At 33.4% G+C, this 72,089-nt stretch overlaps 2 protein-coding genes and 1 pseudogene across 9 annotated transcripts; 2 read left to right on the top strand and 1 right to left on the bottom strand.

Moving 5' to 3' along the window:
- Positions 1 to 5,127: 5,127 nt before the first annotated feature.
- LOC117906659 lies at positions 5,128 to 5,667 on the top strand. The gene has a single exon (XM_034819784.1). The coding sequence runs from the start codon at positions 5,128 to 5,130 to the stop codon at positions 5,665 to 5,667; it is 540 nt and encodes a 179-aa protein (XP_034675675.1).
- Positions 5,668 to 19,544: 13,877 nt separating this feature from the next.
- LOC117906102 (probable ubiquitin-like-specific protease 2A) lies at positions 19,545 to 48,766 on the bottom strand. 8 transcript variants are annotated; one of them, XR_004649770.1, is made up of 17 exons: positions 48,663 to 48,766; positions 47,291 to 47,338; positions 42,730 to 43,025; positions 37,283 to 37,541; positions 36,981 to 37,193; positions 36,825 to 36,915; positions 36,614 to 36,727; positions 36,155 to 36,516; positions 35,591 to 35,815; positions 35,203 to 35,450; positions 34,912 to 35,091; positions 34,708 to 34,812; positions 34,565 to 34,634; positions 34,313 to 34,405; positions 33,395 to 33,488; positions 23,321 to 23,462; positions 19,545 to 20,134 (listed from the first exon to the last, which is right to left on the bottom strand). XR_004649770.1 is itself a non-coding variant. In XM_034819069.1 (15 exons), exons 7-15 carry the CDS (start codon positions 36,251 to 36,253, stop codon positions 20,130 to 20,132), a joined length of 1,119 nt encoding a protein of 372 aa, XP_034674960.1. In that variant the 5' UTR covers positions 36,254 to 36,516; positions 36,614 to 36,727; positions 36,825 to 36,915; positions 36,981 to 37,193; positions 37,283 to 37,541; positions 47,291 to 47,338; positions 48,663 to 48,765; the 3' UTR covers positions 19,545 to 20,129. The 8 variants fall into 8 exon arrangements, 2 of the variants coding, with proteins under 2 accessions (XP_034674960.1, XP_034674968.1); XR_004649768.1 differs by lacking the exon at positions 42,730 to 43,025; XR_004649773.1 differs by lacking the exon at positions 42,730 to 43,025 and having other exon boundaries at positions 34,984 to 35,091.
- A 16,611-nt stretch (positions 48,767 to 65,377) lies between these two features.
- LOC117906896 lies at positions 65,378 to 65,963 on the top strand (annotated as a pseudogene).
- The last annotated feature ends 6,126 nt before the right edge of the window (positions 65,964 to 72,089 follow it).

Below are 72,089 nucleotides of genomic sequence, written 5' to 3'. Positions count from 1 at the left end.
TTAGTACCAGATTTCATAATAATATTAGTAGGTTCATAACAGGGCCTTTTGCTAAAATATTCAAAAATTGATTTTTTCAATTAAATTGGAGATGTCCTAAAATCATGTAAAAATTGGTACAGCTAGCCTAACTTGTATATTTTGAATGAAAAATAATTATAAGGCAATATTACATTCATGAAATATTATAACGCAATATTGGTGCAGTTGGTTCAAAAAGAAAAAATGATGTATCTCATTTCAGAAATCGTTTCTTAATATTCTATGTGTCAAAAATTAAATTTAGGAAGTCTAGATTAAGGGAAAAATATTCAATGAGTTTAAAGAAATCGTTTAGTAATTTAATTCTACAAAAGAAATCTGAGTGTCAAAAACAAAGTGGAAGTTGAATCCTCTGAAATATTGATTTATATCTTCTAATTGAAAAATTATTTTTGACTAAAATAAAATCTGAAAATTAAATTCAAGGAGTCTAGAATATCATGGAATAATTAGAAAAATTTTAAAGAGCTTCTAAATGGTCGGATTATAATTTACAAGTTCATATATGCAGTGAGTTATCAATAGTGGCAATGGAAAACTTTATTTTTGAAATTTTTTTGTATGTAGGGATTTATTGAATCCCATTTAATCTATGTGAATTCATTCATAAAGAATCCATTAATTGGAAGTATGAATTTTAATTCACATGTATTTAAAACCAATATTCATTTTTAAAACCTTTCAAAGTTGCATACAGAGTAAAAATGGGCAGCATTATTCTTTTTAGAAATTGAAATTTTATACTTAAAAGAGACTAAGATATGTTTTAAATATAAAAGCAATCAATTATAAAAGAGACTAAAATTGATTTTATTATGAATGAGGTGTAAAATCAATTTTCAAAAAAAAAAAAAATGATTCATATATATTTTTAAATTTGGATCACCAAAAAAATTGTAAGTATACATGTGTGAATTTTTTTTTAAAAGGAAATTAAGATAAATAAAATTTCCATGAATCAAAATTAGGAGAGTTTATTCAAAGCCAATTGTCATGTGATTATCCAATGGCTTACTTATATGAAAAGAAATTTTGGAGAAAAAAATTAACTCAATCTCAATCATAATTCATCAAGCACTCCGCATTTAATCACTTAATTTCCTAAATATCAAATTCTAACAACACTCATGTGTAGCCCAATTCATCCACACCCAACCTAAACTGACAAGTATTCAAAAATTATAAAATGAGAAGAGACCAAAATAAAGAAGACATTGTAAAGTATAAGTTAATGATAAAAAAAATAATTTACTTATATCAAACTAAAGTACAATTCAAACATAAAATATTCATTCTACAGTTACATGAACAAAACACTAATTCTCTCAATAATCTTCATATTATTAATTCAAATTTCATGTAAACGCTAATAGTAAGATCATTGGAATTTCTGTTTTTCATCCAATGGATTACGCTTCATTAGCTTTAGCATGCATTTTTCATGAAAGAAATTCAATCTCTCTATTCTATTTTATGTTGAATTTCAATATTTATACATAAAAAAAGTCACAGTATCTCATTTCTTAATTAGACATCCAACATCTATTTTCATAAAAATCAATCTTTATATCTCATTTCTATTACATTCTAACATGCATTTCCATATAAAAAATCAATCGATATATTTCATTTTTATTGAATTCTAACATGCCTTTTTTTTTTCCATAAAATAGAATAATGATAAAAAAAAAAATGAAATGAAATGGACAGCTACTCAATCATAGTTTTCATTGTATTTAAATGTCCATATACGACCACATTAAATCTCTAAACAAAAGAACACAACAATTATCATATCACAACTGGCTATATCAATTTAATCCATATATATCTCATTGAAGAAAAATTCCAAATCAAAGGCCATTAATAACGATTCTCCAAAACTAGTTGAACATATGCATGATCAACTGCACTGATTTTTAATTCTTTCATTTGGAACTTGAATCTTTAAAGAACTTTACGGCAAATCTGATTGCATGCTATAAGACATTCACATATTGATTTCAAACTAAAAGAAATTAAGGATAACTAACCTATATGTTGATTATGGAGACGGAGAAAAACTGACGCGCATGAAATTGATATGAGGATGATGGTGATGAAAACTCTGGAGAAGTCCCAAAATTACCAATGGTACTTGGCTAGTCCAATCCAAGTTTGCTAATTGAGGTGTATGATTGACAATCAACAAGCTCTCAACAGTGGCGAGCTATTCCGGCAATGACAAAGACGCGCAGGCAAGCTTTTAACAATGATGGGCTATCATGGCAATGAAGGATTCCAAAGATGCACCAGCAAGTTCTCAACAGGGAGAAGAAATATAGAAATCTCTCTATATCCATGGAGAACTCTCATTTCTCACCTTCTGAAGCTTCTCGAATGGGCATCGTTATTCTTTTTGGTATGATCTCTCTCTTCCCTCAACCTTCCTTATAATGACCAAGTTTTTTTTTTGCCACGTTGGAAATTCTAGTTTGAAAAGTCTTATTTTGAGTGGTGGTTGAAAAATAAAAAATAAAAGTGTTTGGAGAACACATGTTAATTTTGGATTGGTGAAATTCAAATTATTTTGTTGGTCAATTAGGCGAATTGAAAATTTTGTGCCATGTTAGCCTTATAGTAGAAAATTTCTTAGGATTTTAGAGATTGAAAATTTTCTGGAAAAGAAAAACGAAAACGAAAATGAAAACTGAATTAATTAAAATTAATTAGAATTAATTAAGTAAAAAAATAAATTAAATTGCTTAATAATAAAATTGAGAAAATTAAATTTTTGGGTTGGTGTTTAATAAATTAATTTGTGTGTTGTTAAAAAAAATGAAGTGAATTGAAATGAGAAATGAAAATAAACAAAACAAAATAAATAAAAGAAAAGAAAAAAAAGGTTGGATTTTGGGTCGTGGGCTGTGGATTGTTAAAAACAAAGAGAATTGGTTTTTAAAAGAAAAAAAAGAAAGGAATTAAAAAAAAAAAAAAAAAAAGTGGCAGAAGGGGAGGAGTTGCTCGCGACGACTGTGAGAGAAGTCATCCTGTCGGAACTTTGGCCGGCTATTTGGATGGCCGAACGACGTCTGTTTTGCCTCAAATTTTGAGGAAGTGTTCTCCTCGATGAGATGAATGATTCTACCATGGCCGATAGTGATTTTAACGGTTGGATTCTTAGATCTCTGGTAGGGGAACATAACCCTAAAACTTTAATTAAATGCGTTTTTCCTTTAAAAAAAAAATTGTAAATCTTGTCATCATGAGTTAAGTAGGTAATATTGGTTCTGTAGGAATTTTTTTGGATGATTTGGAATTTTTGTAATTTCAAGAATTTCTTTTTGGTTGATAAATAATTATTTTGGGTTGTTAAAATTTATTGAAATTGTTGAAAAATTCCGAAATTATAATTCCAAATTTATTAATATGTGAATTTTTTAGAATTTATTGGAATATTTTCAGTAATTTTATTGTGAAAAATTAATTATATTCGAATATTGGAAATTGTTAGAATTGTTGGAAATTTCCGAAATTATGGTAAAATTTCAAATTTATTGATATGTGAATTTTTGAGAATTTGTTGGAATATTTTCGAAAATTTTATTGTAGAAAATTAATTATATTGGATTATTGGGATTGTTGGAACTATTGAAATTGTTGGAAATGTTGTGAAATTTTGGAATTGTGACATGATTGTAATTCCAATGATATTGGTGATACATATGAATGAGAGTAACTAACTTCATGACATTCATTTGCATCATAGTTGTGTGAAGAAATGACAAAAATTGTGAAAAGTGTATGAAATGGAAAAAAAAAAGTAGTGATGAAAAAGTAAAGGCCCATGTGAGGCGAATTAAGAAGGGAGAGAGAGATCCTTAGGATGAAATACCCAAAAGTTTACCCCGGGAAGACTCCGAATGAGGAATGTATTTGGATGCGAACGCATATCCTTCGATGAAAGCTTGAGAACGACAGTGCATTGTATGACTGTGTGTCACACGTTCATATGCATTTCATTTAATTATTGTATATTGTGGAATTGTGTATAATATTAGAGATTAAATTATGTGGCTTGATCAATACTGTTGAGATGCTTCTTTTATGTTATTTGAAACTTAGTAATCCCCATTAACCCCTCGGGTGTTAGGCACCCTACTAAGCAATGTTGAATGCTCACCCCTTCCTTTTTACATCTTTTTAGTTGCAAATATCACTCTTGAGGATCCACAGGTGGGGTAGAGGAGACTTCAGGATGCCCCTGGAGCAGCTTAGAGGAGCGTGTTGTATTTATTGTGTTTGTGGTTTTTGGGACTTGTTTTAGAAAACAATGGACTATTGACTTGTAATGAGACCTTATTTTGATTAAGTTGTTTAACTGTGAACTTTTATTTTTGGACTATAATGATAATTATTATACCTTATTACTTTTGAGTAGTGTTTGGGATATTGTTGGTTGGGGATAACTCTAGTGTGATGTATGTGTAGAAAAAAAAAATTTAGTGCGTTTTGGTTTACTACCAGCGTGGATTAGGAGAAACCCTAAGGGTCAAACCTTTGACCTGGGGTCATGGGCCAAATTTTGGGTCGCTCGGAATTTAGGTCGTGATAGCGTGATAGCGTGATATCAAAGCCAAGGTTGCAATAATTCCTTGAGGTTGGTGTTTGTAGCTGTTTGTGTGTATTGTTATGTTTTGTTATGTTATGATTTTTTGTATGTGTTAGCTAATGAGCTGATTATTAATTGAATTACTTAATTGTTGATTCTTGATGCTTAAAAAACCTTGTTTGAGATTGTGTGAAAGTGAAAGTTTTGATAGTTGTTGAAGTTGCTAGTTAGTTACATGTGAATTTGTTTTGCTCATCTTGGAAGTGTGGTTGAATTAGAGCTTGTTCAATTTGAAATGGCGGGAAGGATCAGAAGAGGAAGATCTGAGAGAGATGAGAAGTTGGAGTCAGTAAGAAAAGAACTCCAAGAAGTAAGAAGGGAGTTGAGATACACTGCCTAGTTGATGAGAAGTCAGGGTTCCAAGATATCAGGAGGTACTTAGGGCTAAGAGGATTCTGATCTCTCCAACAGGAGAAGCCACTCTGAGGGGTCAGATGGAGGCGATGAAGAGATTCATGGTGATGCAACCTCTATCTTTTAATGGAGAGCCCAATACGGAAGCAACTGAGCATTGGTTAAGGAGGATGAAAAGAATTCTGGTGGGACTGGACATACCTGAGGAAAATAGGGTAAGTCTAGCGGCATACATGCTTGTTGACAAAGCTAATTTCTGGTGGGAATCAATGAAAATAGTGTGTGATACCGAGGTTATGACTTGGGAGGAATTTGAGAGAATCTTCCTAGGCAAGTATTTTGGAGAGGTGGCTAAGCATGCCAAGAGAATGGAGTTTGAGCACCTCATCCAAGGAATCATGTTGGTATTGGAGTATGAGTCACACTTTTCAGAGTTGTCCAGATTCACCTTGGGGATGATCAGTGAGGAAGGAGAAAAGGCTAGGAGGTTCCAACAGGGGTTGAGGTCTGCTATTAAGAATAGATTAGTCCCACTAGCAATAAAGGACTATTCTCAATTGGTCAAGAGGGCTTTGTTGGTGGAGCGGGACATTAAGGAAACCAACCAAATTTGGGAGTAAAAGAGGGATAAAAAAGCGAAACAAAGAATGGGGGAAAGTTCCCAAATGAGATCCTAGGGCCCGTAGTAGAGGCAGAGGAGTCAGCAGTTTGAGGGGCATTCTTCATTCTATGCAAGAGGTGAGAAGAGTGCTCAGAGGGCGGCTACTACTAGAGTATGTTATGGTATGGAACGGGAGACCACTTATGGAGGGTTTGCCCATTACGAGGCGCACAGCATACTTGACCTCAGTCTCAAGGAGGTTCCTAGCAGCAGCCGGTGATGCCTTTCCAGCCCCTTTAGTTTCAGTTGTCTTACTATCAAATGTCACATTTACCCCCAACAGCGCAGGGAGCCAAGACAACTACCATGAGTAGTCAAACCCATTCTTCTCAAGGGTCGAATGCTAGAGGCAGAGGGAAGCAAGCAATAGGAAGAGTTTTTGCCTTGACCCCAACAGAGCCGGAGGAGGACGCCCTTTTGGTGGAAGGTATGATTTTGGTATATAATACTTAGATGCGTGTTTTGTTTGATACTGGTGCAACTCATTCTTTCATTTCTGCATCTTGTGCTAATGCACTAGGGTTAAAAACGAAAAGAGTAGAAAATCTGTTACTTATCGAATTCTAGAATTGATAGAATATGCAAGGGATGCGTTATTACCTTGGTAGATAGAGCACTTAATGTGGATTTGAGGATTTTGGATATGACTGAGTATGATGTTATCTTGGGAGTGGATTGGTTGACAGTGTATAGAGCGCTTATTGATTGTCATCGCCGTAGGATAATATTTTGTCTGCCAGATGGATTTGAGGTTTGCTTTGTTGGAGGGAAGTGTGTTAGTTTTCCTTTTTCACAGTCCAATTCGTGCTATCAATACATGTTGACGAAGGGATCAATAAATTTCCTAGCTTGCCTTCATAGTAAGGAGAAAGCTCAGAAGGACATTACAAAAATTCTCATGGTTAGAAAGTTTCAGGAGGTATTCCCAGATGAGTTACCAGGTTTACCACCATATAGAGAGTTTGATTTCTCTAATGAAGTATACCCAGGAACTAATTCTATTTCAGTATCCCCCTATAGGATGACCCCTCTTGAGTTGAAGGAATTGAAAACTCGATTGGAGGAATTGCTGAGTAAGGGTTTTATTCGTCCAAGTACATCGTCATGGGGAGCCCCAGTGTTGTTTGTGAAGAAGAAGGATGGCACCTTCAGGTTGTGTATTGACTATAGGAAGTTGAATAGAGTTACTGTGAAGAATAAGTATCATCTTTCAAGGATAGATGACTTGTTTGATCAATTAAAGGGTGCGACGTATTTTAGTAAGATTGACTTGAGAATTGCGTATCATTAATTGAGGGTTAGGGAAGAAAATGTTCTTAAAATTGCTTCTAGAACGAGATATGAGCATTATGAATTCTTAGTCATGCCTTTTGGGTTAACTAATGCTCCCACTGCTTTCATAGATTTGATGAACAAAATATTTCATGCTTACTTGGATCAGTTTGTGATTGTCTTTATGGATGACATCTTGATTTACTCAAGGAGTTTGGAAGAGCATAAACAGCATTTGGTGACCACCCTTAGAACTTTAAGAAGGCATCATTGTATGGGAAGTTGGACAAAAGTGAGTTTTGGCTTACTGAAGTGAATTTCTTAAGCTATGTGGTTTATGAGATAGGAGTAGCAGTGGACCATTCCAAGGTGGAAGCTGTGCAGGAGTAGCAAAGGCATAATGTATTTGAGGTTAGAAGTTTCTTGGGGTTGGCTGGATATTATAGGAGGTTTGTGGAAGACTTCTCTAGGATTGCAGCACCAATGACTCAGTTGACTAGAAAATGAGTGAAGTTTGAGTGGAAGGAAGAGTGTGGAATGCTTTCTAGGAGTTGAAGAGGAAATTGACCACTGCCCTTGTAACGCCCAAGTTTTCTTTTAAAGGGTAATTTAGGAATTTTTAATAATGATATTAAATTAATTAATTAATTAATTTAATAAAATGGAAGAGGGGTGAAAAGGTAATTTTACGAATAATATCCTAGGTATAAATAGAAAATTTTCTTCTTCCTGTTCTTTTTTGAATCGTATTCCTGTTCGCAGAGAGTTTCCAGAGAACGTGAAGTTGAGGTCAGATTTTAAGTTTGAAGAACAAACCTCTATAGGTAAGTTTCTAACCCCTAGATTATTATTTTAGATTCATTGATTAATTTCAAACACATTAGATATATTTTTTGGAAAACCCCAAATCTAGATTAGGGTTAGATTATTTTATTTTTAATTCGTTTTAATATCAAAATAATAAAAATTTAAGATTTTGATTTTATTGTTGGAATTTAGGAGATCTTAAATTTTATAGATGAAAAAAAATAATAATAATTCCTTGGAAAGTTTCGATTTTAGGTTAGGGTTAATTCAAAAAAAAAAAAATGGGCGTGTGCCCGGATGGAGGGAGGCTTATATATAATATATATATATATATATATATATATATATATATATATATATATATATATATATATATATATATAATGATTCATTATCATGATGATGGCAATGGGAGAAAAAAAAAAAAAAAAACCTTGTTTTGTTTTCTTTTGGTGTACCCGAGAGTTTGCTTTTGAATTGTTTAATTAAAAATAATAATAATAATAATAATATTTAGTTTTAGATTAATAAATAAGATAATAGTAATAATGGTTTTCTTTTTTTTTTGTAATAAACAGAATGAGAGATTTAGCAATATATATATATATATATATATATATATAGAATTTTATAATGAAATAAAATTGTAATTTAATTAAATTAGAAATGTGTTATTAGAAACAAATTGGGAATTTATTAATTATAATTAAATAAGGAATAGAGTAATTAAATTATTACTTTGTTAATAAAAAAATATTAATCTTAACATTTAGAAATTTTGGATTATCAGATTTATATTTTGAGGTAAATAGTAATAGTGGCTTTTTATTGTGTTAGGTGAGGAGTAGACTTTTCAGGGTTATTTTTCCTTCAAGGTCTTTGCATATTTTGAGGTAAGGGAAGTTAATGCAATATTTATAAAATTAAATTATTTTATATGTTATTTTGAATTGTGGAAAAGAAAATGATATTTTGTTACCATGCATGGATCAAATTGTTTTGCACTAAATATTATGTTGGAATATTTTGTTTTATTTATGACACAAAATATGGAGATATTATGTTGTGTAAATTTAATACTTGAACAAAACATCACTCTGGTTTATTTGGCCCTTGTCAACGGGATATAATAGTTGACTATTCGGCCCTGTCAACGGGATATAATAGTTGACCTTTACATTTCTTGGTGGGAATGTAATTGATTTGGACCCCAGCCTCTAGGGGTTTGGTTAGAGGTTACTAGTACTAGTAGTGTTTGGTTCCTTCCACCAGAACAATTTGAGGCTAGCCACCCATTTGAAAAGTCCCACCTAACTGGGCATTTGATATTTGATAACCAGAGTAATGAAAATTGAATGGATTTGATTGAATCTTATGTGAAAGTGTTTGAATTTGATATGAAAATGGTTGGTTGAATTTTGAATATATTAGTATTGTTGAAACTCTGATATTTGATGAAAAAAAAAAATGATATCTCCTATTTGAAATGAAAATATTTGATCCATGAATTGCATTAATATTCCTTATTGGGCTGTGAGCTTATTCCCAATTGTTGAAATTTTTTTCAGGTACTCTTAGTTCGGGTGAGGAGTGATGGCTAGGCTGAGGAATAGTCATCATTAGAATTTGACTTAGGATTTTATGTTGGATTTTGTTTTAACTGTTAGTTATGTTCATTTGGATCATTTGATATTTGGAAGTTATTTGGAAATTGAATTTAAGGATTTTAGATTTTGTTCTGCTACTCTGAACAGGTATTTGGTAATTGGTAACATCCAGTTACAATATGATTGTTTGGGTCAGATTATACTTTAAGCCTTCGGGTTTGAGGTGTGAAATGACCGTCACGCCCTTGGAGTGGGTCTTGGGGCGTGACAGAGTGGTATCAGAGCACTAGGTTTTGATCTTGATGGGAATTTGAACTGGTTTAGATTGGGGATAGATGAGTGACGCATTTGTTTAAGTTTTAGTTTCATTTAGTATAAATTCCAATTCTTTCTTTATTGGAAATTTTCTAATTGGTTCTTTAGTGACTAATTTAGTTATGTCTTATTATTTTAGGACATCATGCCACCAAGAAGAGCAACTTCTTCACAAAACAGTCAGGCTAATGATGATGTACCTCCAGTTGAGGGTTTGCCTCCTGTGAGTGCAGAAGGGATCTATAGGTATCTTGGGACACTAGCTGGTTTAGTTGAACGCCAAGCTCGAGCTGCTGGGACTAATGTTCAGGGACAGTCTTCATCTTCTAAGGGTAGCTCTTTTGATGACTTCAAGAAATTGGGTCCTCCTTACTTTTCTGGTGCTACAAATCCCATAGAGGCAGAGGCTTGGATCCTTAAGATGGAGAAATTCTTTGGTGTAATAGATTGCTCTGAGGAGCAAAAAGCCTCTTATGCAGCTTTTATGTTAGATAAGGAGGCAGATCATTGGTGGCGTATGACTAGGAGACTTTTGGAGGATCAGGGACCCATAACATGGAGACAATTTCAGGAGGCTTTCTACAAGAAGTATTTCCCTGACAGTGTTAGGCGGCAGAAGGTGGGGGAGTTTATTCGTTTGGAACAGGGGGATATGACTGTGGCTCAGTATGAGGCCAAATTTACAGAGTTATCACGTTTTTCCCCACAGTTGATTGCTATAGAGGAGGAAAAGGCATTAAAGTTTCAGGATGGATTGAAGCCTTATTTGAAGAACAAGATATCTATTCTGAAGCTTGGTGTCTATTCAGAGGTTGTTGATAGAGCCCTTATAGCAGAGAAAGATAATGAGGAGCTTCATCAGTATAGGGAACAGCAATGGAAGCGAAATAGAAGTGATGGTGCTCATGGTAATCAAGCACAGCGAAGGGCTACATCAGGAAGAAATCAGAATAAAGGGAAGACAACGCAGAATTTGGATGGGATTTGTCCTACTTGTGGCAAGAAGCATGGGGGTAGGCCATGCTATAGAGAGACTGGAGCTTGCTTTGGTTGTGGGAAGCAAGGACATTTGATCAGAGATTGTCCAGAGAATAGGAAGTTCATCATTGGGAAGCCTAAAGAGGAAAATAAGGAGGATAAACAGAAACCCAAAGCCCAAGGGCGGGTGTTTGCAATGACTCATCGAGATGCTCAGGCCACTTCTGATGTGGTGACAGGTACTCTCCGAATCCACACCTTATTTGCTAGAGTCTTGATTGATCCTGGATCAACACACTCTTTTGTTTCAGTATCTTTTGCTGGTTTGTTGGGTTTGCCTGTTGCTAGCATGGACTTTGATTTGATTGTTGCTACTCCTGTGGGAGATTCTGTTGTGGCCAGTAGAATGCTTAGAAATTGTATTGTGATGATTGGTTATAGGGAAATGCAGTTGACTTAGTACTCCTTGACCTTCAGGATTTTGATGTGATTTTGGGGATGGATTGGTTAGCTTCCTACCATGCCTCTGTTGACTGTTTTGAGAAAAGGGTGACGTTTAGTATTCCTGGTCAGCCTAAGTTTAGCTTTGAAGGGAAGCATGTGGACAGACCACTGCGTATGATCTCAGCTTGCGAGCTAGTAGCTTGCTCAAGAAGGGTTGCCAAGGATTTTTGGCTAGTGTGATGAGTAATGAAAGTGATTTGAAGTTGGAAGACATACCCATAGTAAGGGAGTATCCTGATGTCTTTCCAGAGGATTTGTCTGGCTTGCCACCAGAGAGAGAGGTGGAGTTCACCATCGATCTGGTACCAGGAACAAGTCCTATGTCTAAGGCCCCATACAGGATGGCACCTGTGGAGCTTAAGGAGTTGAAAGTTCAGCTTCAGGAGTTATTAGACAAGGGTTTTATCAGGCCCAGTGTTTCACCTTGGGAGCTCCTGTTCTATTTGTGAAAAAGAAAGATGGCTCAATGAGACTTTGCATTGACTATAGGGAGTTGAATAAGGTGACAGTGAGGAACAAGTATCCCCTTCCTCGGATTGATGATTTGTTTGATCAGCTACAAGGTGCTTGTGTGTTCTCTAAGATTGATCTTCGGTCTGGTTATCATCAGTTAAGGGTTAGAAGTGAAGATGTACCCAAGACTGCTTTTCGAACTAGATACGGGCATTATGAGTTTTTAGTTATGCCTTTTGGTTTGACTAATGCACCTGCTGCTTTTATGGACTTAATGAATAGGGTATTCAAGCCCTATCTAGATCAGTTTGTGGTGGTTTTTATAGATGACATCTTGGTATACTCAAGAAGTAGAGAGGAGCATGAGGGCCATTTGAGTATTGTATTACAGACCCTCAGAGATAAGCAGTTGTATGCTAAACTGAAGAAGTGTGAGTTTTGGTTAGATCGAATTTCTTTCCTTGGGCATGTGGTAAGCAATGATGCATCTCAGTTGACCCTGGAAAGGTTGATGCTGTAGCTAATTGGAGAAGACCTAGTACTGTGACTGAGATTCGAAGTTTCTTGGGACTTGCTGGTTACTATAGGCGGTTTATAGAAGGGTTCTCTAAGATTGCCCTACCTTTAACTAAGTTGACACAGAAGGGAGTTAAGTTTGAGTGGTCTGATGATTGTGAATGTAGCTTCCAAGAGTTGAAGAATAGATTAGTGTCAGCTCCTATTTTGACTATCCCTTCAGGTTCAGGAGGATTTGTGGTGTATAGTGATGCCTCTCATCAGGGTTTGGGTTGTGTTCTTATGCAACATGGGAGAGTTGTAGCTTATGCTTCTAGACAGTTGAAGCCTTATGAAAGGAACTACCCTACTCATGATTTGGAGTTAGCTGCTGTGGTTTTTGCACTTAAGATTTGGAGACATTTTCTTTTTGGTGAAACTTGTGAGATATTCACAGATCATAAGAGTTTGAAGTATCTATTTTCCCAAAAGGAATTGAACATGAGACAGAGGAGGTGGATTGAACTACTTAAAGATTATGATTGCTTATTCAGTATCATCCTGGGAAGGCGAATGTTGTAGCTGATGCCTTGAGTAGGAAGTCAGTTGGTTCCTTAGCAGCTATTAGAGGTTGTCAGAGGCAATTATTGGAAGAGTTGAGGAGTTTACAAGCCACTTTCGAGTTATGGGCTTAGGAGCACTTGTAGCAAATTTCAGAGTACAACCAGACTTAGTTGGGAGAATTAAGACCCTACAAAAGAATGATTCCCAATTAGTGCAAGTTATGGAGGAAGTTAAGAGGGGCAGTAAGCCTGATTTTGTTTTGTCAGATGATGAGATCTTGAGATTTGGGACTAGACTTTGTGTCCCAAATGATGAAGACTTAAGGAGGGAGCTTTTAGACGAAGCTCATTGTTCCAAGTTTGCAATCCACCCAGGAGGGACAAAGATGTACAAGGATTTGAGGCAAAACTATTGGTGGTCAGGTATGAAGCGTGATATTGCACAATTTGTGGCTCAGTGTTTAGTGTGTCAACAGGTGAAGGCTGAGCATCACGACCAGCAGGGTCTTTGCAGCCACTTGCTATTCCTGAGTGGAAGTGGGAGCATATTACCATGGATTTTGTGATAGGATTGCCAAGAACCTAAGGGGGTAATAATGCTATTTGGGTGATTGTTGATCGGTTGACAAAGTCTGCTCACTTTTTGCCTATGAAAGTCAACTTTTCTTTAGATCGTTTAGCTTCTCTTTATGTGAAGGAGATTGTGAGAATGCATGGAGTACCAGTTTCTATAGTGTCTGACAGAGATCCTCGTTTCACTTCTAGATTCTGGCATAGTCTACAAAAAGCTTTGGGCACTAAGTTGAGTTTTAGTACTGCTTTCCATCCTCAAACTGATGGTCAATCAGAAAGGGTAATTCAAGTTTTGGAAGACTTGTTGAGAGCTTGTATTTTGGACCTGCAAGGTAATTGGGATGATCATTTACCTTTAGTAGAGTTTGCCTATAACAATAGTTTTCAAGCTAGCATTGGGATGGCACCTTTTGAGGCATTGTATGGTAGAAAATGTCGATCTCCTATCTGTTGGAATGATGTTGGAGAAAGGAAACTTTTGGGGCCTGAACTTGTGCAGTTGACTGTTGAAAAAGTTGCTTTGATTAAAGAAAGATTAAAAGCAGCTCAAAGTAGACATAAGAGTTATGCTGATAATCGTAGGCGAGATTTGGAGTTTGAGGTGGGTGATCATGTGTTCTTGAAAGTTTCACCTATGAAGTCTGTGATGAGATTTGGGAGAAAAGGAAAACTTAGTCCTCGTTTTGTGGGTCCGTTTGAAATATTAGAAAGAGTAGGCACTTTGGCATATAAAGTAGCCTTGCCCCCAAGTTTATCTAAGATTCATAATGTTTTCCATGTTTCAACCTTGAGGAAGTATAATTATGATCCCTCTCATGTTGTGGAGTTGGAGCCTATTCAAATTTCTGAGGACTTGACATATGAAGAAGTGCCCGTTCAGATTGTAGATGTAATGGATAAAGTACTACGTCATGCTGTTGTCAAATTGGTAAAGGTTTAATGAAGCAACCATAGTGTTCGTGAAGCTACTTGGGAGTTAGAAGAAGAGATGAGAGAAAAACATCCTCAATTATTTCAAGACTCAGGTATGTCAAGTTTAGAGGACTAAACTTTTGTTAAGGAGGGGAGGATGTAACGCCCAAGTTTTCTTTTAAAGGGTAATTTAGGAATTTTAATAATGATATTAAATTAATTAATTTAATAAAATGGAAGAGGGGTGAAAAGGTAATTTTACGAATAATATCCTAGGTATAAATAGAAAATTTTCTTCTTCCTGTTCTTTTTTGAATCGTATTCCTGTTCGCAGAGAGTTTCCAGAGAACGTGAAGTTGAGGTCAGATTTTAAGATTTGAAGAACAAACCTCTATAGGTAAGTTTCTAACCCCTAGATTATTATTTTAGATTCATTGATTAATTTCAAACACATTAGATATATTTTTGGAAAACCCCAAATCTAGATTAGGGTTAGATTATTTTATTTTTAATTCGTTTTAATATCAAAAATAATAAAAATTTAAGATTTTGATTTTATTGTTGGAATTTAGGAGATCTTAAATTTTACTAGATGAAAAAAAAATAATAATAATTCCTTGGAAAGTTTCGATTTTAGGTTAGGGTTAATTCAAAAAAAAAAAAAAAAAAAATGGGCGTGTGCCCGGATGGAGGGAGGCTTATATATATATATATATATATATATATATATATATAATGATTCATTATCATGATGATGGCAATGGGAGAAAAAAAAAAAAAAAAACCTTGTTTTGCTTTTCTTTTGGTGTACCCGAGAGTTTGCTTTTGAATTGTTTAATTAAAAATAATAATAATAATAATAATATTTAGTTTTAGATTAATAAATAAGATAATAGTAATAATGGTTTTCTTTTTTTTTTTGTAATAAACAGAATGAGAGATTTAGCAATATATATATATATATATATATATATAGAATTTTATAATGAAATAAAATTGTAATTTAATTAAATTAGAAATGTGTTATTAGAAACAAATTGGGAATTTATTAATTATAATTAAATAAGGAATAGAGTAATTAAATTATTACTTTGTTAATAAAAAAAAATATTAATCTTAACATTTAGAAATTTTGGGATTATCAGATTTATATTTTGAGGTAAATAGTAATAGTGGCCTTTTTATTGTGTTAGGTGAGGAGTAGACTTTTCAGGGTTATTTTTCCTTCAAGGTCTTTGCATATTTTGAGGTAAGGGAAGTTAATGCAATATTTATAAAATTAAATTATTTTATATATTATTTTGAATTGTGGAAAAGAAAATGATATTTTGTTACCATGCATGGATCAAATTGTTTTGCACTAAATATTATGTTGGAATATTTTGTTTTATTTATGACACAAAATATGGAGATATTATGTTGTGTAAATTTAAATACTTGAACAAAACATCACTCTGGTTTATTTGGCCCTTGTCAACGGGATATAATAGTTGACTATTCGGCCCTGTCAACGGGATATAATAGTTGACCTTTACATTTCTTGGTGGGAATGTAATTGATTTGGACCCCAGCCTCTAGGGGTTTGGTTAGAGGTTACTAGTACTAGTAGTGTTTGGTTCCTTCCACCAAGAACAATTTGAGGCTAGCCACCCATTTGAAAAGTCCCACCTAACTGGGCATTTGATATTTGATAACCAGAGTAATGAAAATTGAATGGATTTGATTGAATCTTATGTGAAAGTGTTTGAATTTGATATGAAAATGGTTGGTTGAATTTTGAATATATTAGTATTGTTGAAACTCTGATATTTGATGAAAAAAAAAAATGATATCTCCTATTTGAAATGAAAATATTTGATCCATGAATTGCATTAATATTCCTTATTGGGCTGTGAGCTTATTCCCAATTGTTGAAATTTTTTTCAGGTACTCTTAGTTCGGGTGAGGAGTGATGGCTAGGCTGAGGAATAGTCATCATTAGAATTTGACTTAGGATTTTATGTTGGATTTTGTTTTAACTGTTAGTTATGTTCATTTGGATCATTTGATATTTGGAAGTTATTTGGAAATTGAATTTAAGGATTTTAGATTTTGTTCTGCTACTCTGAACAGGTATTTGGTAATTGGTAACATCCAGTTACAATATGATTGTTTGGGTCAGATTATACTTTAAGCCTTCGGGTTTGAGGTGTGAAATGACCGTCACGCCCTTGGAGTGGGTCTTGGGGCGTGACAGCCCTAGTGTTAACTACTCCTATTAGTGGAGAGTTGTTTACGGTTTATTGTGATGCTTCTATAGTGGGGCTAGGGTGTGTGTTAATGCAACAAGGCAAAGTGGAAGCTTATGCCTCAAGACAATTAAAGCAGTATGAGCGGAATTATCCAACACATGAATTAGAGCGTGCAGCAGTGGTGTTTGTCCTTAAGACTTGGAGACACTATTTGTATGGAGAGAAGTTTGAGGTGTACTCTGATCATAAAAGTTTGAAATACATTTTCACTCAAGGATTTGAACTCTAGGAAAAGGAGATGGCTGGAGACATTAGAAGATTATGATTTTGCTCTTCATTACCATCCTGAAAAGGCGAATGTTGTAGCAGGTGCCTTGAGTAGGAAGAGTTATGGCCAGTTGTCTAGCTTAGAGTTGAGAGAGTTTGAGATGCATGCAGTTATTGAGGATTTTGAGCTATGTCTTAGTTGGGAAGGATAGGGTCCATGCTTGTACATTATATCGGCTAGACCAATGTTTATCTAAAGAACAGTGGAGGCCCAAGTTCATGATCAGTTTTTAGAAAAGGTTAAAGCCTAGTTGGTAGAAGGTGAAGTAGATGAAAATTGGTTTATGCATGTAGATGGGAGTGTGAGGTTTAAAGGGAAATTGTGTGTGCTAAGAGATGTGGAGTTGAGAAATGAACTTCTAGCAGATGCTCATAGGGCAAAGTATACCATCCATCCTGGGAATGCCAAGATGTATCAAGACTTAAAGAGACAGTTCTGGTGGAGTGGGATGAAGAGAGATATTGCTCAATTTGTAGCCAACTTTCAAATTTGTCAGCAAGTGAAGGCTGAACACCAGAGGCTTGTAAGGTTGTTGCAACCTTTACCTATACCTGAGTGGAAGTGAGATCATATCACTATGGACTTTGTGATAGGGTTGCCTAGAACTAGAAGCAAGAAAAATGGAGTTTGGGTGATTGTGGACCATCTTACTAAGTCAACTCATTTTCTAGCCATGAAGACTACTGATTTCATGAACTCTTTGGCTAAGTTGTATGTACAAGAGATTGTGAGATTGCATGAGATACTAGTATTTTACTACTAAAGCATTGTTATCTTCATGTTCAGAGTGTATTTATCCAACTGGAAATGAAATAGATTGGGTAATACCTGATCACATTCGTAACAAAGTTGTGTTACAACCTAAAACAAGACGTCTAATAGGAAGACCAAGGAAAGTAAGAATTCCTTCTGGTGGAGAGGGTAAGCGCACATCTCATTGTAGTCAATGTGGTTAATATGGGCATAATCGAAAAACATGCAAATGACCAATCCCTTGATATCATGATAGCTTTGGCACTCTATGAACTTACATGGAATGAAAATTGTAATAATGAGCTTTTTTGTTTTTTTTTGTACCCGTGTGAATGGAAATGTTAGTTACTTTTTTGTATAAGGTGATAGGATAAGCACATAGATGAATATTGTAATAATGATCCCCCTTTTTTGCATACCCATAGAAATTGATATATTTTTTACTTTTGTACATATATATTATGATGAGTTATGTATAAAGTATGAATGAAAATTGCATGTTTATTCTCAAACTATGGACTCAACTATCCTCACGTTTATTGATAAGGAATTTGACAATAGTTAAGTTCAGGTTTTGTCTGAAGACTGTAGACTTAACTACCTTCAAGTTTGTACATAAAACAACTTGACAATAATTAAGTTCAAGTTTTGTCTAAAAACTGTGGACTTAACTACCTTCAAGTTTGTTAATAAAATAAATTGACAATAGTTAGGTTCAAGTTAAAATGGCAACTGTAGACACAACTTCCTATGAGTCTATACAAGATCAACTTAATACCTGTTAAGCCCAAATTACATATGTTATTCTGGAATAGACTTCAACTTAATATATTTCAAGTTTGTTCACATTTAACTTGATAGTAGTTAAGTTCAAGTGTTCAATTAAAACTGTGGACTTAACTACCTTCAAGTTTGTATACAAAATAACTTGACAACGATCAAGTTTAGTTTAAAAGGTCAATTGTATACATGACTATCAAACTACATTCATCAAAATATCCAAGTATATATATATCAAGTTATCCAACTATATTTATCAAAATGTCTAACTACATATATCAAGCCATCCAATTACATATAACAAATCATCCAACTACATTATCAAAATGTGAAATATCAATATGAATTCATTACATAGGCAGGTATTTCATATAAAATAACTTTGTTGCCATATTTTCCTTTAACCAGTCCATTCGAGCACTTGTTAATGGCTTCAATGGATGGTTGTGCATTAAGTATTCAACATATTTGATAACAAACATGCCACAATCACCACTACATGGTACACAAATAATCAATGTTAGAGCTATTATTAAGGATTAAGTGTATAAGATACGAAAGTAAATTTAAGATCACTTACTCATGTTCTTGTTGAAGAATATCTTGCAGTCGTTCAATTTCCCATTTCTGATAGTTAACTTTTGTGTCACCATGAAACCCATAATATGCTATGACATTCAATATATGTGGCAACAATTTAGCTAATGGTTTAATGGCAACTTGCAATCTTGCATTATTATTAATGCCCATCAATGAGTCATATACATACACAATGTCAACATCAAGCCATTTGACAAAATAAAGAGGTTGCGAACCATTGGCATAATCAATAAGAATGTCATTCTCTACTAATTTGAATTGGTTTCATTTCTTGTCATGCTTAATCCATCTTGCTCGAGCATTTTGCTATATAGAATAAAGTTAACATATATAAATAAATAACCAAGATCATAAGATTCATTATTACAAAAAATTAAAAAAAGATAACTAAAATTCAAACTACATATACCCAAAACATAGTATCCACTGTGGTAAACTTTTGGGAAAAAATATGAGGAGAAGGCAACATCAATGTGCTAACAATTACAATAAAGTAAATTAGTTATATTATTTGGTTGTAAACTGAACATAATAATAAATAAAAATAAAATGCATCATTTACAAACCGTGTCAACTAGCCATGAACCATGATTAGACAATGATCGAAACCATTTTTTATCTATATGCATGTAGTCAATGTCAATTGTGGACCTTTGACATCAAAGTAGAAAAAAACATTAGTAATTTTATAACTTGTGAAGAACACAAATTTACAAGTATGGATGTATACAACTCACCCTTGGTCATCACTCATCCACTTTTGAAAGGACTCTAATGTTTCTTTAGAGGTTGGAGGCAAAGGATCAAATAAAGTTAATGGTTCCTCAATCTTTTTTCTTACTTTCTTCCTCTTAGTGGGGTCTATAAAAGAGTGCTACAAGATATGAGATTTTTTAATCTCACGTCTTCGCTTGAAAATAGTATAAAATAGATGGTAAGGTATGACATTTACTGAAAACTTGCTCGACATAGTTGGGGTACCAAACAACTTGGCAATATCAATAATTGGATCATCATTAGAGTAATCATCTTTCAACTTTTTAGTCACATGTTTTTCTACAAGCTGAAGGTTTCTAGAAGCTTCCATGCCAATGGTCACATTCATGGGAATGTCATTCCTCTCCACTTCATCATTTATAACATCCTCAAAAATTCCAGTCTGGAAATCAAAGCCCATATTGTTGTCCTTTTCCTTTGTACTAGATTTTGTAAATCTAGTGTCATGCATAACATGTTCCTCATTCGAACTCTTAACCTAAAATTTCATACACCACCCAATAAAAATAAATATGAGAAAAGACAAGTGTCAAAACATTGAAGTATTAGAAAATATAAGCATAGTAAACATGTCACTAACTTCTAATAAAATTTGTTTCAATTCATCCATCTTCAAGTTGAGTCATTCAATTTCTTTCTTTAGATGACTGAAATTTAACTCTGAGCTTTGTCTGAATTTCACAAACTCTATCCATAATTTCTGCACATATTGCACATAAATGAAATAAAAACTTAATACTTACAACTTATATATATATATTATGACAAGTTTGTTCACTTTGAAATAACACACTTGTTAAATTTAGGTTTTTTCATGATCCCTGCAGATTTGACTTCCTATAAGTTTATTTATAATGAACTTAACACTAGTTAAGGTCAGGTTCCACATGTTAATTATGGAGTGAACATCTTGTATTAAATAAAGTACAAAAAAAGGAACATGCATGCATTATTTATGATGACTAAGTTTAAGTTAAGTTCAATCTATTTATGAAGCAATTGCATCATTTGTTGTTTCTTATGTCACTACAGCAGTAGCTGCAGCAACATATGTAGCAGTGTCAAATGAGCTTTTTTCATGCCTTAAGTCATCCTTCTTGGCTTCTTGTGAGGCATTTGATTGGTGCAACATTTATGCTGAAGCTCCTTGTTTATCTACATGCTTGCAATAGTCTTGTTGTTGCTGCTCTAAAGTGGGTGTTAGGAGCGAATGAAAAATTAACTACAAAATCCAAATCAAATATAATATTAACAAACAATAATACAATAATATTTATAATTGCATTTTTTTAATTTAAAGGTAAAGAATTACTTACATTAGGCTCTAGAAAGACCTTTTCAACCTCACTAAACTTTGGAGCACTAGTTCCACTCCAATTTAATATTCAAGGATAGCTCTTGGATACATGAGTGACATATTTCAATCCAACAAGTGGAATAACCTCATATGCCCAAACTTGGAAAGCATATGGAAATCTAACAAGACTATATACTTCAACTGTAGCTTCTTCCTTTGCTTTATTTTTATCTTGGTATTGGGATACCTGGTTCTCCAAAGCTCTTTACAAACTAAATAGTGTCCTCTCATAACAAATCCCCCCACCCCTCCCCCCTCCCTTCACATGGATACTTGTTAAAAGCCTCCAAATTATCAATTAAAGCAACCCATTCCATATCCATTAAATTTTTCCCTTCCTTCCCAAATAAAACATGCTCTAAAAAATACAAAAGTGCCAACTTTATCACCTCTTCATCTTCAAATTCTTTTTTTTTTTTTTCTTATTCTTTTTTTTTTACCTCTCCTAAAGAAAGAAAAACTTTCTCCAACGCATCATTACGCACCTTGTTTTCTCCTTTAAAGTGTGTGTCCCTTATTAGTAATGATTTTTGGTCACATTTTGGAATATGACAAAAACTCAAGCCTATAATCAATGCAAACTCTTTTTTACTAAATCTTAAGCCCTTTGACTTTAATAAAATTCATATTTCATTGTCTTTTTTGGTTTCACAATGACGTAACAACAATTGATGAACAATTTGGGTTGAAAATCTAAGTTTGGGAAAAAGTAATTCTAAACATCTGCAATTGTGGTTTAGTCAATTTCTTCTTAATATTTTCAATGGCTCCCAAGTGAGACAAACATGCAATTTTTCCAAGAAAAAACTCATCTTTAGGTATTTTAGATATAAAAAATAGGAAAGGAAAAGGAATGTTAATATGCAAGATAATAACAAATTGTAAAAATATCAATATAAATTGAGTAAAATTATATTACCAAACTTATCCAACTATGTTAAATCCATCATTTTGTATTACTTCTTAACATAGACTTTATTTTCATATTATTTAAGGATGTCATGTCAAATGCTAATATTCTAAAGATATTATTTTATTAATGCAATTTAAGCTATTATATTTTACTAAGTTGCAGCAAAAAAAAATGCAAACATTATTCTAATGTTTATTGAAATTTGAAACAAAACCAAACCATTTTGAAATGGAACCTGCTGACAATGAACTTGATAGCAGTTAAGCTCAGTTTTTTCTTAACATATATATTTAAATCAAAATTCTAAATATTTTGATAAAATAATTTCATAAAAATTATATTCAAATACGTTACAAATTCATAACAAATAACTTCATTACAAAAATTTTCAAAATATTTTGATGGTGAACTTGATAGTAGTTAAGTTTAGTTTTTTCTAATCATTCAAATATTGTTTTAAACCTTGGACTATAACCTCACTAAGAAAATTTTCAACTTCAATTCCATAAAAGTTTTATTCAATTAGATTATCAATTCATGAAGTATAAATTCATTAAAAAAAAAAAAAGAGGATAATCGATTACAAGGAATAAAAAAAAAAATTTTTTAAAAAAAACCAAAATTTCAAGTAGAAAATTAATGCTTACTGAATTAGTTGATTTCTTTTCATTTTCTGATGACGATGACAATGTTTCAAAACCTTGCTTTGTTTCACTTCCCTTTTTTCCCAAAATTTTATACCTCTTCCATTTCGTATTTTTCATCAGCAAATTTTCTTTTTCCACCATTTTCATAAACTGAATCAACACACAATATCAAAAAGATGAAAAATAGGGTTTGATTTAAAAATAAATAAAAATGAACCAAAATAAGACACTTAGGGTTTCTTCTCATTTCATGGATGAAGGTTTATTGTACAATTCGAAAAACTAAAATTAAAGAAAGAACAATGAAACTTATTTTCTGTTTTTTCCTTGTGTTGTGTTGTCTTTTTGTTCTCTTGCAATGAATGGAAAAGTCCTTCGTGATTTCTTTCTTGCAAGTTAACAAATAGAACAAATGGGTTTGCAGGGTAAGAAAGGGACACAACATAGGGGAAATTTGGAGTTGGAGGGAAAATGGGCTAAAGAGATAACTAAGGGGTATTTTTGTCCGAGTTGGGTCATTTTTGAGACTTAAATAAATAGGGGGTTAGTTTTGCAATATTGAGGGAATTTTATCCCTTTTAATTGGTTATCCCTAAAGATAATGGTTTTGCAATCTCTTTTAATACCTTCTTTCTTTTTATGGGATCTATAAAAATTTGCTCAAGACACAAGATTTTTTAATCCTATGTGTCCACTTAAAAATTGTAGGAGATAGATGGTAAGGTATGACATATACTAAAAACTCACCTAGCATAGTTGGGGTCCAAATAGCTTGGCAATATCAATAATTGGATCATCATGGGAGTAGTCATCCTTCAACTCTTCATCATGGGTTTTTGTGTAAGTTGAAGGTGTCCACAATCTTCTATGTCAACGTCGTTCCTATCCACTTCATCAGTTGTAACATCCTCAAATTTTTCATTTTGAAAATCAAAGCCCACATTACTATCATTTTCCTTTGTACTAGATATTGTGAATCTAGTTTCATGCATAACATATATCTCATTTGAACTCTTAACTAAAGTTGCATACATCATCCAATAATAACAATATGAGAAAACACATTAATATCTAAACATTGAAGTATTAGAAAATATAAATATAATTAATTTGTCACTAACATTTAAGAAATTTTGTTTCAATTCATTCATCTTCAAGTTGAGTCCCTCAATTTCCTTCTTTAGATAACTAAAATTTAACTTTGAGCTTTGTGTTAATGTCACAAACTTCATTCATAATTTCTAGACATAATACACATAAATAAAATAAGAATTTAACACTTACAACATTAAAAAAAACCTAAATACTATGACAAATTTGTTCACTTTCAAATAAGACACTTGTTAAATTTAGGTTTTTTATGATACCCGTGGACTTAACTTCCTATAAGTTTATTTATAATGAACTTAACACTTTTTAAGTTCAGGTTCCACATGTTAATTATGGAGTGAACATCTTGTATTATAATAAAGTCCATAAAAAAACAAACATGCATTATTTATGATAGCTAAGTTTAGGTTAAGTTACACCCATTGATGGCGCACATACATTATTTGTTGCTTCTTCTACCATTACACTAGCAAAAATGACAACATATGTTGTAGTTTTATACGAGTCTTTTTCATGTCCTAAGTCATCTTCTTGGCATATTATGAGACAATTGATTGGTGCAACCTATCGGTTAATGCTCATGTATCCAAACGCTTACAATAACCTTGTTGATGCTCCTCTAAGGTGGGTATTAAGAGTGAATGAAAAGATAGATACAAAATTCAAATAAACTTTAATTATCAGTAACAATGTATAGAATTGCATTACTAAAATTTAAAGGTAAAGAATTACTTAAATTAGACCATAAAAAGATATTTTCAACCTCAGTAAACCTTAAAGCACTAGTTACACTCCAATTTAATATTTGAGGGTAGCTCTCGGAGATTTGAGTAGTACATTTCAATTAAATGAGTAGAATAACCTCATATGCCCAAACCTAGAAGGCATATGCAAATTGAACAAGACTATATGCCTCTCTATTGTTTTTCCCTTTGCTTTCTTCTTATTTTGGTATTTGGATACCCAGTTCTCCACAGTCCTTTGCAACCCAAAAGCCATCCTCTCATAATAGATCTCCCTTCATGGATTATTTGTTGAAGTCTCCAAATTTTTCCTTTCTTGCCCGAATAAAATATGGTCTTGAAAGTACAAAAGTGTTAACATTACCACATCTTCATCTTCAGATTCATTCATTTTTTTTTTCAACTCTCTTAAAGAAAGGAAAACTTTCTCCAACTTATCATTACACATCTTATTTTCTTCCTTAAAGTATGTATCCCTTATTCATAATGATTTTTTTGTCACATTCTAGAATAAGACCAAAACTCAAGCCTATAATCAATACAAACTCATCTTTACTAAATCTTAAGCTCTTTGACTTTAATGAAATCCACATTTCATTATCCTTTTTGGTTTCGCATTGATGTAACAACAATTTGTGGATAATTTGGGTTGAAAATTTGAGTTTGGGTAGGAGTAAAAAGTGACTAAAATGTGACTTTTAAAACATCTCCAATTATGGCTAAGTCAATTTCTTCTTAATATTTTCAAGGGCTATCAAGTGAGATAAGCATGCAATTTTTCTAAGAAAATACTCCTCTTTAGGTATTTAAGTTATAAAAGACGGTGGAGGAGGAATGTCAATCTACAAGGTAATAAAAAAAAAATTAAAATATCAATTCAACTATATTTAATCCATCATTTTGTAGTACTTCTTAACATAAATTTTCTTTTCGTATTATTCAAGGATGTCATGGTAGATGCTAATTTTCTACAAGATAGCATATTTCATGAGGATGTTGTTAATAACACTAATGCAATTGAGGTTGTTAAATTTAACTAAGTTATATCTAAAAATAAAAATGTAGAGAATATTCTAATGCCCCTTGAAACAAAACCAAAGCAACTTAAAACCTAAACTTGTTGACAGTAAACTAGATAATAGTTAAGTTTAGTTTTTTCTTATCATTGATATATTATTTTGGACTTCAGACTATGTCCTTATAGAGAAAAATTACAACTTTAGTTTCAATTTTTAATTTTTATTGACCAAAATATCAAAAAATATCATGAAAGATTGAAAAAATAGAGATATTAGAAAATAAAGATGTCTATAAAACATCAAGTATTTAACATATTTAAACTAAAATTTTAAATATTTAGATTAAATAATTCCATAAATTTTATTCAATTACATTATCAATTCATAATAAATAACTTCATTAAAAAAATTCAAACAAAACCAAAGCAATTTAAAACCTATTGAAAATGAACTTAATAGTAGTTAAGTTCAATTTTTTCTTATCATTGAAATATTGCTTCAGACCTTGGAGTATGAACTTACAACGAAAAATTACAACTTTAATTCTATAAAAGTTTTATTCAATTACATTATCAATTCATGAAAAATAAATTCATAAAAAAAATAAAAATCCAAAATTTCAAGTAGAAAATTAATGTTTATCAATTCAGGTAATTCATTCTCATTTTTCTTTGAGAATGAAGGGTTTTCATAACATCATTTTCTCTCACTTCCTTTTTTTTTGCTAGGCTTTTATACTTCTTCAGTTTGGTATTTTCTTCATCAATGAATCTTCTTCTTCCTCCATTTTCATAAACTGAGTCAACTCATAATATCAATAAGATAAATAAATAAAAAAAGGTTTGATTTTCCAAAAATAAAGGGAATTGATATATAAGGCACTTAGGGTTTCTTTTCATTCTAATATCCTGAATTGCAAGAAAGTTCATTTTCAGAGTTTGGAGAAATTGAAATGGAAGGACAAAATGAAACTTACTCTACATTTTCCCTCATGTTGATTTCTCGCTCTCATGTTGGCTTCCCATTTTCTTGGAATGGATAGACATGCTTAGTGTTTTCTTTCCTAAAGGGTAATAAATTGGGTTGAAGGATAAGAAATGGGTGTGCAGAATAAGGGGTGGGTTGAAGGGAAAATGGGTTAAAAGGGCATTTTTTTTGTCTGAAATTGGTTATTTTTTAGGCTATTAAAAATGGAAGGTTAGATTTGCTATTTTTAATTACCCTAAAATCTATGCAATATCACAAAATTGTACTTTCTATAGTCTCGTTCAATCTAGATGAATAATAATAATAATAATAATAATAATCTTAACATTAAATAATTACCCTTAAGTAGTGAGTTATTATTATCCCCTTACATTGGATCTTTATCTATAAAAAAAAATAAAAAATAAAAGAGTAGCTAGTTATTATCATCTTTTTAACTCTAAAAGAGCCAAAGATAAACAAACATCAAGGCTTACAACATCTCAAGTTTAAGGCATGAAAGTTTACTTTTTAAGTTAAATAAAATTTGGGTTAGCCAAATTTCTACTAAAGGTAATAAGAAAATAAGTAAAGCAAATAAATTATAAAAAAAATAAAAATCCTTTTAATCCAAAAATAAAAAATAAAAAGTGATAAGTCATATAGAATATGTTATTTGGGGACCAGGAATCTTCACTCTTTCACTATTCAGCTTTTCAAAGGAATTGAAACAGAAAAGAAAAACAAAAACAACAAAAATGGAAATAAATTAATCGCATAGGCACTGACTCGTGTGCAAAAAAAAACAAACCAACTGTTAGATAGTGTATAGTTATTTAGGTTATTTACTTTTCCTTTTCCTTTTCTTTCCTTATTGTATTGTGGATCCCACTAACATGTATATATATACCCAAGTCCAATGTGTATTCTTTACAGTTTTTCAATAACAATAATTAGGGATTCTCCCTTTTCTCTCTCTCTCTCTTTTCACATGGTATCAGAGCCTAGGAAGAAAAAAACCCTAATTATTTCTGATTTATCCGTGAATCCATTCTGGGAAATCTTTCAGTGACCGTGTTTCATTCCGGTCACCCTTCCCATCTCCTAAAGCTTCCTATCAACCGTATCGCCGTAAAAAAACCCTCGCCGTCGTCAGAAAACCCTCACCGCTAGCGACTTTTCCGGTGACCTTTTCCAACGACTTTTCCGGCGAAGTCCTTTTCCGACACCGACCATACCATCAGGTGCGCAAGAAGGAGATCTTCAACTTTTCTCAAAGCACCGGAGAAAGAATCCTAGCCACGCGCGTCTCTTTTCCGACGGCCTAAATCTCACGCGTCGGCGCGTGAGGGCACGTGGGTCACTTTCTGGCCACACGCTTCCACCTCCAGCCTCGCCTGACGCCGTCGAGCCACCCTCCATCTGCGCTTGTGTCATCTGAGCCCTAGAAGTGCATTTTTTTGGGTTTTTTTTGTCTCCGTTGGCCCTCTAAACCGCCTTTTCGGCAACCTCCGGTGACTTCCTCTCCACCCCAAGCCCTGCACGTGTCTTAGGAAGTTCACGATAAGCCATATGAGGGCTCTCTTCGATCCAAACGTATTTCATTCACCAGATAAGTAGATATGGCTACTAAAAGTTTCACTTTTTCGTTTGTAATATCTGGATCTCCTATGATTACTTCGGAGAAATTGATTGGGAGTGAAAATTATTTGTCCTGGTCTGCGTCTGTGGAGCTTTGGTTTATGGGTCAAGGTTGTGAGGATCACCTTGTTACGCAGGAAGCGAATATCCATGAGGTTGACAGAGTACATTGGAGGAAGATAGATGCACAATTATGTAGTGTGTTATGGCAATCAATTGATCCTAAGATTCTGCTTCATCTTCGGGCCTACAAAACATGCTTTAAATTTTGGAATTAGGCGAAAGGGCTATACACGAATGATATCCAACGTCTTTATAAGGTGGCTTCATCTATTGTCAATGTCAGACAACAAGACATGGATTTATCTACTTATATTGGCCAGATTGCCTCTTAAGGAGGAATTCTTGACCATGATGCCTCTTACTACTGATGTTGGGGATCAATGAACACAGATTGACAAGTTCTTCATGGTTCTTATGCTTATTGGCCTCCGTCCAGATCTCGAGACCGTCCGCGATTGGATTCTTGGCAGTTCCTCCATTCCATCCTTGGATGATGTGTTTGCTCGCCTCCTCCGTATCTCCTCCACTCAGACTTTGTCATCTAATAACACTTCAGATTCTTCTATGTTAGTTTCTCAAACTAGCTCTCGAGGAGGATGCAGTGGTAACCGAGGTAGAGGCCAACATCCTCATTGCTCCTATTGCAATAAGCTTGGCCACACTCATGATCGGTGTTATCAATTACATGGGCGGCTTCCCCGCACTGCCCACGTGGCCAGTCATCTGATCCTCAGTCGCCTCAATCTCCCAATTCCTCCACATCTCAGGGTATTTCCCTCACTGATAGTGAGTATGATGACTATCTCTGTTATCAGGCCACCAAGTCAACTTCTGTTGCTTCTGTTGCCCAGACTGGTAATGCTTCTGCTTGTCTTACCCACACATCTTCTTTTGGACCTTGGATTCTAGATTCTAGCGCTTCTGATCACATATTTGGTAATAAGGATCTTTTCTCTTCTATTACTACCTCTTCCTTACCTACTGTTACTTTAGCTAATAGTTCCCAAACTATGGCTAAAGGTTTTGGTTTCGCTCATCCTCTCCCTTCCTTACCTCTCCATTCTGTCCTTTATGCCCCTGAGTGTCCTTTTAATCTTATTTCCATCAGCAAAATAACTCACACTCTTAACTGTTCTATCACTTTCTCTGATAAATTTGTGACCTTGCAGGACCGGAGTACGAGGAAGACAATTGGCATAGGATGTGAGTCTCAAGGCCTCTATCACCTCACTGCGCCTTCAACTCCTGCAGTTTGCATTTCCACTGATACTCTCCTTTTCATCCACAGTCGCCTGGGCCACCCTAGTCTATCCAAGTTCCAGAAAATGGTCCCTAGTTTTTCATCTTTGTCGTCGCTTGCGTGTGAGTCCTATCAGCTTGGGAAACATACTCGTGTCTCGTTCCCAAAGCGTTTGAATAATCGAGCAAAGTCTCCTTTTGAACTTGTCCACATTAATGTTTGGGGTCCTTGTCGGACCGCGTCTAATTTAGGATTTCAGTATTTTGTCACTTTCATTGATGACTATTCTCGATGTACTTGGTTATTTTTAATGAAAAATCGAGCTGAGTTATTCTCAATTTTTCAGAAATTTTATGCTGAAATCCAAACCCAGTTCAATATTTCTATTCGTGTGTTGCGCAGTGACAATGCCAGGGAATATTTTTCTACACCATTTACTTCATTTATGTCCCAACATGAGATCATTCATCAGTCTTCTTGTGCTCATACTCCTCAACAAAATGGAGTAGTTGAACGTAAGAATCGACATCTTATTGAGATAGCTCGTACTCTCCTTCTCCATAGTCATGTTCCTTTTCATTTTTGGGGGGACGTTGTTCTTACAGCATGTTATTTGATTAATTGTATGCCATCATCTGTATTACATGATCAGATTCCTCATTCCCTTCTTTTCCCTGACCAACCACTTTATTTTCTTCCTCCTCGTGTTTTTGGTTGTACTTGCTTTGTTCATATTCTCACTCCTGGATAGGACAAACTTTCTGCCAGAGCCACAAAATGCATCTTCTTGGGATATTCCAAACTTCAAAAGGGTTATCGTTGTTATTCTTCTGAGACTCATCGCTACTTTCTCTCCGTTGATGTCACTTTCTTTGAGGACTCACCGTTCTTCTCCACCTCTGAGTCTCTTCCTGTTTCTAAAGTCTTACCCCTTCCCATTATCTCCCCACCTGATGCAGTGCCTTCTTGCCCACTTCAGGTTTATCATCGCTGTCATCGTGTCACTGTTCCTCCTTCTTTGGCCGAGGTACCTGTTGACTCACTTCCTATCCCTTTGGCTTCTCCTGCCCCGGCTCTGCCTCCTTCTGCTGACTTACTCATTGCTCTTCAGAAAGGTAATCGATTTACTCGTAATCCTCATCCCATTTACAATTTTTTGAGTTACCATCTATTATCTTCACCCTATTCTGCATTTGTTTCTGCTATATCTTCTGTTTCTTTTCCCAAGGGCACCCCTGAGGCTTTTTCCCATCCAGGCTGGCGACAGACAATGGTAGATGAAATGGTTGCTTTACACTCCAATGGCACTTAGGATCTTGTTGTTTTACCTTCTGGTAAATCTACAGTTGGTTGTCGTTGGGTCTACACAGTTAAGGTTGGCCTTGATGGTAAGGTTGATCGCCTTAAGGCCCACTTGGTTGCTAAAGGCTATACTCAGGTTTATGGTTCTGATTATGGTGACACTTTCTCTGCTGTTGCCAAGATAGCTTCTGTTCCTCTATTGCTCTCCATGGCTGCTATGCGTTCTTGGCCTCTTTATCAGTTAGATATTAAAAATGCTTTCCTTCATGGGGATCTTGCTGAGGAAGTTTATATGGAGCAACCACCTGGTTTTGTTGCTCAGGGGGAGTCTGGTTTAGTGTGCAGGTTACGCCGTTCTCTATATGGCTTGAAACAATCTCCTCGAGCATGGTTTAGCCGTTTTAGTTCTGTTGTTTAGGAGTTTGGCATGTTCCGCAGTACAGTAGACCATTCCATTTTCTATCATCATAACTCTTCGGGGCAGTGTATTTATCTGGTAGTTTATGTGGACGACATCGTTATTACAGGCAATGATCATAATGGTATTCAGAAACTAAAGCAACACCTTTTCACCCACTTTCAGACTAAAGACTTGGGGAAACTCAAGTATTTGTTAGGGATTGAGATAGCTCAATCCAGTTCTGGTGTGGTTCTTTCCCAAAGGAAGTATGCTTTAGACATCTTGGAAGAAACCGGTATGTTAGACTGTAAACCGGTAGACACTCCTATGGATCCAAATGTCAAACTTATACCAGGATAGGGGGAGCCTTTAGGAGATCTTGGGAGATATCGGCGACTTGTAGGTAAACTGAACTACCTCACCATTACTCGTCCAGACATTTCTTTTCCTGTAAATGTGGTTAGTCAATTCCTACAGTCACCATGTGATAGCCATTGGGATGCTGTAATCCGCATTCTTTGATATATCAAAAGCACACCAGGCCAAGATGTGTTGTACGAGAACAGAGGTCATACCTAAGTTGTTGGTTACACAGATGCAGATTGGGCTGGCTCACCCACAGATAGACGTCCCACTTCCGGGTATTGTGTTTTTATTAGAGGTAACCTAATATCTTAGAAAAGTAAGAAACAAGATGTAGTGGTCCGATTTAGTGCTGAAGCCGAGTATCGAGCTATGGCTCTAGCAACATATGAACTCATATGGCTGAAACATCTTCTTCGGGAGTTGAGATTTGGAAAGGATGAACAGATGAAGCTCATCTATGACAACCAAGCCGCTTTGCATATTGCATCCAATCCAGCCTTCCATGAAAGGACCAAACACATTGAAGTTGACTGTCACTTTATTAGAGAGAAGATCGTATAAGGATGTGTGGCGATTAGTTTTGTCAATTCAAATGATCAACTAGCAGATATTTTTACTAAATCTCTCAGAGGTCCTAGAATTAAATACATTTGTAACAAGCTTGGTGCATATAACATATATGCTCCAGCTTGAGGGGGAGTGTTAGATAGTGTATAGTTATTTAGGTTATTTACTTTTCCTTTTCCTTTTCCTTTTCTTTCCTTATTGTATTATGGGTCCCACTAACATGAATACCAACTAAGTGAACCGATAAAAAATAGGATAAACAATAAAGCTGCATTTTTGGCTTCTGCGATAATAAAAGAAAATAATCTTCATGTTGTAAGTCTTTTTATTTTTATTTTTTTGGATTTTATTTTTTTCAGAAACCAAAACAAATGTTCGTTGAGCTCGAATTCAAGGTCATAATACAAAAAAGAATATTCATAAATTTGAGCGTTTGGTTTCTGAAAAAATGTAAAAAAGGTAAAAAAGAAAAAAAAATGTTATGAAGTATTCAGAAATCCCTATATGTTAGTAACCTTACGATATCAAGAGATATGTCCTGTTTGTATCAAATTTCTCAGAAATCAAACAAAGGAAGCAAAGAAAATGGAAAACGAAAAGAATTATACCCAGGTGGGGGTGCCATTGGAGTGATTCTCGAGTGAAACGAGAGATTTGAGGGGCTCAAAATCTCTACGGAAATATTTGATACGATGCATCACTACCCATCATAGTTGATGCGGTACAAATCATATAACCATTAAATCTGGTCAAATTTTACATCCTGACTAATAATGAGGATGATCACAACTTTTAAGATGCAATTTAACAAAATTATTTAAAGATAAAGCAAACATGCTTTTTAGGTCTTAAAGATATACAGGTCCATTAAAAGAAATATTTGTATCAAAAGGATTATAACCTCCCTTTTACGAGAGTTTTAGTGGGAGATGAATATTAATACATTGAGTCTTTATTTTTCGTATTTAAAAAAATGGAGGTTATTTTAGGCACCTTGATTGAAAATTAAAATTGCCCAAGCAAGATTCAAGATATACTCCATGTTCACATTTTTTACATTCCAAATCTCATAATCTAAAAAAACAAATAAATGCAATCAAATCACATAACATAGCATAACCAAGAAGTCAATTAAGTCACATTGTTCGCATTCCATGTTCTAACAAATTCATGACATACTCCCTATTCTTCATGTTAGTCATGTGAAAAATATTCTCAACAAGTCATGTTTAATTGCTAATAGGCAAGTAGTTTCGGGAAAAGTTTGGTTTCTTAGAGACCTTCAATTTTCTTAACTCACCCTTATGTTGAGCTTGCAATTCAACGACTTCTTTATCATTTTAAGGTACACTAATCAACCCATCATACTACTAATGGTTCGATTCATCTCCTTTACACTCATACCTTTTGATAATATATTTTGAATTGTTTGTGGGTGTCCTTCATCAAGAGCAGTAGTGACGTTGTTAATGGAATGACCTATGCCTTTTTGTACAACCTGAAAAATATATAATAAACAATTTAACAAACAATTAGTAAGAGGTGCTATTTCCTTCCATAGGCTTATTTGTAAGAAGTCTTAAACTAACTTCCTATTTTTTATGTAAAAGAAAATGGAAGTACAAGATATTATAGACTTTAAGCCCATTAGTATAGTAGGAGACCTTTATAAATTTAAATTAAAGAAGTTTATAAAGCTAGTAATCTTAAAGACCAAAAATGCTTTTGTAGAGAATAGACAAATTCCTAATTCATGCACATGTAATGAAACTAAAGGCTCTACGAAAATGAGCTTGGACATGCAGGAATTTTTGTAGCTATGCTATTGTAGGATTTCTCCAAATCTAACTGATAATAATTTGTAGAGGAAATATACAAAAGTTGTTACACCTACCATGTCTACTTGGCTTCACCTCTCTATATGCCAACTATACATCAATCATAATAGAGCAACCCCCAAAATGATTCATATTGAAAACACTGCCAACTAGGAGTACAAAGATATACATTAACAAATTATCATTGTGAATAAATCCATTATAAAATTAACATTAACAAAATATTGACTACATCTTTAAAAGAATATGAAGTTGTATTAGACTATAAGTTATAAGAGGTACCTTCAAACATGAGTAATGATTAACTGAGTCACTAACATAACCCAATATGATCGAACTTCATTAATTTCCATTTCACTATATGATTTCTTCCCGCAAAACTAAATTGGAGTGACATATACAATTCACTAAGTTCAATTGACCAAAAAAAAAAAAAAATGCTATAGCAAAATGACCAACCATATGAATTGAATTGAGTGCAAACCTTTGATGTTAGTTGGTTTGGATTAGCAATGATTTCCTTCATATATCTCATCACGTAATACCCACATTCCACACTACCTGGTTGCCTTGGGCACTATGGGAAAAGTATCAACAATTGCAATAAACACTAGAATGATGTTCTTACTTCTTTAGCATCTTATTGATGATCATATTAATAACCATCCATTTTTTAATTTTGTCATAAATTAAGTAGTGAAGCAATATATTTTAATCTAAACAAATAAGTACTTACAACCACTTTCACCCAAGTTGGCTCCCTCTTTGATGTTTTCTGTTTTTCTGGTGGGTTGATTCTCATTGCCCTACAAAAAGAATTAAAAAGATGTTATTTAGACACTATCAATTGTATTAAAATAGGAGAAAATATATACTTACATGTTAACTATGTCCTTAAGATCATCACATGGTTGACAGGCCATTGGATTAAGGTAATATGCAATCATTTTCTTCATCTCCAATGCCACTAACACCCAATGGAAACTAAAGAAAAGAAATGAAAATTGTAATATAGTATCTACAAATTCAAACATCATAAACTAACTTACAAACACCATATTGATATTTAGGATAAAAGGTTACTCTGAGTTGTATGGAATAAACATATATTCAACATGCTTTGTATTCTTTAGTCGATCTGCAATAACCCTTGACCTGTTTTCCTTGCTTCCCTCTCCCATTCCAGCTTTTGAGACCAATGCTGGATTGACAAAAACATATCGTTCGGCCTGCTTTGCATCAATCAACTTTTTATGCAAATGCCTGATTATAACCCACATGACAAGTTATCAACAATCATTATAGGTCATTAGAAAATAACCTTCTATCTCATAATCTTGTGAAAAGTCATTCAAAAATTATAAAATCTCGTACCAGATGTAGTATAAAATACAATTGGATGACACTTCTTTTGATGATATTATCATTTCCATATCTTCTTTCATCATGAAGGTCTTGAAACTCTCACCAAAAACATCATCTGGGAAGTTTATAGGGTGTGTTCTTGATGTACTCAGCATGAGGCCAACCAATGTCTCAAAATTTTTCATATCTTGTGGTTTTTCACCCTTGGATTTGACTTCAACTTCATTTACTTTTTGTTTATTTGCTTTCTTAGATGCCTGTACAATTAAGAACCATGGTACAAATCAAATTAACTAGTTTATATATATATATATATATATATATATATATATATATATATATATATATATATATATATATAAAATCACTATAAAGTTTGGTAATTAAATTTACTTACTAAGATGGGAGTACGGATGATGACCAAATCAGTTGGCCACAAAACTTGGTAACCAATTGCAGCCCCAACAGTAGTAGTTTGTCCAGGAATAGGAATGGGAAGGGGTGCACTTGAATCATAAGGAGCATCAACAACTACTAAATAGTTGGGACCACATTCAAGTATAATTGTTCCACCTGCCACTATATTTTCCTTGGTGCCTATGGCCAGCTTACATTTTCTAACCTACAAAACTCAATTCACAATAATCACTTCAATATTAGTGGGTTTATACAAAACTAACATAAATGCATTATCATCATCAATCACCTTATAGCTCCTATTACAATGATAAATGCAATTTCATTTACATTCAATTGCAACAAACTTGCATGATAACATTTCAGTCCATTGCATATAACTCAACCCATAATTTAGACATATCCTATTATATGTTGCCACATCAAAGAAGACCATATATGTTGCCACCAACATTTGAAATCAATTCAAACAACAAAATTAAATTAAATTATTTCTCGTATTAGAGGAAACTTTGTCATCAAATTAGCTTAACTGAATAAATACCTTCTTCTGTGGTTCTATTGCTTCTGGTGGGGTCACATCTTCAACTTTACGGATTGGCTTATCCACTGCTTCTGGTAGGAGAAGTTGTTTTTGCTTCATGTTTGAACTGCTAACATCAGATTGGGGAGTAATAGCTCCTACTTGAGACAGTTTTGCTAGCACTTCTGCCTGAAATATTCTTTGTTCTTTAGATGCTGCTACGAAATCCCTGACAGTACGATCTGCAGCACTATTGAAATATTGGCGAGGTGTGTAGTGCTTCCCTTTGGCCCTAACTCGACCACTATACTCAAGAGTACCCAATGCTTCCACAAGTATATCATTACTTCCACTAACACTTCTACCATTGTCAATAGCTTGTCCTTAAAAAATATTAATTATAAAGTTAAATTGCAAATTTGTTATTGTAAATAACTTATTATAAATATATGTAATTAAAATTGAAAAATAGTCGCTTACTATTTTCTCAATTACTGGTATGGCCACTTCATCAAAGGTGTCGTCCTTTTTTTCCCTTGCTTTCTTCCATAATATGCTTCGATCAATAGTTTCAATTGATCCACTTGCAACCATCTTTCAAAATAGGACAATATATAATATAATTATCATATAACCCTATTATATATTATGCATAAAATAAATAAAAAACAATTAATAGGCTTACACTTACCATCTCTTCCTCAAGACCGGCATATCCTTTCCTACTTAGATGGTGATTATAAATGTTTCTTTCTTCTTTCTTTTTGAATTTCTCGATATTCCTATAAATTAAAATTTTATAATTAATGAATGTGAATAAGAGGTATGTAAAGAGTCTTAATTATACCTTAAAGTTGTCAAACAATCTATCTTTGACAAATATTGTCCAATCTTCATCCTCAATAAAAATATATTGAATTGGTGGTCTTTTGAGGAGCTCCGGTTGGTCTTCAAAAGGAAGAATGTACTTCACTGTTAGCAAGTTCCTAAAGGACCGAAAGCATTTTCCCATTGTTAACATACAATTCCTCCTGCTTCTATGATTTAATGAAAAAGCAGTCTGCACATTAATACCAAACTTTAGTAATTTCAAGAGGTTAAGAATGATAGACATTTTGCATCAAAGTGATTTAAATAAGAAATGGTTACCTCAATGTTGTCCCATAACTTATCCTTTAACTGTTTAGGTACAACATGCTAAGTTTTATATCTTATTGGCACCATAGTGTGTGCTAACACGCCTAAGTAGCTTGTTAGATGAACTGCTGATTCTCCTATGAAAATGGCATCAAGATTGTACTTAACCGGCAACTTAACCCCCTTGCTTCTGTTTTTTATAATCATATGCTTCCGTGTCATCCCTCTGTACTTCCTTTTTATGGGTTTTTCTACTTCCTTTGTCTCCATTCTTGTAACAAAAAAAAATAAAAAATGATAAAGATTAGTTAAAATTATATTGCATATAACCTAGTCAAAGAATAATTGTAAAACATAACTTTTCAAAGAAACAAATTCATAATCATTGCACAATGAAATGCAATAGATCATGAATTCAATAGATCTTTTTAGAATTGTTCATCATATAACAAGGATAACACTTCATTTAAACTTTTTTTTGTCCCGCTTTGTTTAACATTTCATTTATTTTAAGCAACCCAAGGGCCTTTGTATAAGAAAGCTAAATTTGCAGTAGGAATTTCCTATAAGAATCAACATGGAAGGAGCACGTGGTTTCAACAAGTTCATCAAGTCCATAAGAACTTATGAAAGCTTTTGGACTATCGGTTTGTGTTACATTAAGTTTCAATCTGTAAAGGTAATAGAATCTGTAATTATAAATAATAGTTATTATGTATGTTAAACATTAGTAAAAAGAATACTTCACATTTTAACACCATTCCAATACCTTTTTTCTCAACCAATAAGTAAAAGTCCGCAGGTGTTCATCCTAAAGCCACTTTTGTCTTTTTGATTGACGAGGATTTTTCAATTTCAACCATTCCTTGTGCTCTTTATGTAATTATTTATAAGAAATTCAAAGTTAATGTCTTAAAGTTATTTTAAGTATCAGACACAAATATTAAGTGTTAGTGGTTCTTACTCAATATAAAGTTGAACAATAGTTGTATTCTCTAAAACATAATGATGTACATGTAACCACAAATTGGAATCAATTGTCACAACTTGACCTCCAGGTATTGGTGCCCCAACTTTTTGGTCAATGTTTGCACTAATAGGAATCCCAGTTGCATCTACATTTGATAAATACTCTGTACAAAATTCAATAGCTTCCTCTGCAATATAGCATTCAGCGATACAACCTTCGGGCCGATTACGGTTTCGTACATATCCTTTCAAAACTTTCATGAATCTTTCAAATGGGTACATCCACCTTAGGTAAACTGGTCCACAAAGTCTCACCTCCCTTGCAAGATGTACAGTAAGATGAAGCATGATATCAAAGAAGGTGGAAAGTACTTCTCAAGCAAGCATAATGTCACCACCAAATCATTTTGTAACTTATCCAGTGCAGACACATCAACCACTTTGCTACACAGAGCATTGAAAAAAAAACTCAATCTGCAAATAGCATGCCTTACATGCTTTGGCAAAAGGGATCGTAATGACATTGGCAATAACTGTTGCATTAATGTATGATAGTCATACGATTTAAGACCATAAAGCTTCAAGTCTTCCATTGACACAAGGTTTCTCATGTTAGAGCAATATCCTTCAGGAACCTTTAATTGTGATAAAGTTTGGCAAAAAAACATTTTTCTCCACTTTAGATAACGTATAACATGCAAGTGGGAGATAAGTTCGATTTGATTCAAACCTTGGCCCCAATTCACACCTTAAGCCCATCTCTAGCAGGTCTAGGCGAGAATTAAGTCCCTCTTTCGTTTTACCTAGAATGTTGAGTAAGGTACCAATGATGCTTTCACAAACATTCTTCTCTATGTGCATTACATCCAAGCTATGACGAACATGTAGGTATTTCCAATACTCAAGATAAAAGAATATGGACTTCTTTTTCCAACAATTTCTAGTATTGACATTCAACTTGCCTCGGGAGTTTTTATTTTTTCCCCATGAATCAGAAATGACATCAATTTTCCTTAGGATTTCCTCTCCACTCAATGGTTGCGGAGGTGAGCTAAACTCTTATTTACCATTAAATGTCTTCTTTTATTTCCTAAAAGGATGGTTGCAAGGAAGAAATCTTTTGTGACCTGTATATGAGTTCTTTTTCCCATGCTTCAATCTGTGAGAGAATGTATCTTTCCCACATATGGGACATGCAAAATATCCTTTAACTACACAACCAGATAAGTTTCCATATGCAGGAAAATCATTGATTGTCCATAGTAGAACAACTCTTAATGTAAAAACCTCTTGCTGATGCACATCATAACATTCAACCCCTACATCCCACAACATTTTTAAGTCATCCAATAATGGTGCTAAATAAACATCAATGTCATTTCCAGGTTGTCGTGGACCTGATATTAATAAAGATAGCATCATAAACTTCCTTTTCATGCACAACCAAGGAGGAAGGTTGTAAATGACCATTATAATAGGCCAACAACTATGTCTACTACTCATTGAACTATGAGGATTTATACCCTCTGCTGAAATGGCAAGTCTAAGGTTTCTAGGTTCTGAAGCAAAATCAGGCCATCTATGATCAACTAGCTTCCATGATAGGGAGTCAAATGGATGACGCATTTTACCATCAAATTCTCTTTCTTGAGCATGCCATATGAGGTCTTTTGCAATTTTTGGGGACTAAAACAATCTTCTAAATCTTGGAATAAGAGGAAAATACCACATTACTTTTACAGGGACTCCCTTCCTCTTTTTAGTACCTGTTCCATCTAACTTCCACCTTGAAGTTCCACAAGTAGGACAAGAAGTTGCATCCTTCAACTCATTTCTATACAATATGCAATCATTGGGACATGCATGTATTTTCTCATATTCCATTCCCAATGTATTCAATGTTTTTTTTGCTTCATACATAGACAGAGACAACTCATTGTTTAGAGGCAACATATCTCCAAGAATACTTAAAAGCTCTGAAAAGCTTTTATCAAACCATCCATATCGTGCTTTCAGGTTGTATAATTTGACCAATGCAAATAACTTTGTAAAGTTTCTACAACCAGGATATAAAGGTTTTTGAGCATCTTCAAGTAATGTTTCAAACAATTTTGGGTCATTCTTACGATCATCATATGCAACTTGAACCATTTCTATTGTATTATCCACATCATTAAATTCAATTGTATGATGCCATTCTGCCCTACTAGTTGGTGGTCCACTTGGAGCAGCGTCTCCATGCCAATACCATGTATGGTAACTCTAATCAATTCCATAGAAGAATAAATGTTCTCTAATTTTTTGAGGAGTGTGGAATATCATATTACCACACTGAAGGCATGGACATTTAATGGAGTTTTTATATGTGGAATATTGTAATGCAAATGCGATAAAGCTTTCTACCCCATCTACATAATCCTTTGATCTTCTATCCTTTGACATCCAAGAACGATCCATTTGATGCACAAGAGATAAACACAACTCCTAGATACCACCAACAACTAAAGTTATTCATAAAATCCTATTAATAGGCTTAAAATATATAATCTACCAAATTAAAATTTCCCACATTGTCACAAAACTTAGACCAATCCAAAAAACGACAATGTGCAAGTCATCTAACAATAAGCAATATGACAAGAAACATAATTAGTATATTAGGTTATTCAATATTAGCATAAAAAATGGATCTTAGTTCATTCATGATGTTTGCTTTATTCATGAATAGGAATGAAAAGCAAGATCTAACTTTTAGTCTTCTCTTATATTATTGAATACACCAAGTTTGAAAATTTTAAAAACACATAACCACATGAGACAATGATACCATGAACTAAAACAATTAACGAATGGAACTAAGATTCGAATGAATAGAAGCAAGTGATTTATACATGATTTAGGCATTCTAACATCTCCAACATCCTTAATTAGGTGGTGGTTCCTATCCCATATAGGAATACATAATCCCTATGTGTCAATTGCCAATATACTTAAATTCATTTTTAAAAAATTTCGGCAGCATTTCCCTATAGTTCTCCAAGTACACAAAATGGATAAGGCACAATATGTGACCTTGTCCAAATATGCACCCAGAGAACAAGAAGAAAGACTACCAAATTTTCTAAAAATTGAATTAAGAACAAGCAATTAAATTCATAGATATCATGTTTTCCTATACTGTCCAACTGGACAATTCAAACATCATTTGCAGAGAAAAGATCTTTATCACATGGAAGACAAATTTAGTAGTTGTCAACTTGAAACTGGCTTAAATATACCCACATTTCACATTTTGACAACTTATTATCTTAGTATGTAATAAGAGAAACTTCTGTCTCACAATGATACTTGAATGGGAATTCTAAGGTTTCATGCATGCATAGTTGATTAAAACTAAAACATAAATACTTATTAAAATATTACATCTAGTTATGTATTATAAATTATTCATATCAATTGCAATGGTGAGAATAGGAAAATATTGTTTGTAAGCATCACATTTTAGGCCTAAGTTCACAAACTTGGCTAAATCCATTAAAAACCCACTACATAAAGTTCATGTTAAAATTGGTTCATCTCCAACCCCCAAAATGATTTCTCAAAGTTACTCATTTTTTAGAGTCTTGATTAATTAGATAATCAATATAGATACATATAATTTGTATTAATATAATATCATGATATTTTTTTCATTTTGTTTTTAGGCTTAGACTTGGGTAGATTTCCCAAGTAAGACTAAAGTAGAGCTAAGCCGCACCTTGACATGCGTTCTACTTATGTTGGGGGTGACCATTCTAGTTTGTGGTCATAAGTGGGGTGTCAAATCTCAATTAGTTTATTGAATAGATGAACCAAACATGACGTTATTATTAATTAGATAACATGTTGTGTAACCCATTTAAAAATGAAGTTGAATAGCATCTTTTGTAACATAAGCAATGAAGCCTATGTCAGATTGTGAAGCTTAAATTAGTAGTAAATGTTGCACTTCGCTCGGGATGTCGGGGGTCGAGCTGCCCGATCAGCTCGTTTTTTTATTTAATTCAAAAGCCACATGATTCTGCTCATAGGCAGCAATTATTGAGTTCCATGATACTACATCCCTTAATAAAAATTGTTGAAAAACTTTCTATGCATTCCAAGAGCCCATATCTCGAAATGACATTTCATCAAACAAGTTATAGGCAATACCTACAACTCCATGGAAAGCAAGCTCCTTTCGGCATGAACCATTGTACACAAATGGAACAATACCAGAACCATTTCCAAATCTTCCAGAGAACATAAGAACCAGAGAACAAAAACAGAGGAGAGACACAACTGAACCTAAAAACAGAGGTATAGTATCTTTTTATCGGAGATGCAAACCAAGAAAATAACTGATAATAAACAAAAACCACAACAGATTTACAAGCATTCACACTCAAATCCTAGAAATCAATAATGAAGAATGTGAATCCATGGGAAAACGAGAACATATGGGCTCGTACCCGATAACTCTCTCTTCTGGGTTTTTTCTTCTCCCTTCTTTTCTTTCCTCTGTTCCTCTGGTTCTTCGACCTTTCCTCCTTGCTTACCTCTTCAACCGAAGGCACCTGCCTTTGCTGCCTCTTGCCTCTCCCAACCTACGAATCTAAAAAAACCCTAGCTTTCTCTCATATCTCCATTCATTTCCTTTCTCTCAATCCAGCACCCAAATAGTCAAATCGGTGAAACATCCATGAATGCTATCTTCTTGATTTGGAGTAAGAACTTCATTTTCTCAATCGAAATTGGCTAGAGCTTGCTGGTTCAATTAGAGACAAATTTGGTAATGAAACTTGAGTGTGGGCATCAGATATGGAAAAGGCTTTATTACATTTATCTCTTTTTTTTAATTGAAAAATGTGAGTAATTATAAAATGAACAGAAAATGACGCTTTTAAAAGCGCCAAGGTTGAGGTTCTCCTACAATGGCACTTAAAAAAGCATCATTATTTGAAATGCATTGTACAATGACGCTTTTAAAAGCACCAAGGTTGAGGTTCTCCTACAATGGCACTTAAAAAAGCGTCATTATTAGAAATTCATTGTACAATGACGCTTAAAAAAGCGTCATCATTTCTCCCATTAAAGCGCCAAGATAATGCAAGCGTCATTAATACCCATTTTTGAGAATAAATAATGGCACTTTATATAAGCGTCAAGAAAAAAAGCATCATTAATTACATTTTTTATAGTAGTGACATAGTAAACAACATAAACCAATAATGAACAATTAGGGACTTTTAACCCATTTCTTCTGATCATTCCTCTCTAAGAACTCAACCTTTGCCTTCTAAGCCCTCCCATCTAGGTAGGACATAAATGAATTGCATGTCTTGAAAGCAAACACTTAATACATTGATAGCAATTTCATTTCTCCTTGTTCAACATTTTAGTTTGCAAGTATGCATATAAAATAGTTGTCTATTAAATTTTACATATCTTAACCATTCCTATATTGAGTCCATTGAGTTTGTAGGTTGTTCAGGTTTTTTCCAAAAGCTTTTAACATCAAATCATTACTTTCAAACTCCTCTATGAGGACATTCTATGTCCCTTGCAGTTGACCTTCAGTTTTTGAAATGCAAGACCATATACATAAGTTAAACTATGTAAGTGTTCAAACTACTAAAAAAACTCCCATAGTATATCATAAGCCTCTAACATAGTTTTTTTTTTCCCCCTAAAAATGCATGCATATGCTAAGCATGCAACACATACAGCAAGTACTGTTTGAAGGATGATAAGTAACATGTTCAATACAGCTATTTTCTTCATTTTCATCATACTTAAACGAGTCATTTTCTGCATGATATAAAAGTTTTTATAATATAAATATAAGGTAAATCATTTATGAATATCTGCAAAATAATAATTATTTTTATATCATCACTGATATATTTTGATCTTTTTTTTAATAAAAAGATTGGGCCAATTATAGCTGCCAAATAATCTTGAATCTTCTCCTGCGAGCCAATATCTAAAATCATCCATCAAGCAAATAGCCATAAAGCCTAGAATTACAACTTAAACCATATGGTTAATTAGGCACCAGTAAAGTCATTATTTTTCCCATCAAAAGCACCAGTATATTTAGCCTAGGACCAAAGTAAATAATTAAAAACTTGACAAACCCTTAGGACCATCTCTAATGTAATGAATTTGACTCATCATACTAAATTATTAAAATAAAATCAAACAAAGCATGTTTAGTTTAATAACTAGAAATCAAATTTCCCCAAAAAAAAAAAAAAAAAAAAAAAAGAGCCACATTTAGCCAAACAAAAATTCCACAACATAGAGAGCTCTGTCAATGGGAATCATTGACCAAAAAAGAAAGGAAGACAAATTCTATTATATGAGGATGCAAACAAAAATCCCCACTTCCTCAACAATCATAGTGTCATAAAAGACAACATGAAATAAAAGAAAACTTTTTTCTTGACACCAAAAATTTCTTAATCTTTCCTTTCCTCATTTTTCTCACAATCTATGTCAAAGATTGGAGGGGGGAAAAAAAAGAAGAAATCTCATATTAGGATTGGTTGAAATGGATTAGGGTTACAAAAAGACAATGAAGGTGAGGATAAACCTACATCTCCTTTATTGTAAGTGTGACCCATAGAAAAGTGATGCTCTAAGGGCAAATTAGGGCAACCCAAACAAAAGTTCAATTCCTCAGATGACTTAGAATTGATTGCCAACTTTTTAGAAAGAGACTCATTCTTTGTTTTGGAGGATTGGGCAATGAATATGCTTCCACAACTAAAGCAAACATAGGAATGAAAGGGAAAGAGGATGTGCTCTTAGAGCATCTAATGTCAATGTAGAACGTCACAAATATCCATTTTGTGATTCTTTTCCATAGGCAAAACAAAAATATTACTAATAATGCCTAAACAAAAAAGGGTCACAACAAAGTAAATGGATATGCAAAGGGTACCAAATCTGTGAAGAAAAGGATAAAGTAGCAAAAAGCACCTCTCTCCCATGAAAAAGTGTCCAACCAATCAACAAACTTTAATGTAAAGATTGAGGTTCCATCTAAAAACTTCCTACCTAAAGCCAAAGAGAACGCAAGAATGAGTTCTTGAAAGCATGAATCACTTGTTCCACATTTTCAAACATTCTACTATTCCTCTCCTTCCAAAAATTGTGACACATGTATTCATGATAACTAAGACAATTTTTGAAAACTAGAGAAACTTCTTATGGTTTATATTTGCAATCTTAGGAAACTTGTTGTAATTTATATGTACAATACTCTCATTCATGTACTCTCTTTTAAACCTCATCATTTTTATAGGCCTTGTTGCTTCTTGCAAACTTATATCTTTATCCTATTTGAGAACCATATCCATTCTTCTCACCACTATTCAGGTAGGCCATGGTTCTATTACCTTAATTTTCTCCACACCATGAACTTGTTTCAATCATATTCATAGATATGTGAATCTTTGAAGACTATTGAATTGTAGTGAATTGGTAAGCCTGGTAATTCCAAATGGAAGAAAGTACTATCTTTAAACATCAAATCTTAACTTTTGACTTCTAAAAATATTTCCATGAATAGAAGGATTTTGAAAACATTTTCTAGACAAAAATGAACTTCCAAAATCATCTTAAAAAATAGCACAACAATCCATAACCAAGCGTATCAACTCTCAATACACAATAATAACAAAAATACAAAAACCAGCATAGAATATGAGTCACAACAAAACTATCACCACAAGAAAAGAACAAACACACATCATTACAAGGAGTAAAGACTAACTCAATAAATAATAAGGTAGAGTGAACTATAAATGCCAAAATGAAATAATCAATTTACAAACTAAATTTACAAGTGATATTATTGATTACACAAGTCTAAGTATACTAATAGTAAAACAGGTAGAGCTCCTTAACCATGTCTTTTCAAACCATTGCTAAAACAAATTTAAAAAGTAAGACTATAAATGATGGAAATTTAAAAAGACATCTCATTCACATCAACAATGGAGATTTTTAAGAGTACTGAATCTATCATGTGGCGACTTGCAATTCATCCTAAAACATCTTCGATAGCTACCTCAAGTTGTGTAGTCTTCCTTGAGATGACATAAAAGTAGCCAACTCCAACATATCTCAACTTGGTGTCAATAAGTTCCTTGAGAAGATAGTTTGATGTCGATCTCAACTTTGTGTTAGTAAGTTTTTTGAGAAGATAGTTTGATGTCAGGTTTAGGGTTTAGGGAATTACAAGCGGTCTCACTTAAAACTCAGTCTACTAGACAGAGATTCAATGAGGAGCCACCATTCTTATGACCAATTTGGAAAATCAGTTTGAAATTTATCATTCCATTGGAAGAACCAAGAATGATCAAAAAGTCTAAAGAAAAAGGTAAAGTCAAGCATCAATATAATCATGATAATCATATGAACTTGATTTGAAATTTTGAGAAAACATTTTGTGGGTATTAGGAGCTTGGTTTGAAGCAGTTGTCTGAGTAAGAGTTTGAAAAGGCTTAGGAATATTCCCTAAGTTTAGGGTTTAGGGCTTAGGGTTTAGGGTTTACCTCAACCTGATAAAGACAAAAGCATGTAAGAAAAAATAAGAAAAAAATAATTATATAGCAATCAAAAAAATTATGATTTCATTTTAATTATTGACTATGTGCATTTATAAGCCTTGAAGACAATATTAAAATGAAATTATGACTAAAGCTGACAATGAAGACCACTAATAAATATTAAAATAACATAAGTAATTCTTAGACCAAAGTTATGAAGAGAACAACAAATTTTCAAAATAATACATGAAGTTCTTCTTGTACCAAAGTGATAAGGTAGCATGAAATTCAGAGAGAGGTTAATAAAGAAAATACTTAAACATGAAATAACACCATTAGATAGTTTATTTTTTGTATTTTTCATCTTTCCCAAGAGAGCCATTGAGAGAGATGCACTTCATCTTTGCGACACTTTCAAACAAAATATTCAAACCATAAAGTGAATTTCCTAATTAGAATTGAATATGTATACCTTTTCCGACTCCACTCATGCCCTTGAACCTTTGCCATATCACCCAACCTAAATCATAAAATAAATAAAAAAATCCATTTTATCTTGCTAAGAATAATTGCATATTTGCACATAAAACCAAAAAAAATAAGAATAAAAATTCAAATATTCAAAAAAGAAAAAAGAAAAAGCATATTAATTAACACTAACAAATCTTCCTATCATTGTTCTTATATCATATATTAAAGGTCTTTGGGTTGGCTCTTTTTCAACATTTAAACTTTAACTCAACCTCTTTCAATGAAGGCAAACATTAGCGAACTAGAATTGCTTAATATCATTTTTTTTTATATGGATCTTGCTACGCCATTAAATTATTCACACAAAATCATTAAAATTCATGATTCACATAGAAGAATGCTACTAGAGCAGTTTCATATGCTAAAATATTCTTTGTTCATACCAAGTCTTTTCTTTTAGAGTAAACGCCTAAGCTCAGTTTCTTGTTATATCACCAAAATCCACGTAACATCACCAAAATTTTTCCAAAAATAATAAAATAATCTTTACGTTAAAAAACTCCTCCCAACTAGCATGCAATTAATCATCAATTTAACTCTAAGAGAGCCAAAGATAAACAAACATCAAGACTTGCAAGTTCTCAAGCTTAAGTAAATTATAAGACAACAAGTAAATCAAATAAATTATAAGGAAAAAGAATCATCTTAACCCAAAAGTGTGATCACACATATCAAATATGTTATTTAAGGGAGGCTCAAGGCACTGTTATTTGTTCAACTGATTTTTTTTTGGGGAATGCAGAAATCCTCTGTCCCAAACTGCACCAAACTTTTTTTTTGAAAAGAAACAATTTTCCCAACAATTTAGAGACCAAGCATCTTCATTTTCTTTCAATTAATTAAACCAACAAAAAGAGAGTAGTGCATTTGGCTTCTTAATAATAAAAACAAAAAAAAAATGTTATTACAGGAAGCCAAATTCATAAATTTTTCATAATGGTCAGGAAACAGAGGACCGTTTGGTTTCTGGAGAAAAAAAAGTAAGAAAACAAAAGGAAAAAATTGAATATTCATGAAATCTTCAAAAATCCCTCTCTTTTGGCTATTAATATGCCATGGACAGAGATTCCATCACCGCCCAAATTTCATAATATGAAAATTTCACTTCAGAACCTTTAACCCTAAGACCTTCCGGATTTATTTATTTATTTATTTTCTACTAAACACAGATTCGAACAAACTTCACTTTAGAACTACTAACCCTAAAACAAAAAGTCGAACGATTTCTTCATGTTAATATCAAATTTCTCAGAAACCAAACAAGGAACAAAGAAAATGGAAAACGGAAAAAATAATAATAACAATAATCGTACCACGCGAGGGTGACATAAACGAGAGATTTGAGTGAAAATGGAAAGAACGTGAGGCCTGAGAACAGTGAGAAGGTTAGAACGAAGTCAGGAATAGCTAGGGTTTCTGAGAGCTCCTTCATATATTGAGAAAGATCTGATCCGGTGTATCACTTCACGTCACAGTTGATAAGTACACCTCTCTAGAAAGCGTCAAAAAACCTCACCTTTTTTCTGTTCTATTAAAATAATAATAATAATAATAATAATTTAAAATATTTTCATAATTTTTTATTAAAAATATTTTTTGAGAATTTTACAAAAAAAAAAAAAAAGAAAATCAAATAATTTTGTATATATGCATATTTCACATACGGTTCCAATGGATGGAGCCATTTTTTATTGTGAAACTTTGATTTTTATTTTTATTTTTTTAGTTAAACAATAAGTTATTTTAGTTTTTTTTAAAAAAAAAAAGGAAAAAAATTTTGATTTTTTTTAAGTTAAACAATATGTTATTTTATTTTTATTTTTTAAGAAAAAAAAAAAGGATAAAAACTGTGTATGAGATACAACTTTGCAAATCAAAAAAACAAATTCAACGTTAAATTATGTATGGATAAGGTATGGTAATAAGTCATAACATTTATTTAAATTTATTTACTTATCATTTCTACTAAATAAATATTCAAAAGAATTATGATAATTAATTGATGAATTATGGATACAAATGAAAAAATAGTACAAATAGGCAAAAGAAGTTACAATAATAATCTATAAATAATGAGAGAATTGCTTAATTAGAAAAAAGAGTTTTATTATTCCAAACATCACAAAATAATTTAAAGAAACTTTGATAGAATCCATTTACATTAAAAATAATTTTAGATTAATGATTTTAATTTATTTATTCACAAAAAAAATAATTTATTTATAAAATGTTTGATTTTTATTTAAATTCAAATTTATTTCTAACAGAACTTTTCTTGTTTTTATTAAGGGAGATTATTGAATTCAATTTCACTAAAAAAAATTCAATTTGATTTTTATTTACAAGAAATGATTTTTATTTAACTGTATTAAAAAAGGAAAGAATTTTTACAATTTTATTTTCAAGAAAATATTTCAATTCAAATTTTATTAAAGAATAATTTTTACAAATTAAATGAAAGATTGTAACAAATTTATTTATAAGAATATTCCATTCAATTAAGAAAATGATTTTTATAACTTTAATTTATTAAAAAAAAAATCATCCTATTCTTATTAAAACAAATTCTTTACCATCTGGATTTATAAAATTATCTCCAATCTCAATTAAAAAGTAAAATGTTTTATTTAATTTCATTAAAAAGGTATTTTACAAAAAGACTTTAACTTTATAAAAAAAAAAAAAATGTTTTTCAACTTTATTCAAAAGTGTCTCAAACTTTGTTTGAGTTAGAATTCATTATTTAAAGGGAAAAAAAGGCTCCAAATTTATTTAAAAAAGAAAAAAATAGCTTTATTTTGTTAGAAAGAGTTTTCAATTTATTTTTAAAAAATGACTTTTCAATTTTATTTAAAAAAATTAAAAAGGTTTTATATTAAAAGGATAATTTCTTAGCTTTAAAAGAAGTTTTCAAATTTTATTTTTAAAAAAATATACACTGTTATTTTAAAAGGCAAAAAAGATTTTACCATTTTATTTAAAAATATTTTATAGTTTTATTTTTTAAAGTATTTTTACAGTTTTTGTTTTAGAAATCATTTTTTATAATTAAAAAGAAAATTTTGGGATAGTTTTATTTAGAAAATATTTTTGGACGGTTTTTATTAAAAAACCATTTATTGGGACACTTTTATTATCAAATATATATATATATATATATATATATATATATATATATATATATATATATATGGACAATTTATTGAAAATAAAATTTCATGAAAAACAAATTTTCCTAATTTTGATTGGAAAAAACTTCTTTAAAAACATTTTTCTAGGCTATTTTTGAAAACAATTTTGTGGATCTTTTATTAAAAACAATTTTTTGTATTTTTATTAAAAAAAAACTATTTTCTAGATTTTTATTAAAAACAACTTTCTGAACACATGGTGGATAGATTTTTTGTGGATTTTTTTAAAAACAGTTTCTAGATTTATTAAAACAAAATTTTCGAAATATTTTGTTATAAACAATTTTTTAGATTCATTAAAAAACACATATGCTGAATTATTTTATTAAAAAAATTTGAATTTATAAAAAAAAATAATAAAAAAAGCTAATATTCTGAACTATTTTATTAAAAACAAATTTCTAGATTTATTAAAAAATATCTTGTACTATTTTATTAAAAACATTTTTATGGACTTATTAGAAAAAAGCAAATATCCTGAACTAAATGTTTAGATATGTCAAAATGGGCCTCGATGTCCTAAATGGGTCAAGGTGTCTAAATGGTTTGAGCATAAATCGGCTCGAGTGTCCTAAATGAGCTAGGTATGTTTAAATGGGTCTGGGTGTCCTAAATGGGTCAAATATGTCTAAATGGGTCAGAGTGTCCTAAATAGGCCTAAGCGTCCTAAATGGGTTTAGGTGTTCTAAATGGGCTTGAGCGTCCTAAATGGGTTTGGATTTGTCTAAATGGGTCAATGTGTCCTAAATGGGCCAACGTGTCTTAAATGGGTCAAGTATGCCTAGATGGGTTAGAGTGTCTTAAATGGGCCAAGTATGCCTCAATAGGCCTGGGTGTGTCTAAATGGGCTAGGGTGTCCTAAATGGGTCAAAGTATCCCACATGAGTCTAGGTTTGTCTAAATGGTCCTAGGTGTCATAAATGGGCCAAGTGTGCCAAAATGGGCCAAGGTGTTCCTAAGTAGGCTAGGTGTGCCACAATGGGTCAAGGTGTGTCTAAATGGATCAAAGTGAGTCTAATTGGGCCTGAGTGATAAAAAATAAAATAAAATGTGTTTAAGTGACCTAGGGTGATCAGGAAAGTGTCTAAGTGACCTAAGGCAAATCTAGATGTACCTAGGTGTCCTATGATGTGACTCAATGTCCCTAAGTGTCTCTATGATGGGCAATCCTAAAAAGAAAATCCTAGACCTTACTTAGATCACAATGAGGGGCCAGATATAATCCCTAAACCAAAGTCTTTAAGGTAGCTAAAAAAAAGTAAGTTGTTTGAGTAGCAATGGGTCATCGAGGAATTGTTATGGAATACTAAAAAAAACACTTAATAAGGCATGTGCTAGGGAACAAAATGGAACTAAATTGGTTAGTAGCATTTGCACATAATAAATCAATTTACACATATACCAATATGTAAATGATCTTCAATTAAGTCCACAAATATAGAAGCAACTCAAGATACTTAATATAGGCAATATGCACATCCAAGAATTCTTCCCCTTTTTGTCCTAAAATAAGACAAAGAAAAGAAATAACTTGTAGCAAAAATCAGGAGAATGTAGCAAAACAATGTAACATCATATAAGAGCTCACAGGAAAATTCACAAATGTGACATTGGCGAAAATCAACTATTCATTAAGTTTAATATAAACTAGTCAAGAAGCATCTTATCTAAAACACAAAATAGCTAGTCAATTTATCCAAAAAACACAAAAGAACACACAACATGGCCAACATATCTTAGAATGGGAAAAATACAACCCAAAGAGCAAAGATTATGGAGAACTATGAAGAACAACAATCTCAAGAGACTGAACTTGTTGGCTCAAACTAGCTAGTTGCCCATTTGACTCGGAAAAACTTGTAACCATCTAATCTAAGAGGCTTATGAAATGTTTAGTAACAATGTCAGCTTGATGGCTAATCTAGGTTTCATGGGAATCAAAGCAAGCAATCAACTAGTTTAAGGCATCATCCTAATTAATAAGAGGTCTCACTTTTTTAATTCTCCCAATCAACTGACTTGTATAGCGATTACAAGAGAATTCACAAATAGGCCCCATCTGTCATAAGAAGGAAAAACCATGAGAAAATGACACACCTACTTAAAGACATAGATGTGAGATAAGGATTCCAAATGGCAACACCTCATTCTTGAACACAAGAGGATCACATATACCAATTATCTCATCAACGATGGTGGCAGATAAATCAAAAGGTACACAACTAAGAATAGAAGATATAAAAATGCACCCTTGAAGTTGAAGTTTTGACCTATGACTTAAAGGGTAAATTGAGTACAAATGGAAGATAGATAAAACCCAAGTTAGGCAGGTATGGTCGTTAGTGTCAACAAGAGATGGATGACTTGCACCATATAAATCAATAGACACTCTTTCAAGTAAGGTTGGAGTTATCTCAAATTGAGACATAGGAATACCATTTCCTAATGGAATGCCTAATTTTTCTAAATTGGATGTCCGGGTAGCCTCTATTTCAACACTTAGAAGTGATGTCTTAAAGTTAGATGAGACCAAATCAATGTCAACCATATTTGAATAAAAGATCCTAACTATTTGAGAATAGGCAGACCTAATCAAGGTTTTAAAAAAGAGTCCAACCAAGTTCTCCTAACAAATTAGGTACAAGAGTAACATGGAATATAGACAAGTTTATAGACCTTTCCATACCAACAATTCTATCCTTAAAGAATTTATAATATTTGTCTCTAGCCGCTTTTGAAGGAAATGAAGAGAATAGAATGACATTTATGACTCCCTTAGGTTGAACAGAAACAATAGGTGGATGATTAGACTCAATAGGATTGTTCTCTCCATGACCATTTTGAGACTTCAATCCAAAATCCTTAATGACGAACATAGTTTTGGAGCCATAAAACCTTGACCCAAAGAAAAGGAAATTTAAAAGGATGATGATACAAGAAAAAAATATGGCAAAAAAAAAAAAAAAAAAATCACCTTACAGAAAAACCTTATACTTTGAAAGTTTCCACACCCCACAAACAAGAGAACATTGAATAGAAGGCAAAAGAGGAAGAGAAACAAATAAGGAAAATCACAAAATGCAAAAACCAAAAGAGAAATCTGCCACAGTCAAACCCTAGATTGAAAGAAAACACAAACTTACCTGGCAATGGAGAACAACTAACCATCGAAACCATAATCCACAAGAAAACACACCCATTTGACAGAAATGAGAAGGATTTTTGTTCTAGAAGAACCTCTTGGAGAGCAACAATTAGTTATGGTGAAGAGAAAAAACTGGGCAAAGAGTGTTTTGAGAGAAAAGTGGGCTAGAAGGAGCTAAGCTTATAATAAATTTGGGGATTTGACTTGAGATAAAGAAACCTCTTTTCTATTTCTATTAAACATGTATTTTATTCTATTTTATTTATTTTTCTTTATTTTTTTAATCTAAAACACTAGAGAATAATTTTGATTGATCACATTTCAATCACACAATGTTGTTCTCAATTAAGCCAATAAAAACATAGTTGATCGACAATAAATCGATCTAACTTCGATCACACATCATAGCTTTCAATCAATTCAACAAAAACATAGTTGATTGAAGATAGATCGATCCATCTTGAATCACACAATATAGTTCTCGATTAAGGCTAGAAAAACACAATCGATTGAAAGTTGATCGATCACATGTCGATCACATTGCACAATAGTTAGTTTTTCTTGAAAAAAAAAAAAGTTGATCAGAATAACAAATGATTAAGATATGCCAAAAATTCATCAAGTGAGTAATAAAGTTGTACAACCTCAAGAAAAAAAAAAAGTATATTAAAAATGAATTTATTAAAGCTTAAAATGAAAATCATTTAGCATTTGATCACCAATATGAATAATAATAATTAAAAAAAATGTCACCAAGAGACTTTTGAATTAAACTACAAAGCATGAATTATATGGAAACTCATCAATTTCTCATATGATAAAGATAAAAAAAAACAAGAGATTATAAACACTCCATCAAACTTTTTTTAGCTTAAAGAACACACTTATAAGACCATACCAAACTAACAATGATAAATAATCTCCACTTATAAGGCTATAGATATCCATGAATCAAAAATCATTTTCAAGATCACTTTCATCCTTAAAGAAACTCAAATCCATTTCTCTTAAAGTTAATTTACATCTTCCACAACTGGATTTCTGTTTAACACGGTCTATATACATCCTTTGACATAAATACAAACATCACATATCATTTTCATTTCCTTCATTTCCATTTTTTGTTTATAATATATTACCCACACACTTAGGATATAATTTCGACTTTGAGATCACTAAGTTGGCTATTACACACACAAAGGGATGCCCCACTTTTGCAATGGAGGCTTTTTACACTTGAAACATTGCCAAGGTGCCATAACCATTTTGGAAATGAATAAAATTATTTTTGCCATTTTGTTTTTAATTTGAGAGTGTAAACAATTAAAAGACGTGAATTCAAACTCTCAAGAAGATTCATGTGACTTTACTCAATCTTTAAGGCACATTTAATAGATATAGACCACAATTAAACTTTAAAAATCATTTATTAGTTTTTATGAAATCATAAAGCACTTCATAAGTTGTTAGTCACTCAATGGATATGAAATAAGTATCTTACAACTTATTCAAGCAAAGATAACTATTAAACAACTTATAATCCAACTCATTCACCAACACAAGAAGGATTTTTATATCTTAGAGCACTTTTGGATCATTATGACACAAAATAACCATTTGCCAGAAAAGAAACAATGTCAAGTCTAAAAAAATAAACATCCATGTTTAGAATAGAGAAAGAAAGGGTTTAAGGAGATACCAATCAAACAACAAAAATGAGAACCACAAGGAAAGAGCAAGGCAACACAGAGACTCAATAAGCTTAAAAAACCTTTAGGAAGAAAGAATATTGTAAGAAGAAATGTCTTAGAGAGGCCTCAAAGACAATCAACTTAGAAAACATAAGCCTATGAAACTACTAAGTAACTCAAACCTAAAAACATCCAAAGGCTTAATGAGAATATCAACCCTTTGACCCTTGATAGATACATACTCTAAAGAGACAACTTTGTCTTCTACTAATTCATGAATAAAATGATGTCTTATGTCAATGTGCTTTGTCCTAGAGTGAAGAACAAGGTTCTTGGATATATTTATAACACTTTGTGTTATCACAAAACATAATCATGGTACTTTGACCTATTCCATAATCACTTAACATTTGCTTAATCCAAAAAAATTGAGTGCAACAACTCTCGACAGCTATATATTTCATTTTAATTGTAGATAGCAACACTAAATTTTATTTCTTGCTCATCCATGTAACCAAACAATTTCCAATGTAAAAACAACCACTAGAAGTGTTTTTTCAATCATCAATATTATTAGCCCAATCAACATGCGTATATATAGCAAGCTACATCAACATGAGTGTTAAAAGGATATCAAAGGTCCTACTCTAATGTACTAACAATGTATCTCATAACACATTTAAGAGCAATGAGATGGGATTCTTTAGGACAAGCTTGATACCTAGCACATGCTCCAACACTAAAGGCCAGGTCAGGTCTACTAGCTGTAAGGTATGAGAGACTACCAATCATGCTTCTATACAATGTTTCATATACTTTCTTTCTGAACTCTTCCTTGTTTAGCTTTATACTAGTAGTCATTTATGTCCAATAGTGTTTTTCCGATTCTAGACCAAACTTCTTGACAAGTTTCCTAGCATATTTAGATTGGGATAAGAAGATCCCATCTTTGAGTTGTTTCACTTGGAAACCAAGAAAATAAGTCAATTCTCCTACCATGCTCATTTCAAAATCATTTTTCATCTCTTTGGCAAAACCTAAGGCACACTCACTAAAGGTAGACCTAAAAACTATGTCATCAACATATATTTGTGCTACTAAGAATACTCTTTCATTTATTCTAATAAACAAAGTTCAGTACACCCCCTCTCCCTTTTCATGAATCATTTCTTAAGGAGATAAGTTACAAGTCTCTCATGCCAAGCTCTAGGAGATTGCTTTAGGCATAAAGGGTTTTTTTAAGACTATAAACATGATTAGGGTACTGTGGTCTTGAAAACCTTTTGGTTGCTCAACATAAACTTCCTCATTAAGTATCCCATTGAGAAATACAGTTTTTGACATCCATTTGAAACAATTTAAACTTCCACACACAAGCCATTGCCAAAAGTATCTAAATGGATTTAAGTCTTGCAATTGGAACATAACTTTCATCAAATTCAACTCTTTCTATTTGCTTAAATCCTTGAGAAACCAACCTTGCCTTATTCCTCACAATCACTCCATTTTCATCCATCTTATTTTTTAAAATTCATTTTGTTCCAATGACATTTACATTTTTTGGTCTTGGCACCAAAAACCAAACTTTAGTTTTGGCAACTTGATTCAATTTCTAATGGAGAGTCTCTATCCAAGCTTCATCATTCAAGGCTTCTTCAACACTCTTGGATTTAATTTGAGAAGTATAGCATACATAACTTATGTTAGTCAACTTGGATTGTCTCTTTGTTACCATGTTTTCCTCAAAATCTCCAATAACATTACTCAATGCATGGATGATTCTTTGGCACTCTAAACCTATTTCTCTTGGCTAAATAATTTCTCCTCCTATCAACTTGCTCTCTTTTCTCTTCTTTCTTTTCTTCTTTCTCACTTTTTTTTTTTCATTTTCTGATTTTTCTTTAATCAGCTAGTGGTTTTTTGATAAAACAATGTCATTATCTTCAACTTCTCTTGAATTTGATCCTTGATCATCAACTATCACATTGCTTGATTCCACCACACATTTTGAACTCAAAATATGCATTAATTCCATATGCCTAGTTTTGGAGGAATATCCTAGGAATGTCCCTTATTCACTCTTAGATTCAAATTTGGCAAGGTTTTCATGATCTTTCAAGATATAACACTTACTTCCAAACACCCTAAAATGCTTCACACTAGACTTCTTTCCTTTCCAAAGCCATAACAAGCTTTCCTAGTGTAAGGATGCAAATGAATCCTATTGGATGTGTAGAAAGCAATGTTAATTGCCTCAGCCCAAAAATGAGTGGGAAGATCTTGTTGATTTAGCATTGTTCAAGTTATTTCTTGAATGACGCGATTCTTTCTTTTAGTAACCTCATTTTGTTAAGGAGTTCTAAGAGCGGAAAACTCATGCTTAATTCTTAAAGTGTAACAAAACTCTAGAAGATCATAATTATCAAATTCCTTTCCCCTATTACTACTAATTTTACCAATGGGATAACCTTTCTCATTTTGAATCTTTAATCCAATGTCCTTAAAATTAATGAAGGCTTCCTAGGGGTTGAGTAATTTTCTCAACTTACAAACACTGCCATTTTTGTTGAGGAAGAACCTAAAGTGGCAGTGTGTAGAGGTAGAGAAATAATTGCAACCGGTTATTCTACAGGTTGACCGGTTAACCAATATATGATCTTCATGTAATTTTCAATTTTCACCTGATTTTTATGACATGAAATTGGTATTGGCCAATTATGACATAGATCACCTCAACAAAACCATTACCAATTATATGCTTCATCAAGTTAATTTCAATTCAGCAAATAAGGTTCATCTTATGTTTCAAACACATAAAATTGGTCTACCATGATCTTATCAGTCTCAATAGTGCATAGTTTATGATTTATATATGATACCATTCATTAGTACTACAACAATTAGTAAATTTGAAAAAGTAAATACAAATCAAAAGTGAATTACTATGATAGACTTACTTCAACATTTGTTTCATTTCCAACAACCACAGTGCATTCGAAATCCCCATCAATATTACATGCTACAATAGTAAATATGCACGGATATGAATTAATGGTGGTATTAAGGATCAGACCCGTTGTTCCATGGTGAGCAAACTAGCATTACCCCTATGTGATGAGTAGGAAACCCTTCTATAGGGATTGGAAAATCAATAAAGTGAGACTTAAAAATTCATGGCATCCCAATGGAAACCCATATTATATCATCTCCACCCATAATTATACATATAGAAAAAAAGTGTTAAAGAAGATTAAAGTGCAAGAAATTCCAATATTCACATGGCACATATCAAATTAAGGTAGAAGTACTATATTACTTTTTGAATTTATTGATGCATCATATAATCCATAAATGTATAAGTAACTACATCATCCATATACCATCATCGACATCGAGGGAAAACATTTATGCCATATATGTCAATGGCCTATCAGTACCCAAATAAGTCGTAAGAGGAAGTCATAAATAGAAAATGTCAATTACATTAGCCAAATGTCCCAAAATAAACCAAACTTTACTAAGTATATAAGTAGTGGAAAATGTAGAAGATGTCATTTATGGCTTGGGGCATGAAGTGGGAACTGGGCTTGCAAGAATGCCATCAGCTCATCATGCTAGTCTCATATAACCTGCACACCCACTTTGAATTCCTCTTGGAAACCATCAATGTGTTGCTCCAAAGATGTCAAACGTTGATAATTGGTTAACGCCATCTCCTCTAAGTGCATACCAATGAAGCTATTCTGGGCATTAAGGTTATTCGACGTCTCAACCTTATTCCTAGAAATTTGTGAAGGATGATCTGCAACCACCTTAGCTCCTGCCCCATCGTTTGATGGTATTGTTGTCGCATTCTCATTTTCAACACCTCTTCCCTCTACATTCCCATTTTCATTTTCCTTCTCAGATGACTTGTCATCTGAAGACACATCCACCTCTGAAGGGGGCATAGAAGACTTCCTTCCCCACGAACCATCTTTTTTGGGCACAAAATGCATGTGACAAAGTGAAGCTCGATCATATGTATCAAAGGATTTTAGTTTCTTACCATCTATCTCATTCCACAAATTCACATTGAAGTATTTCGCAATCTTTGTGATGAACATGTCATATGGGAGCACTGAATCTTCGCTTAATGAACAAGCTTTCATATGACAGAAAATTATGTAACCCATATTAATCTTTTTTTCAGTCAGAATGTTATCAACCAAAAACGCATCCAAGAAAGATGCATCGTCTCGATGTTCTCCTTTAGGGATAAAAATGTAAGAGATCATGTGCTATAGGATGCGACTCAACACAGTCAATGAATGAGATGTTGGTTTACCAGCTTTCTGATAACCACAAAGCCTCTGTAGAGCTTCTCAGGTTTGAAACCATCCACCCTTGACCACTTCTTTGATCCATATAAACAAGCCCCTTCATTTGGAATGTCTAAAATCTGACAAAGCTCAACTACATCAAAATTTATTTCTTCACCATTAACGGTTGTACTAATGGGTCCTTCCTCTTCAAAACTCATATTGCAGTAGAAGCATTTCACAACCCTAGGATAAAGAAACTCTTTCCACTACTGCAAAAATAATTTTTGGTGTCACTATTTATGGCATCATTTTTAAAATACTGACACCATAGGGTTTATAATTAATAAAAGTGACACATCATATAAAAAATCTTCAATTGAAGTAGTTAGATGATGTTAGTTTTATATTTATAGTGTCATTTTTCAGGAAGTGACATCATATAAAATAAATTTTTTTAAGTATTACAACTTAATGAGCCTACTTGAGCCCACTTTTAGAATTAATAATGAGGGACAACATATAAAGAGCCCATTGTTTCCACATGCCACCCACAATCCAAAAAATCTCAGTATATAAACCCTATATATAAAACCATAATCTTCTTCTACCTTTTCTCTCACCCATAGTCAACACGCTCGCAACCGACATTCTTCACTTTGTGGACTCCCGAGTAACCCATAATCTCTTAGATCTATCATATTTTTTCTTTTATTAATGTCATTATATTGATTGTTTTAACATCTTTGTATTATGGTTTTTGTGAACTGTGTTTTCTTGAGTTGTAGGGAAGAAAAACTTAGGTTTAAACTTCTAGCATAGAAGGAAAAAACTTGTAGATTAATTGATTTTTTAATATGAACCAAACAAATGCCGACTCCTTAAAAACAAGTGAAAAATAAGAAAAAATGAATGATTTTTAATATGCATTTGTGTGAGAATGATAGGTACAAAATTTTGTTGAGATATATTACCACATAATCTTCATCCTTCCCAAAAACGAGAGAGAGAAACTTGTAGATTAATTGATTTTTTAATCTAACCCAAACACATGGCTGATTCCTTAAAAACAAGTGAAAAACAAGAAAAAATGAATGATTTTTAATATGTATTTGTATGAGAATGATAGGTACAGAATTTTGTTGAGATATACTGCCATATAATCTTCATCCCTTCCCAAAAACACGAGAGAGAGAAAAAAAAAGGAATGATTTTTTTGTTTGTATCTAAGTGGGAATGAGAGATATAGAATTTCGTTGAGAATATCCAATCCCAAAAGGACCAATTCGAGAAGAAAATATCCAAGGTGTCATCACTTGCGCAGTAGTGAAACAAATGTGACACCTTCTTCTTCCCTTTTCGTCCCCCATACTCAAAAAATTCAAACTCACCCAACCCATAATCGATATATTTGAATATGCAAAGAGAACAACAACAAGACAAACAACAACACTCAACGATTGGAGCTGAGACTAGAGCCGCCAAAGTCGCCTCATCCTTTCCAAAATCCATCGCTTTCCCAAATGCATTGTCGAAAATTGGAGGATCTTTGGAACCACATTCCACAGAATCAACCCCTGATGTTGTCGCACAGAATTCCTTCAAATCATCCACCGTCAGCGCCACCTTCTCTGAAGCAACACCACTATTGTCAACCTGGTATTCACAAAAATCAATTATTCAGGACACAAAAAAATCAATCAAAATTAACCTCACATCCCTCAAAAGAACCCAAAAAAAATAAAATAAAATAAAATAAAATAAAAACAGAGGTTTTGATTAAGGCGTTTTGAGACCTTTTGATGCTTGGGCGAGGGAGGCTTGTCCTCTGAAGGTGAAAATTGCGTATTAGTGTTGTTGGAGAGAGATCCACTCCGTCGCGTGGACACCATGTCTCCGGTTTAGGTTCTTTCATTTCTCATTTCTCCGTTTGAGACTAGCAAGAGAAATGGAGAGAAAAAAGATGAGATATATGCAATTATTAAAGTTAAAAGAAAAATATTAAAAAATAAAATGATGGAAAGGATAATAATTATGATAATGGTGAACATAGTAAATGATAACAATAATTGTGGTCGGTGAATGATAAAAATAGTTGCTAAAAAATTTGTTTAGATACTATGTTATTTTTATAATAAATTTATGGCATTTTAAGGTTTTTTTTTAGAACGTATTCCTTTATATTTTAAAAATTCAAAGGATACTATTTGTTTTCATTACTTATAACTTTTAGTACTTAAAAATTAAATTTTTAGTACTTAATTTTTATATTTGTAAGTTATATGAATGACTTGAAGCATGTAATATATATAAATACACATGTTCATACTTGAAATATTGCATTTTTTTGGATTATTAGTTTAATTTAATGGAGATGAATATTTAGTTGAAAAGTTACAATGTATTATTGAAAATATGACTTGATAGTTGATTATGGATATGTGTCATTTTTAGTTATAAAAAAAAAAAAATTAAATCTGTAACATTTTATATTGATAATATATTATTCTTGTAACAGGTTCAAATAGTAAGCAGGGCATTATCAGAGAAGTTATTGAAAGTGTAAGTGTACGTTTATTTATTGCATGCTCTTATATAGTATCAATTGTAAGGAAGATAAAATTACCTTGTAAAGGTAATTAAATCTTTATATATTTTAAATTTTTTTTCCATATATTATGATTTTGAAGCTTGTTTGATTAAACATATTAGTTATTTGACAAACTTTTCACAAATGTTTTGTATATTTATGTGTTTTATTTTGTTCCAAAGTTTTATTGCCTAATACTTATGTATATTTTTTCACAAACTTTTTACAACTATTTTGTGTACTAATGCATATTTAGTTTTGTTCTTGCCTATATAAGCTACATTTAGTTATTTAAATATATCCAATATTATGTTGAAGAAAGATGTACTTACTTAACTTTTTTTTGTTCTTAATATTAACAAGTTTTGTAGTTCTCTTGTCCCAGATATATATTCCATTATTTTAATTGAAATGGCAAATCGAGATTGGATGTCAAAAGATAGAAGGTCAGTTGAGTATGATGGAGTTGAAAACTTTATCAATTTTGCATTAGCATATTCAACAAACCATACCTCTATAAAAGACCCATGCTTACGTTGTGGAAATCTGTTATGTCAAACTCCTCAAGTCATTAGATAGCATTTGTTCTTTAATGGAATAGATCTCAGTTATCGAGTATGGTATTAGCATGGAGAAAATGGTTCTAGTGGAGGATTTTCAAATGCCTCACAACAACGTTATGACAAATGCAAGTATAATGATGTTGCTAACACAATAGATATGGTTAATGCTGCGCAAGTTGATTGTATGAATGATCTCCAAGTGTTTGGAAGGTTACTTGAAGATGCAGAAAAACCTTTATATCCTGGATGCATGAAATACACAAAGTTGTCAACATTGGTAAAACTTTACCACTTAAAAACATGTTATGGTTGGTTTGATAAAGGATTCTTAGAATTGCTTTGGTTGCTTGGAGATATGTTGCCATTGAATAATGTCCATGTATGAAACTAAAAAGACTTTCAGTGCACTTGGGATGGAATATAAAAAAATTCATGCATGTTCTAATGATTGTATTTTGTATAGAAACCAGTATAAGGATGCAATTACATGCCTAACTTGTGGAAAGTCAAAGTGAAAGATAAACAATGAGGGGGTTGGAGGGGGGGGGGGGGGGGGGGGGGGAAGATTAAGAAGGGGATTCCTGCAAAGGTTTTGGTATTTCCCACCAATCCCTATGTAGACCCTCCATTTTGTCCTCTTAGCAGATGTGACACTAGGTGTCTTCCCATACTTCTCTCTTGACTTGTTGTCATCCCTTGGTGGCCCGTTGACACTTATATAGTTTTATTTTGTAAGCCGCCTTTAAGGACCCTCTGTTGAAGGACTCATTCGAACCCACATTGTGACCTTAAACACCCTTTGTCCTTAGGTTAGATCCCACTTAGGTTCACCTAGACCCACTCTGGTTCACATAGGTCCATTTAGGCTCACTTATATACGCTTGACCCACTTGGGCCTACTTAGTTTTGCCTGGCCTGCCTAGATCACCTTTTAGGCATGTCTTGCATGGCTTCTATGACTTGTTTTCGTACAGTTGCATCATTTTTATTTTTTATTACTTTTTATTTTATTTTTATTTATTTATTTATTATTTTGGTAATTTATTTATTTTTAAATGTTTCAATATAATTTTTTTAATGAATAAATTTTTGGTAAACTATTATTATTATTATTATTATTATTATTATTATTATTATGGTGAATTAAGGTGACAATATAATATACATAAAGGTATGTATGTAAATAGAATTTATTGGTTATTATTATTATTATTATTTTATTTTTTTCTTTTTCTTTTTCAAAATAAAAGTCGATGGGGATTTAATGGGTCTTCTTTTGTACAATGTTTTTCCGATTGTAGCCACATTGTAGAAAAGGGTCTTTAGTTTTTTTTTTTCGTGCATTAGATTTACTTTGTATCATCTATTTCTTGTGGGTGACACCCTTTGACATGGGGAAGCGTTTTGAAAAAGGAGGGGACAAGGCGCTTTGAGAAGAAAAAAACTTGGGAACCGGTGGACTGCACGAGAAAGAAGACTGTTTTTTTGAACAAAACTAGTGGTAAAAATGATGTTTTGAAAATGGGGGAGGCCAAGTTTCTAAGGGGTTTCTCTATGTAGGGAAGAGATGGAGACTATTTCAGGGTGAGGAGTTTGGAGAGAAGAGAAGAAGAAATCAACAAAGTGGAGAGGTTTGGAACAGAGGGAAGGTTTTCAGAAAAAAAGAAAAAAAGAAGTAAAAAAAAACAGAAAGCTGAGAGGAGGATTCCAGGAGGAGAAGGGGTAGCTGGGAACCGATATTCCACACAACCGAGAGGAGAAGGGGTAGCTGGAAACCGATATTCCACACAATCGAAGAGGGGTTTTCGAGGTATGGAATTTTTTTTTTTTGTTTCTGTTGTTCAATTTGCTTGCCATGTCACCCTTCTTTCTCTTTTATGATTTCTGGATATTTTAACTTGCTTGGGAATAGATGGTAAAGACCACTTGTTGCCCATTAGAATCTGGTTCTAATATTTTATTTGCCATTGTTATATGTTCATCTCTGTTTTTTTTTTTTTTTCAATTTTGCTTAGAAAATAATGCAAATATGTAGATTTTTTTTAGTTGTGTGATATTTTCTGATTTGAACCTCTGCTTGGCCTTGAATCTACTTGTTTTCCTCTCACCAATCTGAGCCCGTTGATTATGACATGAAACGTTGGCTATGGTTGGTTCATTCTGTTCCTTTCATTTGTACTCTATTTTCTTGTTGTTTGTCCCCTGTTTCCAATGTCTTGCTATGGGGAGCTGGGTGTTGCAAATATGGAGCATTAAGAAGTTTCGAGTGATCATGGGACGAAGACGTTTATGGAACATGGGTTTGGGAAGCATTTGTGGCAGTTTGATGCATTGAAACCTCCATAGGATTATTGTGTTTGATCATTTTCTTGGCCAAATCTGATGGAATTAAGACCATCATTTTGATCACAAATGATGGTGGAGGCAAACACTATTTAAATTCTGAAGGCTCAATCTCAGTCCACTACTTCGGGGATCTTTGCAACTAAAGTGGAACAACTCACCTATTTTCCAAAAATGCTTGATGGTTGTGGGTGTCTTCGTCACTTAGCAAAGATGGGAATTTCTCGTGATTCCATGCATAAGAGGCGCGCCACTAGTGGTAAGAAGAAGGCTTGGAGGAAGAAGCGCAAGTATGAACTTGGTCGCCAGCCAACAAAAACTAAGTTCTCGAGCAACAAAACAGTAAGGAAAGTACGTGTTAGAGGAGGCAATGTGAAGTGGAGGGCCCTTAGATTGGACACCGGGAATTACTCATGGGGTAACGAGGCTGTCATTCGTAAAACTCACATTCTTGATGTCGTTTACAATACTTCAAACAATGAACTTGTTAGAACGCAAACCCTAGTGAAGAGTGCAATTGTTCAGGTGGATGCAACCTCATTTAAGTAGTGGTACCTCTAGCATTATGGTGTAGATATTGGTAGGAAGAAGAAGACAACAACTAAGAAGGAAACTACTGAGAAGTAAACTTGATCCCCATATTGAGGAGTAGTTCAGTTCTGGTAAGTTATTGGCCTGCATTTTCTCTCGTCTCGGTCAATGTGGCGGAGCCGATGGATACATTTTGGAAGACAAAGAGTTGGAGTTCTACACGATGAAGATTCAGAGAAAGAAAGACAAGAGTGCTTAATGCCTGAAGTACCGAGGTGATGGGGTGCCCAAAGTTGCAAGTGTAGATGTAGCCACCTTCCCTCCCACCTTTACATTACCATGCACAACCACCCAAAACCTTTGTAAGCCCTCCACCAAAACCCTATTCCATCAAACTGGAATCTTAGGCCAAACCACCCCCATCTGAAACACCATGACAAGCTCACCACCTCCCCACCTATCACGCCCACTAGTAGCCGTTGGTTCCACCATCAAACCCACTTCTCTCACTACCCATGGCTCCACTCAACACCTAACCCTATAAATCCATTTCTCTCACTACTTTTTCCATTCATCCCACCTCCAAACCCATTTTTTTCTCATTGCTTTTTCCACTCAAAATTCTTTCCATTCCCTCTCACACGTATATAACCCGCACACACTAGTACCCATAACCTTGGTGCCTTCTTCTGCACTTCCATTATTCATAGCCATGTGTTGTGTGAGCATGCACACAATTACTATGTTCAGATGCTAACCCAAGGTATTGAACCCAATGCCTTCACCTTTTTCTCTGTCTTGAAATTATGCCTGAATAGCCTAGAAAAGCGTTGCATCCCCAAGCTTTTTAATCTTCTTTTTTTTTGTCAAGGAAGAGACACATTCTGATGGTGAGCTTGATGTGGCACGGGTATTGTTTGATGGAATGGAGAAGAGGGATGGCATGTGTTGAAATGTGATGATTGATGGTTATGTTCAAAAACGGGATGTCACATGAGGCATTGGTGTTGTTCAAACAGATGTTGAAGACAAAAATAAAGCCTAATGAAGCAACGATGTTGTTTATGCTATTTGGATGTGAGTAGCTTAGGACACTAGGAGTTGGTTAATGGGTTCATTCTTATACTGAGAATAATGGTGTTCAGTTCAATGTTCATGATGGAACGACTTTGGTTGATATGTACAGTACATGTGGTAATCAATTTTCAAACATTTTTTATATTCCGTTTTTTAAATACTTTTCAAAAATCCAATTTTCAAATTTAATTGTCAAAGCTTCCATTCTCAAATAATTTTCCACAATCCCAATTCTCAAATTTAATTTTCAAAACATCCATTTTTGAAATAATTTTCTAAAATTTAATTTTAAATTTAGTTTACAAAACTTTAATTCTCAAAATTTAATTTTAAATTTAGTTTATAAAACTTTAATTCTCGAAATAATTTTCTAAGATTCCAATTTTTGAATTTACTTGTCCAAAATTCCATTCTCGAAATAATTTTCCAAGATTCCAATTTTAAAATTAATTTTCCGAAATTCCATTCTTGAAATAATTTTCCAAGATTCTAATTTTTAAAATTAATTTTCCGAAATTCCATTCTCGAAATAATTTTCCAAGATTCCAATTTTTAAATTTAATTTTTCAAAATTCCAATTTTCAAATAATTTTCTAAAATTCCAATATCCAAATTTAATTTTCCAAAATTCCATTATCAAATAATTATTCAAAATTCCAATTTTCGAAACTTTAATTTTCACATAATTTTTAAAAATCTAGTTTTCTTTCAAATAATTTTAATTCATCTCCAGTTTTCAAATATTTTTTTTTAAATTCTATACTTTTCATCTTTCATTTAAGGTTTTAAGTCACTATTTTTTTTTTTTAAAAAGTAAACTTGTTACCTTTCCTTTTAGGTAAGCACTTTCGCCATTTTTCTTTGATTCTTAAAATAATTTCTACTTTCCTTGATTTTTAATAAGCATGAAGGTAATTTTCATAATTCCAGAATAATAGAATTTGTGAGATTAATTCATGCAAAATAAATTGGGCTTTGGTGGGGGCCCAACATTCATAACATTTCTTTCGAAAATAATTCAAGTGAATTGCATGATTATGTACTAACTTTGTTTCATGATAATGTTTTATTATCTGCTGCCAAAGTACGCTCTCACTCTCACTTTGTTTATTATTTTGTTATCATGATTTGTTTTTGAACTATGATCATTTTGGTATCCATTGATCTCCTAGTTAATTGTCATGCATGTTTCACCTCATTTAGCAGAGGCCCATTTTTAGGGGCTTAGAGGGGTACTACAGTCTTTACCGTACCTTTCCAATAAGTAACCTGACCCTTGAACCCAGGTTTGGTTTTTCACAGACTGTCTTTTCCAGTTAAGGAGTCATACTTAGAGTTTTCATTCTTATTTTGTTTTCACTTAAAAAAAAAAAAAATAAGTGGCAAATCCAAGTCTTTTCTAAAAATGATATGTTTAAAAAAAAAAAAAAAAAAAAAACGAGTCACGCCATCGAGTGGGAACGCATCGTGAAAAATACAGGGTCCACAAATTGGTGGCTCCACTAGGGACTTTGAAGGTCAAGCTTAAAGTTAAGTTGAAGCAAATGTGGCATTTGATTAAGTGATTAATGGATATCTTCTCTTTATGCTTTTCTATGCTTGAGTTATCATAGCAGATTGAGGATTTTAATGTGTCATTTTTTTCCATGTTTGATTGCTATATCCATTTGCGACATTGACATGGTAATGATACTGATTGACTCTCTTACTTATCTTAGCATATTGATTCTGCTCTTGCCATAATTATCCTGCTCATTTTGACACGTATACTCATATTGATGTATATCTTGTTTGTTTTAGTATTGATTCTCTTGCTTGTACACTATCTTGATCATTTTTTAGCATGTTATCCTTGTTGCTATTCATTTTGATTGTCATATTATCGTTTAGCTTGTGTGTCAAAATGGATGATATACCTACGCTCTGCTTGACTACTTGTTACATGACTACTATTCTCTTGTGTGATTGCATGTCGCTTGTCTGTGTGGGTCGCACATCTATCCCTTTGCCTCCAACCTCTAGTTTTGGTAATTCCATTCTTTTCAGTTCTTACATTTGCAAGTGTGAGGCCTTGTGTGTGCTTGTTTCTCTGATCGAGCTAAAGGTTAGGATTAGGGTCTAGCGATGGGCTATATCGATGTTTAGGAGCATTCTGGAGAAGGCCGACATATTGATGTTGTTTAGAGTCCAATCTTTGAAGACCTGTATAGCCTAGAGCTAGGTTTCATGGATATTTGTGTGACTAGTATGTTTCCTTTTCTGTTTTAGCTTCATAGGATTTTGGATGCACCCACACCGCTCACTGTGCACTCTAGTTTACTATTGAGTGTTATGAGTTACAAGAGCTTTCACCATAGGAAACCCCTTGGGATGTCTAGGTAGTGCATGTGTAAAGGTGATGACCACCTTGCATGGAAGCACTCCGTCTCTTCGGAGACATGCAGAGGGTTGCGTACCGTCGGAGGGTATGATCGCTTTTGCTAGGGATCCTTTAAAGTCCACTCTTCCCCTTATCCTTATAAGCTAAGCTTAGGCCCCATTAGGATTCCCTTCCTGCACATGGGTGCATCTATGGGCCTTCAGAGCCGGGTTAGCAGTGATAGGTTTAATTACATTCGTAGTAGTCTCTTCTATATTTGCTTAGAATTGGATATTAGTTTGAGTATTTCAGGTTACCTTCTTGCATAGTTGATAGACATTCCATGTAAAGTTTCCATTACATTTCATCTTATCTAGCATTTCCACTATTGTAGGAGTATTGATACATTCGATCTGGGTTCAGCTTCTTAAATCAGAGTTAGAGGTAGATTGATCAAAGTGTTAGACCAATCAAATCAGATAGATATGGATTTGCAAGTGGTTACAGTTGATCAGTTTGCTGCTATGGCTTCGATCCCAAAAGCCATAACTAGTCTTGGTCAGAGAATGGATGGGTAGTAGGCCCAACAAGTTCCAATTCATGAGAATGTGCAGTATGATCCCACTATTCCGCCACCTCTCCCACTTAGTCAAACAACTTCACAGGACACTCAAATACCACCACCTCCTCCACTTGATCAGACAGTTCCGCAACCTACACCATTTACTTTACAGAGTCAGATTGAGGTTGCCTCACCGCCTACCATGGTGGTTTCCGACCTCAGAGGATGCCCATGCACACATGGATAGGCTTGAGTAGAGGATGAGATAGTTGAGAGTATCAGATGGAGGGATGATATGGGATGATTTTGATGGACTACCAATGGCAAGTTTGCCCGCCAAGTTCAAGATGCCAGAGATCGAGCGATACATGGGGATTGGATACCCCCGCATTCATTTGAGATTATATAGTACTATAATGAGGGCCCATGGTTTGGATGAGGCTTAGATGATTATGCTATTCCCCATGTCCTTGAGTGAGGCAACCCAACGTTAGTTTGTTTCATTGGATATGTCATGTTGTCATACATGGGATGATTTAGCCCAAGAGTTCCTACGACAGTTTGCATTTAACACTGTCATAGATGTCTCACGGAGGGAGTTGGAGGCCTTGAGGTAGAGGCCCGATGAGACAATCACTTCATTCATTTCCCGTTGGAGGGAAAAGATTGTCCAAATCATTGATAAGTCATTTGAGAAGGATTGGATCAACATGATTATGAGGAGCTTACAACCTCGATTTACTAGGCATTTGATGGGATTCCCACACGTGGACTTTGGATCTTTGGTGCAGACATCATATGGTATTGAGGAGGGTATTGCTAGAAGATTGTGGTCTGATTCTTCCTCTCCAGACTCAAAGGGGAAGAAACCAGCTATTGGATAGAGATTAGGGAACGTCGATGCCATCAGTGCCGCCAAACCGAGGCCCTCTAGATATTATCAGACAATTGGGCAGACTTCTGAAGTTTATTACCCACCATCACCCCATGTGCAGTATAGGCCACCTGTTCTTTCTAAACCTATGTCTCCCACATATCTACACCTAACTCCATAACCGGTTTATGTTACTCAGGCCACATAGAGGCCACCCACTCATTATCCCCAGTCTAGGACTCCACCTACATAGAGACAGATGTGACAGTTTTCCCAGTTGAGAATGCCTTTGAGTATATCTTTCCAGAAGCTCGTAGAGAGAGGATTGTTGACTGCATTAGCATTGAGGCCACCACTTTAGCATATGCCACCTCAATTTAGGTTGGACCTTCACTATGCTTACCATCAGGGTCTAAGACATGACACTGATCGCTACTCTACTGTGAGACATGTTATTCAGGACTTAATAGATCAAGGTTTGGTTAACTTGGGGCAACCAAGTGGACCACAAACCCTTTACCTACTCACACTACACATCCAATGCATTTGCCTACTAGTGGTATTCATCACATGGATTTTGTTCAGGATGATGTCATACACATGCTGAGTTGGGATGATGGATTACCTGAGATGATTGTTCCTAACAATGGCTATGAGATTATAGGAGTTACACCAGATTTTTCGATCCCTGCACCATTCAGTTTGATCCCGGATAGAGCACCATTACAGTTGATTCCTTCTACACCATCATATGCTGGGCGTGGGGACACGTTTACTCCATTTATTCTATGGCCTGAGGATGTTGATGTGGATGTACAGGTTATGACTCGTAGTGGAAGGATAACTTAGGTTGCACCTTCAATTACTAGACTATTTGGTGGTACGGACTCTCGTGATGAGGTTAGGAGGGAAGATGATGAGATCTTGAGACAGTTACAGAGCACCCAGGCTCGGATATCCATTTAGAGTTTGTTGGCCACTTCTAGTACCCATAGAAATGTACTTAGTCGAGCCTTGAGTTAGATACCTGTTAAGACTTCTACTACTCCAAAGGGATTGATTCATATGATGACAACCGATAAGGCCACCTACATTGTGTTTTCTGCTAATAGTTTACTACCAGAGGGTTCTAACCATACTTGTCCTCTCTATATTTCAGTTGTTTGGTCAGGCCACAAAGTCCCGTTCGTCCTATTGGATAATGGCTCTGTCCTGAATGTTTGTCCATTAGCTACTGCTATAGCCCTCGGCTTTGCACCCTCAGATTTTAGTCACTCTACATAGACAATGAGAGCTTATGACAACACTCAGAGGGAGGTCATGGGCACCTTGACTATAGATTTGCTGATCAGCCCGACTATATTCTCTATATTATTTTAGGTTTTGAGGATTCCTGCATTCTTTAACCTGCTTTTGGGCCGACCTTGGATTCACTAGGCTGAAGCTATTCCATCTTCCCTTCATCAGAAGGTGAAGTTTATCCATGGTGGGCAGGTTATTACAGTATAGTCTA

This window comes from Vitis riparia, chromosome 2 (assembly GCF_004353265.1).
Source record: "Vitis riparia cultivar Riparia Gloire de Montpellier isolate 1030 chromosome 2, EGFV_Vit.rip_1.0, whole genome shotgun sequence".
Taxonomy (NCBI): domain Eukaryota; kingdom Viridiplantae; phylum Streptophyta; class Magnoliopsida; order Vitales; family Vitaceae; genus Vitis; species Vitis riparia.
Note: the sequence above shows the minus strand (reverse complement) of the source record. Positions and strands in the feature narration are given on the sequence as shown.

Coding starts and splice junctions, on each gene's coding strand:
- LOC117906659 (XM_034819784.1), top strand. CDS start 5,128: ATGGAGGCGATGAAGAGATTCATGGTGATGCAACCTCTATCTTTTAAT.
- LOC117906102 (XM_034819069.1), bottom strand. CDS start 36,253: ATGAAGCAAAAACAACTTCTCCTACCAGAAGCAGTGGATAAGCCAATC. Junction 35,092..35,202: donor TGTATTTTATACTACATCTG/GTACGAGATTTT, acceptor GGTTATAATCAG/GCATTTGCATAAAAAGTTGA. Junction 33,489..34,312: donor CAAACCAACTAACATCAAAG/GTTTGCACTCAA, acceptor TATATTTTTCAG/GTTGTACAAAAAGGCATAGG.